This window comes from Triticum aestivum, chromosome 4D (genome assembly GCF_018294505.1).
Source record: "Triticum aestivum cultivar Chinese Spring chromosome 4D, IWGSC CS RefSeq v2.1, whole genome shotgun sequence".
Lineage (NCBI taxonomy): Eukaryota > Viridiplantae > Streptophyta > Magnoliopsida > Poales > Poaceae > Triticum > Triticum aestivum.
The window spans coordinates 94,142,310-94,214,398 of record NC_057805.1 but is presented as its reverse complement, the minus strand read 5'-3'; the positions used below and the strand labels follow the sequence as shown (position 1 = coordinate 94,214,398).

The 72,089-nt window shown below is 44.5% G+C and overlaps 3 protein-coding genes across 3 annotated transcripts; 1 reads left to right on the top strand and 2 right to left on the bottom strand.

Annotated features, from left to right (window-relative positions):
• Positions 1-27,638: 27,638 nt before the first annotated feature.
• On the top strand, positions 27,639-33,823 carry LOC123096443 (cyclin-T1-3). The gene is made up of 7 exons (XM_044518188.1): positions 27,639-27,905; positions 29,491-29,759; positions 31,286-31,367; positions 31,762-31,896; positions 32,086-32,261; positions 32,346-32,497; positions 33,102-33,823. The coding sequence occupies exons 2-7, from the start codon at positions 29,521-29,523 to the stop codon at positions 33,650-33,652; spliced, it is 1,335 nt and encodes a 444-aa protein (XP_044374123.1). The 5' UTR covers positions 27,639-27,905; positions 29,491-29,520; the 3' UTR covers positions 33,653-33,823.
• Positions 33,824-35,410: 1,587 nt separating this feature from the next.
• LOC123096444 (NDR1/HIN1-like protein 1) lies at positions 35,411-36,518 on the bottom strand. The gene has a single exon (XM_044518189.1). It carries the CDS (start codon positions 36,401-36,403, stop codon positions 35,762-35,764), a length of 642 nt encoding a protein of 213 aa, XP_044374124.1. The 5' UTR covers positions 36,404-36,518; the 3' UTR covers positions 35,411-35,761.
• Positions 36,519-49,242: 12,724 nt separating this feature from the next.
• On the bottom strand, positions 49,243-53,242 carry LOC123096442 (NDR1/HIN1-like protein 10). Its single transcript, XM_044518187.1, has 2 exons — positions 52,077-53,242; positions 49,243-49,760 (listed from the first exon to the last, which is right to left on the bottom strand). Exon 1 carries the CDS (start codon positions 52,979-52,981, stop codon positions 52,079-52,081), a length of 903 nt encoding a protein of 300 aa, XP_044374122.1. The 5' UTR covers positions 52,982-53,242; the 3' UTR covers positions 49,243-49,760; positions 52,077-52,078.
• Between the last annotated feature and the right edge of the window lie 18,847 nt (positions 53,243-72,089).

Genomic DNA, 72,089 nt, shown 5'->3' with positions numbered 1-72,089 from the left:
GGCCGGCTCGCTACTTTTGACCAAGTCAAATGAGCCGGCCTTTTCATCGGAATGGGCCTCTGTTGGGCCGTGCCACGTGTCGATGTATCATAGGCCCCTCCTGTCCAATGAGTGGATGACATCTGTCCCAACGGTGGGCCGACACATGGTTCCTCTAGCCATTGAGAATTTTACACGTGGAAAATCCCCATTGGTTCGGGCTGTTAACGGGTTATCGGATTCAAAACCGGACCCGATAGCTTAACGGCGACCCGTTACAGTGGATGCCACGTGTCGGTTACCCTTGACGAAAGCACTTCCATGACGCGTCATTTATTGTCATGGAAGTGGACACTTCCGTGATGATAATTTTGGTAATGTCATGGAACACTTCTACGACAGCACATGTATGACTATCTTAATTCTGTCATAAAATCATCATGGATGTACATGCATGACAGAAAACGTGACCTACTGTGACAAACACGTATCATCATGGAAGTGTATTTTTTTGTAGTGGTGATCGTCTTCATCAACATCACCATCCTCATCTCTTTCACGCGGTCCACTCTCCTGCACCCCGCTGTAATCCCCTACTTGAACACGGTGCTTTATGCTGCATATTATGATCCAATGATGTGTTTCCACCCTATGATGTTTTGAGTAGATTTCTTCTGTCCTTTGGGTTGATTGATGATCTAGATTGGTTTGAGTTGTATGTTTTATTTTGGTGCTGTCCTATGGTGCCTTCGGTGCCGCGCACACATGAAGGATTCCTGATGTAGGGTGTCGCAATACGTTCATGATTCACTTATAGTGGGTTGCTAGAGTGACAGAAGCTTAAACCCGAGTAAGGGGGTTGTTGCATATGGGATAAAGGGGACTTCATACTTTAATGCTATGGTTGGGTTTTACCTTAATGATCTTTAGTAGTTGCGGATGCTTGCTAGAGTTCCAATCATAAGTGCATATGATCCAAGGAGAGAAAGTATGTTAGCTTATGCCTCTCCCTCATATAAAATTGCAATGACGACTACCGATCTTGTTAACAATTGCCTAGAACAATTCCGCACACCGACCCACCATTTTTTCACACTCGCTATTTATAATACATAGTAATATATTCTAACTTTATGTTAACAACACCTACTTTTATATTTTAGTTCTCTGATATCATGTGAAATTATCCTCTTCATACCCACAACGTAGTTTTATTTCTCGTTTCTAGATGGAAGCAAACGTTCGGTGTACGTAGAGTCGTATCAGTGGCAGATAGGACTTGAGATAATATTGAGCTTACCTTTAGATCATTGTGGGTTCGACGCTCCATACTTATCACTTCCACCTTTGGAAATTGCTATGATGATTCCTTGCACTTGGGGATTATCAGCAGGCGACCGAGGTGGGCACAACCCACCAGGGCGCGCCTGGGCCCCCAGGCGCACCCATGTGGGTTGTGCTCCCCTCGGAGCCCCCCTCTGGTACTTCTTTGGCCCAATAGGTGTCTTCTGGTCCAGAAAAATTCTCCAAAAAGTTTCTCTGCGTTTGGACTCCGTTTGGTATTGATTTTCTATGAAGTAAAAAATAAGCAAAAAACAGCAACTGGCACTGGGCACTATGTCAACAGGTTAGTCCCAAAAAATGATATAAAGTTACTATAAATTGATTGTAAAACATCCAAGAATGATAATATGACAACATGGAACAAGCAAATATTATAGATACGTTGGAGATGCATCAGCATCCCCAAGCTTAATTCCTACTCGTCCACGAGTAGGTAAATGATAAAAACAGAATTTTTGATCTGGAATGCTGCCTAAAATGTTCATCACATATTCTTTTCTTTTGTAGCATGGGCATTTGGACTTTTATATGGTTCTAAGCAATATTCTAGTTTTGACATGAAGATTTCAATACTCAAGCATATCAACAAGCAACCATGTCTTTCAAAATATCAACACCCAATGCTCAAGTACGATCATAGTGCCCCTTAGTTGGTGCTTTATAAGAGAAGATGGAGACTCAAATAAAAATAAAAATTGCATAAAGTAAATAGAAAGGCCCTTCGCAGAGGGAAGTAGGGATTTGTAGAGGTGTCAGAGCTCGAAGCAAAAATATAGAGATAAAACATTTTGGGTGGCATGCTTTTCCTGTCAAGGAAAACAATCGAGTAATTCCCAATACTTTCCATGCTAGATATATCATAGGCAGTTCCCAAACAGAAAATAAAGTTTATTCCTTTTTCCACCATACTTTCACATTCCACGGCTAGCCGTATCTACGGGTACCGTCCATACCAACACTTTCCAAGGAATTTATTATTTGACAACATAAAGTAAATTCATTTTTAATTTCAGGACCGGGCATCCCTAATACCTTTGTCATACTCTCGTGCAAGGACAAGTGAATAAACACTCAACTTGAGAATAACACATCTAGAATGGAAAAATATCAGCCGCCCCCTACCGTTTCATGAGTGGTACAAGCACACAAAAAGGACATTTGAAAACTAGAGATGGCACATAAATTTGCTTAGAACAACACGAGATTACCACATATAGGTAGGTATGGTGGACTCATATGGCAAAACTGGGTTTAAGGATTTTGGATGCACAAGTAGTATTCCTACTTAGTACAAGTGAAGGCTAGCAAAAAGATTGAGAAGAATCCAACCAAGAACGAAAAATCACATAAGCGAGCATTAAGCATAACTAACACCGAATAATGCACCACAAGTAGGATGTAATTTCATTGCATAACTATTGACTTTCGTGCTTGCATAGGGAATCACAAACCTTAACACCAATATTCTTACTAAAGCACAATTACTCATCAACATGACTCACATATCACTATCATCATATCGCAAAACTATTACAAAGAATCAAGTTTATTTTGCCAAATGATCTTCATGAAAGTTTTTATTATATCCCTATTGAATATCTATCACTTTGGGACTAGTTTCATATGTTGCTTTTGATAGGTCAGACAAATCTAACTGAAGAACATGAGCATAAATTTTTTTGTCTCTCAAAATAATATAAGTGAAGCATAAGAGAATTTCTTCAAAGTTACTAACTATCAAATAAATCTAAGTGAAGCATGAGAGCATTTCTTGAAAAATATTAAAGCACACCGTGCTCAAAAAGATATAAGTGAAGCACTAGAGCAATTCCACAACTTAAAAAATTTAAGTGAAGGATAGAGCAATTCTATCAAATCATAGCATAATTTTGGCTCTCTTAAATAGGTGTGTCCAGCAAGGATAGATGACACAAACTAAAAATCAAAACAAGCAAAGACTCATATAATACAAGACGCTCCAAGCAAAACTCATGATATGTGACGAATAAATATATAGCTCCAAGTAAAATACCGATGGTCGTTAGAAGAAAGAGGGGATGCCACTCGGGGCATCCCCAAGCTTAGTTGCTTGTTTCTCCTTGAATATTACCTTGGGGGTGCCATGGGGCATCCCCAAGCTTAGGCTCTTCTTACTCCTTATTCCTTCATCCATCATGATCTCACCCAAAACTTGAAAACTGCAATCACACAAAACTTAACAAAACCTTCGTGAGATCCGTTAGTATAACAAAGCAAATCACCATTCTAAGTACTGTTGCAAACCCATTTATATTTTATTATTGCATTATATCTACTGTATTCCAACTTTGCTATGGCTCATACTGTTGGGGAACGTAGCATCCAATTTCAAAAAAATTCCTACGATCACGCAAGATCTGTCTAGGAGATGCATAGCAACGAGAGGGGGAGAGTGTGTCCACGTACCCTCGTAGACCGAAAGCGGAAGCGTTAGCTTAACGAGGTTGATGTAGTCGAACGTCTTCGCGATCCAACCGATCAAGCACCGAACATACAGCACCTCCGAGTTGTGCACACGTTCAGCTCGATGACGTCCCTCGAACTCTTGATCCAGAAAAGTGTCGAAGGAGAGTTTCGTCAGCACGACGGCGTGGTGACAGTGATGGTGATGTGATCTGCGCAGGGCTTCGCCTAAGCACTACGACGCTATGACCGGTGGAGGGGGCACCGCACACGGCTAAGAGAACAATTGATGTGCTATGGGGTGCCCCCTGCCCCCGTATATAAAGGAGGAGGGGAGGAGGCAGGCCAAAGGGGGCGCGCCACGGGGAGGGAAACCGACTAGGACTCCAAGTCCTATTCGGCCCCCTCTCCGTTCTTACGGAGGGGGAAAGGGGGAAGGATAGGAGAGGGAGGTGGAAAGGGGGGCGCGCCCCCTCCCCTTGTCCTATTCGGACTCCCCTTGGGGGGGCGTGCACCACCCCTTTGTGGGCTGCCCTCTCTCTCCCCTATGGCCCATGAGGCCCAATACTTTCCCCGGGGGGTTCCGGTAACCTCCCGGTACTCCGAAAAATAACCGAAACACTCCGGAACCATTCCGGTGTCTGAATACTATCGTCCAATATATCAATCTTTACCTCTCAACTATTTCATGACTCCCCGTCATGTCTGTGATCTCATTCGGGACTCCGAACAATCTTCGGTCACCAAAACACATAACTCATAATACAAATCGTCATCGAACATTAAGCATGAGGACCCTACGGGTTCGAGAACTATGTAGACATGACCGAGACACATCTCCGCTCAATAACCAACAGCGGAACCTGGATGCTCATATTGGCTCCTACATATTCTATGAAGATCTTTATCGGTCAAACCGCAATGACAACATACGTTATTCCCTTTGTCATCGGTATGTTACTTGCCCGAGATTCGATCATCGGTATCTTCATACCTAGTTCAATCTCGTTACTGGCAAGTCTCTTTACTCGTTCCGTAATGCATCATCCCACAACTAACTCATTAGTCACATTGCTTGCAAGGCTTATCGTGATGTGCATTACCGAGAGAGCCCAGAGATACCTCTTCGATACTCGGAGTGACAAATCCTAATCTCAATCTATGCCAACCCAACAAACACCTTCGAAGACACCTGTAGAGCATCTTTATAATCACCCAGTTACGTTGTGACGTTTGATAGCACACAAGGTGTTCCTCCGGTATTCGGGAGTTGCATAATCTCATAGTCAAAGGAATATGTATAAGTCATCAAGAAAGCAATAGCAATAAAACTTAACGATCATTATGCTAAGCTAACGGATGGGTCTTGTCCATCACATCATTCTCCTAATGATGTGATCCCGTTCATCAAATGACAACACATGTTTATGGTCAGGAAACTTAACCATCTTTGATTAACGAGCTAGTCAAGTAAAGGCATATTAGGGACACTCTGTTTTGTCTATGTATTCACACATGTGTCAAGTTTCTGGTTAATACAATTCTAGCATGAATAATAGACTTTTATCATGATATAAGGAAATATAAATAACAACTTTATTATTGCCTCTAGGGCATATTTCCTTCAGTCTCCCACTTGCACTAGAGTCAATAATATAGATTGCATTGTAATGATTCTAACACCCATGGAGTCTTGGTGCTGATCATGTTTTGCTCGTGGAAGAGGCTTAGTCAACGGGTGTGCAACATTCAGATCCGTACGTACTTTGCAAATCTCTATGTCTCCCTCCTTGACTTGATCGCGGATGGAGTTGAAGCGTCTCTTAATGTGTTTGGTTCTCTTGTGAAATCTGGATTCCTTCGCTAAGGCAATTGCTCCGGTATTGTCACAAAAGATTTTCATTGGACCCGATGCACTAGGTATTACACCTAGATCGGATATGAACTCCTTCATCCAGACTCCTTCATTTGCTGCTTCCGAAGCAGCTATGTACTCCGCTTCACTCGTAGATCCCGCCATGATGCTCCGCTTGGAACTGCACCAACTGAAAGCTCCACCATTCAATATGAATACGTATCCGGTTTGCGACTTAGAGTCATCCGGATCAGTGTCAAAGCTAGCATCGACGTAACCATTTATGACAAGCTCTTTGTCACCTCCATAAAAGAGAAACATATCCTTAGTCCTTTTCAGGTATTTCAGGATGTTCTTGACCGCTGTCCAGTGATCCACTCCTGGATTACTTTGGTACCTCCCTGCTAAACTTATAGCAAAGCACACATTAGGTTTGGTACACAGCATTGCATACATGATAGAACCTATGGCTGAGGCATAGCGAATGACTTTCATTTTCTCTCTATCTTCTGCAGTGGTCAGGCATTGAATCTGACTCAACTTCACACCTTGTAACACAGGCAAGAACCCTTTCTTTGACTGATCCATTTTGAACTTCTTCAAAACTTTATCAAGGTATGTGCTTTGTGAAAGTTCAATCAAGCGTCTTGATCTATCTCTATAGGTCTTCATGCCCAATATATAAGCAGCTTCACCGAGGTCTTTCATTGAAAAATTCTTATTCAAGTATCCTTTTATGCTATCCAGAAATTCTATATCATTTCCAATAAACAATATGTCATCCACATATAATATTAGAAATGCTACAGAGCTCCCACTCACTTTCTTGTAAATATAGGCTTCTCCAAAAGTTTGTATAAAACCATATGCTTTGATCACACTATCAAAGCGCATATTCCAACTCCGAGAGGCTCGCACCAGTCCATAAATGGATCACTGGAGCTTGGACACTTTTTAGCACCTTTAGGATCGACAAAACTTTCTGGTTGCATCATATACAACTCTTTAAGAAATCCATTAAGGAATGCAGTTTTGACCTCCATCTGCCAAATTTCATAATCATAAAATGCGGCAATTGCTAACATGATTCGGACAGACTTAAGCATCGCTAAGGGTGAGAAGGTCTCATCGTAGTCAACTCCTTGAACTTGTTGAAAACCTTTCGCAACATGTCAAGCTTTCTAGACACTAACATCAGCGTCAGCGTCAGTCTTCTTCTTGAAGATCCATTTATTTTCTATGGCTTGCCGATCATCAGGCAAGTCAACCAAAGTCCATACTTTGTTCTCATACATGGATCCCATCTCAGATTTCATGGCTTCAAGCCATTTCGCGGAATCTGGGCTCATCATCGCTTCCTCATAGTTCGTAGGTTCGTCATGGTTTAGTAACATGACTTCCAGAACAGGATTCCTGTACCACTCTGGTGCGGAACGTACTCTGGTTGACCTACGAGGTTTGGTAGTAACTTGATCTGAAGTTTCATGATCATCATCATTAACTTCCTCACTAACTGGTGTAGGCATCACTAGAACTGATTTCTGTGATGAACTACTTTCCAATTCAAGAGAAGGTACAACTACCTCATCAAGTTCTACTTTCCTCCCACTCACTTCTTTCGAGAGAAACACCTTCTCTAGAAAGGATCCATTCTTAGCAACAAATATCTTGCCTTCGGATATGTGATAGAAGGTGTACCCAACAGTTTCTTTTGGGTATCCTATGATGACGCACTTCTCCGATTTGGGTTCGAGCTTATCAGGCTGAAGCTTTTTCACATAAGCATCGCAACCCCAAACTTTAAGAAACGACAGCTTAGGTTTCTTGCTAAACCACAGTTCATATGGTGTCGTCTCAACGGACTTAGATGGTGCCCTATTTAACGTGAATGCAGCCATCTCGAATGCATAACCCTAAAACGATAGTGGTATATCGGTAAGAGACATCATAGATCGCACCAGGTCTAATAAAGTACTGTTACGGTGTTCGGATACACCATTACGCTGTGGTGTTCCAGGTGACGTGAGTTGTGAAACTATTCCACATTATTTTAAATGAAGACCAAACTCGTAACTCAAATATTCGCCTCCGCGATCAGATCGTAGAAACTTTATTTTCTTGTTACGATGATTTTCCACTTCACTCTGAAATTCTTTGAACTTTTCAAATGTTTCAGAATTATGTTTCATTAAGTAGATATACCCATATCTGCTCAAATCATTTGTGAAGGTCAGAAAATAACGATACCCACCGCGAGCCTCAACACTCATCAGACCACATACATCATTATGTATTATTTCCAATAAGTTAGTGGCTCGCTCCATTGTTCCGGAGAACGGAGTCTTAGTCATCTTGCCCGTGAGGCATGGTTCGCAAGCATCAAGTGATTCATAATCAAGTGATTCCAAAAGCCCATCTGCATGGAGTTTCTTCATGCGCTTTACACCAATATGACCTAAACGGTTGGGCCACAAATAAGTTGCACTATCATTATTAACTTTGCATCTTTGGGCATCAATATTATGAATATGTGTATCACTACGATCGACATTCAACAAAAATAGACCACTCAGCAAGGGTGCATGACCATTAAAGATATTACTCATATAAATAGAACAACCATTATTCTCTGATTTAAATGAATAACTGTCTCACATCAAAGAAGATCCAGATATAATGTTCATGCTCAACACTCGCACCAAATAACAATTATTCAGGTCTAAAACTAATCCCGGAGGTAGATGTAGAGGTAGCGTGCCGACGGCGATCACATCGACCTTGGAACCATTTCCGACGCACATCGTCACCTCGTCCTTAGCCAATCTTCGTTTAATCCGTAGCCCCTATTTAGAGTTGCAAATATGAGCAACAGAACCAGTATCAAATACCCAGGCGCTACTACGAGCATTAGTAAGGTACACATCAATAACATGTATATCAAATATACCTTTCACTTTGCCATCCTTCTTATCCGCCAAATACTTGGGGCAATTCTGCTTCCAGTGGCCAGTCCCTTTGCAGTAGAAGCACTCAATTTCCGGCTTAGGTCCAGACTTGGGCTTCTTCCCGGGAGCAGCAACTTGCTTGCTATTCTTCTTGAAGTTTCCCTTCTTACCTTTGCCCTTTTTCTTGAAACTAGCGGTCTTGTTAACCATCAACACTTGATGCTCCTTCTTGATTTCTACCTCCGCAGCCTTAAGCATTTCTAAATGATCACGTGATCCATATCAACTAAACCATGTCCGATCATCACGTGAGATGGAGTAGTTTTCAATGGTGAACATCTCCATGTTGATCATATCTACTATATGATTCACGTTCGACCTTTCGGTCTCAGTGTTCCGAGGCCATGTCTGTACATGCTAGGCTCGTCAAGTTTAATCTGAGTATTCCACACGTGCAAAACTGTCTTGCACCCATTGTATGTGAACGTAGAGCTTATCACACCCGATCATCACGTGGTGTCTCGGCACGACGAACTGTCGCAACGGTGCATACTCAGGGAGCACGCTTATACCTTGAAATTTTAGTGAGGGATCATCTTATAATGCTACCACCATACTAAGCAAAATAAGATGCATAAAAGATAAACATCACATGCAATCAAAATATGTGACATGATATGTCCATCATCATCTTGTGCCTTTGATCTCCATCTCCAAAGCACCGTCATGATCTCCACCGTCACCGGCTTGACACCTTGATCTTCATCGTGGCACCGTTGTCATCTCGCCAACTATTACTTCTACAACTATCACTACCGCATAGTGATAAAGTAAAGCAATTACATGGCGATTGCATTTCATACAATAAAGCGACAACCATAAGGCTCCTACCAGTTGCCGATAACTTTTACAAACATGATCATCTCATACAATAACGTATATAACATCATGTCTTGACCATATCACATCACAACATGCCCTACAAAAACAAGTTAGACGTCCTCTACTTTGTTGTTGCAAGTTTTACGTGGCTGCTACGGGCTTCTAGTAAGAACCGTTCTCACCTATGCATCAAAACCACAACGATTTTTCGTCAAGTGTGTTGTTTTAACCTTCAACAAGGACCGGCTATAGTCAACTTCGATTCAACTAAAGTTGGAGAAACGGACACCCGTCATTCACCTTTATGCAAAACAAGTTGCATGTCTATCAGTGGAACCGGTCTCATGAACGTGGTCATGTAAGGTTGGTCTGGGCCGCTTCATCCAACAATACTGCCGAATCAAAATAAGACGTTGGTGCTAAGCAGTATGACTATGATCGCCCACGACTCTTTGTGTTCTACTCGTGCATATCATCTACGCATAGACCTGGCTCGGATGCCACTGTTGGGGAACGTAGCATGCAATTTCAAAAACATTCCTACGATCACGCAAGATCTATCTAGGAGATGCATAGCAACGAGAGGGGGAGAGTGTGTCCACGTACCCTCGTAGACCGAAGAGGAAGCGTTAGCTTAACGCGGTTGATGTAGCCGAACGTCTTCGCGATCCAACCAATCAAGAACCAAACATACGACACCTCTGAGTTCTGCACACGTTCAGCTCGATGACGTCCCTCGAACTCTTGATCCAGCAAAGTGTCGAAGGAGAGTTTTGTCAGCATGACGGCGTGGTGACGGTGATTGTGATGTGATTCGCGCAGCCGCGCAGGGCTTCGCCTAAGCACTACGACGCTGTGACCGGAGGAGTAAACTATGGAGGGGGCACCGCACACGGCTAAGAGAACAATTGATGTGCTATGGGGTGCCCCTGCCCCCGTATATAAAGGAGGATGGGAGGAGTCCGGCCACAAGGGGCGCGCCATGGGGAGGGAAACCAACTAGGACTCCAAGTCCTATTCAGCCCCGCCTTCCTACTTACGGAGGGGGAAGGAGAGGAGAGGGAAAGGGGGCCGCGCCCCTCCCCTCGTCCTATTCGGACTCCCCTTGGGGGCGTGCGCCACCCCTTTGTGGGGTGCCCTCTCTCTCCCCTATGGCCCATGAGGCCCAATACTTTCCTCGGGGGGGGTTCCGGTAACCTCCCGGTACTCCGAAAATACCCAAAACACTCCAGAACCATTCTGGTGTCCGAATACTATCGTCCAATATATCAATCTTTACCTCTCGACTATTTCATGACTCCCCGTCATGTCCGTGATCTCATCCGGGACTCCGAACAATCTTTGGTCACCAAAACACATAACTCATAATACAAATCGTCATCGAACGTTAAGTGTGCGGACCCTACGGGTTCGAGAACTATGTAGACATGACCGAGACACATCTCCGGTCAATAACCAACAGCGGAACCTAGATGCTCATATTGGTTCCTACATATTCTACGAAGATCTTTATCGGTCAAACCGCAATGACAACATACGTTATTCCCTTTGTCATCGGTATGTTACTTGCCCGAGATTCGATCGTCGGTATCTTCATACCTAGTTCATTCTCGTTACCGGCAAGTCTCTTTACTCGTTCCGTAATGAATCATCCCGCAACTAACTCATTAGTCACATTGCTTGCAAGGCTTATCGTGATGTGCATTATCGAGAGGGCCTAGAGATACCTCTCCGATACTCGGAGTGACAAATCCTAATCTTGATCTATGCCAACCCAACAAACACCTTCGGAGACACCTATAGAGCATCTTTATAATCACCCAATTACATTGTGACGTTTGATAGCACACAGGTGTTCCTCCGGTATTCGGGAGTTGCATAATCTCATAGTCAAAGGAATATGTATAAGTCATGAAGAAAGCAATAGCAATAAAACTTAACGATCATTATGCTAAGCTAACGGATGGGTCTTGTCCATCACATCATTCTCCTAATGATGTGATCCCGTTCATCAAATGACAACACATGTCTATGGTCAGGAAACTTAACCATCTTTGATTAATGAGCTAGTCAAGTAGAGGCACACTAGGGACACTCTGTTTTGTCTATGTATTCACACATGTATCAAGTTTCCGGTTAATACAATTCTAGCCTGAATAATAAAAATTTATCATGATATAAGGAAATATAAATAACAACATTATTATTGCCTCTGGGGCATATTTCCTTCACATATCCCCCAATACAACCCGTAGACTCATCAAAATAAGCACACAATGCAACAAAAACAGAATTTGTCAAAAATAGAATAGTCTGTAGCAATCTGAAAAGTTTGTATGCTTCTGTAATTCCAAAAAATCTGAAAATTTGGACAACGTAGGAACTTTGTATATCAATCTTGTGGAAAAAATTCAGAAGCTTTCGTCACTTCTGTGATTTATGAAAATTATTTTACTAGACGCAAAAGTTTCTGTTTTTCAACAAGATCAAATCAACAATCACCCAACATGATCCCAAAGGCTTTGCTTGGACCAAACACTAATTAAAACATTAAAAACACAATAATAACAGAGGTGTAATTGTGCAAACACTCAAGAACAGAAGAAAATAGCAAAAATAAATATTATTCATTGGGTTGCCTCCCAACAAGCGTTATCGTTTTACGCCCCTAGCTAGGCATTGATACGTCCATTTTGCATCATGTTTACCTACTATTATTTACTATGTTTGTATGCATAATAATGCCTTTTGGAGTAATTCTAATTCCTTTTCCCTCATAATATGCAAGGTTTACACAAAGAGGGAGAATACCGGCAGCTGGAATTCTGGACCTGGAAGAGCTACACCAGAGTTACCTATTCTGCACATCTCCAAATGAGCTGAAAATTTATGGAGAATTGTTTTGGAATATATGAGGAATATTGGAGCAAATAACCACCAGAGGGGGCCCACGAGGTGGGCACAACCCACCTGGGCACGCCAGGGAGCCTAGGCGCGCCCTGGTGGGTTGTGCCCTCCTCGGCCCACCTCCGGTGCCCCTCTTCTGGTATATAAGTCATTTTGACCTAGAAAAAAAATAAGAGGAGGACTTTTGGGACGAAGCGCCACCGTCTCGAGGCGGAACTTGGGCAGGAGCACTTTTGCCCTCTGGCGGAGCGATTCCATCAGGGGAACTTCCTTCCCGGAGGGGAAATCATCGTCATCATCATCACCAACAACTCTCCCATCTTGGGGAGGTCAATCTTCATCAACATCTTCAACAGCACCATCTCCTCTCAAACCCTAGTTCATCTCTTGTGTTCAATCTTTGCACCGAAACCTTAGATTGGTGCTTGTGGGTGACTAGTAGTGTTGATTACATCTTGTAGTTGATTACTATATGGTTTATTTCGTGGAAGATTATATGTTCAGATCCATTATGCTATTTAATAGCCCTTTGATCTTGAGAATGATTATCATTTGTGAGTAGTTAATTTTGTTCTTGAGGTCACGGGAGAAATCTTGTTGCAAATAATCATGTGAACTTGATATGTGTTCGATATTTTGATGGTATGTATGTTGTGATTCCCTTAGTGGTGTCATGTGAACGTCGACTACATGACTCTTCGCAATATTTGGGCCTAAGGGAATGCATTGTGGAGTATTTATTAGATGACGGGTTGCTAGAGTGACACAATCTTAAACCCTAGTTTACGCGCTATTCCGCAAGGAACCGATTTGGATCCAGAAGTTTAATGCTATGGTCAGATTTTATCTTAATACTTTTCTCGTAGTTGCGGATGCTTGCCAGGGGGTTAATCATAAGTAGGAGGTTTGTCAAGTAAGAACAACACCTAAGCACCGGTCCACCCACATAACAAATTATCAAAGCAGTGAACACAAATCGAACCAACATGATGAAAGTGACTAGATGAAATTCCCGTGTACCCTCAAGGACGCTTTGCCTATTATAAGAAACTGTTTTGGCCTGTCCTTCGCCACAAAAGGATTGGGCTACCTTGCTGCACTTTATTTACCGTTACCGTTACTTGCTCGTTACAAAATATCTTGCTATCAAACTATCTGTTACCGACAATTTCAGTGCTTACAGAAAATTACCTTGCTGAAAACCACTTGTCATTTCCTTCTGCTCCTCATTGGGTTCGACACTCTTACTTATCGAAAGGACTATGATTGATCCCTATACTTATGGGTCGCCAAGGACCTTTTCTAGCACCATTGCTGGGGAGTGAAGCGCTCTTGGTAAGGAAAAACTATTACTACGTGCTGAAATTTATTGTCACTTGTTACTATGGAGAACAATCCTTTGAGGAGTTTGTTCGGGGTATCTTCACCACGACCGGAACCACAATTAGTTGCCCCTCAACCTACTGCACCTACTGAAAATATTGGTTATGGAATTCCTTCGGGTATGATAGAACAACTGCTAGCTAATCCTTATGCAGGAGATGGAACCGAACATCCTGATATGCACTTGATATATGTAGATGAAATTTGTGGATTATTTAAGCTTGTAGGTTTACCCGGAGATGAAGCTAAGAAGAAGGTTTTCCCTTTATCTTTGAAGGGAAAAGCATTAGCATGGTATAGGCTATGCGATGATATTGGATCTTGGAATTGGAATCGATTGAAATTGGATTTTCACCAAAAAAATTATCCTATGCATCTAGTTCATCGTGATCGGAATTATATATATATAATGTTTGGCCTCGTGAAGGAGAAAGTATCGCTCTAGCTTGGGGGAGGCTTAAGTCATTGTTATATTCATGCCCCGATCATGAGCTCTCAAGAGAAATTATCATTCAGAACTTTTATGCTCGGCTTTCTCGTGATGATCAATCCATGCTCGATACTTCTTGTACTAGTTCTTTCATGAAGAAGACTATTGAATTCAAGTGGGACCTTTTAGAAAGAATTAAATGCAACTCTGAAGATTGGGAACTCGACGAAGGTAAAGAGTCAGGTATTAAGCTTAAGTTTGATTGTGTCAAACCTTTTATGAATACCGACGCTTTTCACAAGTTTAGCACTAAATATGGACTTGACTCTGAGATAGTAGCCTCTTTTTGTGAATCATTTGCCACTCATGTAGATCTCCCTAAGGAGAAGTGGTTTAAATATCATCAACCTATTAAAGAAGGAATTAAAGAACTGGTTGTGGTTAAAGATGAAACTATCATTTACAATGTTGATCCAGTTGTTCCTACTGCTTATATTGAAAAACCACCTTTCCCTGTTAGGATAAAGGAACATGCTAAGGCTTCAACCGTGCTTAATAAAAGTAATATTAGAGCACCTAAACCATCGGAACAAATCAAAGTAGAACCTAGTGTTGCTATGGTTAAAGATCTCTTGGTAGAAAATATTGATGGGCATGTTATTTACTTCTGTGATGAACCTGCTAGAATTGCCAAACCCGATGAAAAAGATAAACATAGACCCGTAGTTGGCATGCCTGTTGTCTCAGTCAAAATAGGAGATCACTGTTATCATGGTTTATGTGACTTAGGTGCTAGCGTGAGTGCTATTCCTGTTACCTTATACCAAGAAATTATGAATGATATAGCACCCGTTGAAATAGAAGACATAGATGTTACTATTAAACTTGCTAATAGAGACACCATCACACCACCTGGGATTGTTAGAGATGTTGAAGTCTTGTGTGGGAAAATAAAATATCCTACTGATTTTCTTGTTCTTGATTCCCCACAAGATGACTTTTGCCCCATTATCTTTGGTAGACCTTTCTTAAACACCGTTAATGCTAAAATAGATTGTGAGAAACAAACCGCCGATGTTAGTTTTGGTGATGAGTCTCATGAGTTTAATTTTTCTAAGTTTAGTAAAAAAACATCATAAGAAAGAATTACCTAGTAAGGATGAAATAATTGGTCTTGTTTCTATTGTCGTGCCTCCTACTAATCCAATAGAACAATATTTGCTAGACCATGAAAATGATATGCATATGCATGAAAGAAATGAAATAGATAAAATATTCTTTGAACAACGACCTCTGCTTAAACACAATTGTCCTATTGAAACTCTAGGAGGTCCTCCTCCATCTAAGGGTGATCCTGTGTTTGAATTGAAACAATTGCCAAACACTTCGAAATATGCTTATCTTGATGAGAAAAAGATATATCTTGTTATTATTAGTGTTAACTTTCAGAACATGAAGAAGAAAGATTATTGAAAATTCTCAAGAAGCACCGATCTGCTATTGGATATACTCTTGATGATCTTAAGGGCATTAGTCCCACTCTATGTCAGCACAAGATTAATATGAAACCTGATTCTAAACCCATTGTTGATCATCAACGAAGTTTGAATCCTAAAATGAAAGAAGTGGTAAGAACTGAAATACTAAAGCTTCTGGAAGCAGGTATAATCTATCCCATAGCTGATAGTAGATGGGTAAGTCCCGTTCATTGTGTCCCTAAGAAGGGAGGTATTACTATTGTTCCTAATGATAAAAATGAACTCATTCCACAAAGAATTGTCACTGGCTATAGGATGGTAATTGATTTTAGAAAGTTAAATAGAGCAACTAGAAAAGATCATTACCCTTTGCCTTTTATTGATCAAATGCTAGAGAGATTATCTAAGCACACACACTTTTGTTTCCTTGATGGATACTCTGGTTTTTCTCAAATATCTGTTTCACAACCCCATCAAGAGAAAACCACCTTTACTTGCCCTTTTGGAACTTATGCTTATAGACGTATGCCTTTCGACTTATGCAATGCACCTGCTACCTTTCAAAGATGTATGACTGATATATTCTCTGATTTTTGTGAAAAGATTGTTGAGGTTTTCATGGATGTCTTCTCTGTTTACGGAACTTCTTTTGATGATTGCTTAAGGAACCTTGATCGAGTTTTGCAGAGATGCGAGCAAACTAATCTTGTCTTGAATTGGGAGAAGTGCCACTTTATGGTTAATGAAGGTATTGTCTTGGGACATAAATTTTCTGAAAGAGGTATTGAGGTGGATAAAGCTAAGTTGATGCAATTGAGAAAATGACATGTCCTAAAGATATTAAAGGTATTCGTGGTTTCCTTGGTCATGCTGGTTTCTATAGGAGGTTTATTAAAGACTTCTCTAAAATTTCTAGGCCTCTTACAAATCTTTTACAAAAGGATGTTCCATTTGTTTTTGACGATGATTGTGTAGAAGCCTTTGAAACACTTAAGAAAGACTTAACTTCTGCACCTATAGTACAACCACCTGATTGGGACTTGCCTTTTGAAATTCTGTGTGATGCTAGTGATTATGTTGTTGGTGTCGTTTTAGGACAAAGAGTTGATAAAAAAGTTAAATGTTATCCATTTATGCTAGTAAAACTCTCGACAGTGCTTAACGAAATTATGCTACTACTGAAAAAGAATTTTTTAGTAGTTGTGTTTGTTTGTGATAAATTCAGATCTTATATTGTTGATTCTAAAGTAACTGTTCACACTGATCATGCTGCAATAAAATATCTTATGGAAAAGAAAGATGCTATACCTAGACTCATTAGGTGGGTTCTATTGCTACAAGAATTTGACTTACATATTACTGATATAAAAGGACCTGAGAACCCTGTAGCTGATAACTTGTCTAGGCTAGAAAATATTCTTGATGACCCACTACCTATTGATGATAGTTTTCCTGATGAACAACTAGCTGCAATAAATGTCTCTCATAACACTCCTTGGTATGCTGACTATGCTAATTACATTGTTGCTAAATATATACCACCTAGTTTCACATACCAACAAAAAAATTCTTCTATGATTTAAGACATTACTTTTGGGATGGCCCACATCTTTACAAAGAAGGAGTAGATGGTATTATTAGACGTTGTGTACCCGAGCATGAACAAGAACAAATCCTACGGAAATGTCACTCCGAAGCTTATGGAGGACATCATGCGGGAGATAAAACTGCTCACAAGGTATTGCAATCTGGTTTTTATTGGCCTACTCTCTTCAAGGATCCCTGTAAGTTTGTTTTATCTTGTGATGAATGTCAAAGAATTGGTAATATTGTAAGCGTCAGGAAATGCCTATGAATTATTCTCTTGCTATTGAACCATTTTATGTTTGGGGTTTCGATTACATGGGACATTTTCCTTCCTCTAATGGGTATACACATATTTTGGTTGTTGTTGATGATGTTACTAAGTGGGTAGAAACTATTCCAACTAGTAGTGCTGATCACGATACCTCTATTAAAACGCTTAAGGAATTTATTTTCCCAAGGTTTGGAGTCCCTAGATATTTAACAACTAATGGTGGTTCACACTTTATTCATGGTGCTTTTCCAAAAAATGCTTGCTAAGTATGATGTTAACCATATAATTGCATCACCATATCATCCTCAGTCTAGTGATCAAGTTGAACTTAGTAATAGAGAAATAAAATTAATTTTACAAGAAAATGTCAATAGGTCCCGAAAGAATTGGTCTAAGAAATTAGATGATGCACTTTGGGCCTACCGAACAGTTTATAAAAATCCTATGGGTATGTCTTCCTATAAAATGGTTTATGTAAAAGCTTGTCATTTGCCTCTTGAGTTAGAACATAAAGCATATTGGGCAATTGAAGAACTCAACTATGATTTCAAACTTGCCGGTGAAAAGAGGTTATTTGATATTAGTTCACTAGATGAGTGGAGAACCCAAGCTTATGAAAATGCCAAATTATTTAAAGAAAAAGTTAAAAGATGGCATGATAAAAGAATCCAAAAGCATGAGTTCAAAGTGGGTGAATATGTCCTTTTGTACAACTCTCGTTTCAGATTCTTTGCAGGAAAACTTCTCTCCAAATGGGAAGGACCTTATGTTATCGAAGAAGTTTATCGTTCTGGAGCTATCAATATAAATAATGCCGAAGGTACTAACCCGAAGGTTGTCAATGGACAAAGAATTAAACACTATATATCAGGTACGCCTATTAATGTTGAAAGCAATATTATTCAAACCATGACACCGGAGGAGCGCATAAAAGAAACCTTTGGGAACACTCCAGAATCGTGAAAAAAAGAGGAGGTATGTGATACGGTAAGTAAACGGACTCCAAAAATTTGCAAAAATATTTTTTATCAGTTTTGGAATATTAAAAAATTAGGAAAATAAGAAACAATCAGGAAGGCAACCTGATGGGCACAAGACACCAGGGCGCGCTAGGCGTGCCCAGGTGGGTTGTGCCCACCTCGGGTACCTTCCGGACTCCGTTTTTCTCCCGTTTGCTTGTTTCCCAAGATAAAAAAATCTTTATATATCCCCCGTACCTATTGACCATCGTATTGCAGATAAATCTTCTGTTCTTCTTTCTCATTATTTCCCTAACAGATATGAAAATATGGCGTCTCAAGATTCAGAGGAGGATTACCCAGTTTCTTATTAGCCTTTGGATAAAAACATCTTCAAGGACACCTACCTATATATGGTTCACCGATGAGGAAGATGAAGAAGAACCAGTCCCTCCTTGTTTCAAGCAAGAAAGTAAGGAGACATTATGCAAGAGCATAATAAAGCTTGACACAGAGAACGATGAGTTAAGGATGGATAATTTTACCCTCTGACGCAAGCTGGAGGAAGAAAAGGATAAACCCGCTACTACCTCATCACCACCACCACCTTCCTCATCACCAAAGGAGACTTGAGTATCGGGCATGGCACTCCCCTTGGATTGTGCCAAGCTTGGGGGAGGTGCCCCGGTATCGTATCACCACCACTATCTTTTGCCTTTATTTATTTTAGTTCGATCCTTAGTTATCTTTTGCTTTAGTTGAATAAAAATTTAGTTTGATCTTTCTTTGAGTGTTTGCTTAGTGATCTATCTATCATTGTAATCGTGTGTGAGATATATAATAAAGTTTAGTTTGAGTTTTGCTCTCTTTACTTTCATGTTCCAATAAAAAGAAAGGAAATAAATGAAAAAGATCATATGCTAATCTTATGATAAGTAACGACATCACATAAGGAAGAGTGTAAGTAGTAAAATTTATTGGAGATTGACGAACATAGCATTGGTCAATGATGCAAATCATGAAAGAATTAATAAAGGAAGAGAAGAGAAGATCCACATGCAAATACACTATCTTGGACATCTTTTATGATTGTGAGCCCCCATCAAAATATTATATGCCAAAATTGTTGACGTTGGACAAGCAAGACAACGTAATGATTTATGCATGTTCATATTCACATAGAAGTTATATTGTCATATATCCTTTAACATGTGGTGCTTGCCCCTATCTTTGCTAGCCAAAAATTCCGCACTAAGTAGAAATTGTGCATCCACAAACTCTTAAACCCAAATCTTGCTTTGAGAGTCCACAATACCTACCTATGGATCGAGTAAGATCCTTCAAGCAAGTTGTCATCGGTGCAATAAGGCAATAAAAATTGCGTATAAATGTGTTAGATCATTTAGTGTAAGAGAAAATTGAGCATTGTACGAACTTGTGATGGCAAAATAATAAAGGCGACAGACTACATAATAAAGGTTGCTATCACAAGGGGCAATATAACGTGACGTTCTTTTGCACTAAGAGATTGAGCATATAACCAAAAAAGCGCATGGCAACCTCCGCTTCCCTTTGCGAAGGGCCTATCTTTTACTTGTATGTATTTACTTTTATGCAACAGTCAAAGTATTCTTCCCTATTCCTTTTTTATTTTCTCTTTTGCAAGCATCATGTGGTGAGGAAAGATCTAGGCACATATATCCAGTTGAATATGGGTGGGCATGAGTTATTATTGTTGACATCACCCTTGAGGTGAATACATTGGGAGGCGAAACTATAAGCCCCTATCTTCCTATGTGTCTAGTTGAAAATTCTTGCTCATGGGTATGCGGTGAGTGTTAGCAATCATAGAAGACTATATGATGGTTGAGTGTGTGGACTTTCCAAAAGGCTCTGATATGGGACCCTTCCTGAAAAGATAATGAATCATAGTTTGTTGGTTTTCAATAGAGTTTATGCTTTATAATTCGATGTTGTGGTGAATTGTTACTTGTTTATAAGAAGTTTATGATAAAAGTTCTATGATAAAGATTGTTGTTGTTATAATAATATACATGATGCTTCCATATCCGTATTTTGTTTTTATCGACACCTCTCTCTCTCTCTCTAAGCATGTGGACATGTTTTTCGATATTAGTTTTTTGCTTCAGGACAAGCGAGGTCTAAGCTTGGGGGAGTTGATACGTCCATTTTGCATCATGTTTGCTTACTATTATTTACTATGTTTTATGCATAATAATGCCTTTTGGAGTAATTATGATGCCTTTTCCCTCATAATATGCAAGGTTTACACAAAGAGGGAGAATACTGGCAGCTGGAATTCTGGACCTGGAAAAGCTACGTCAGAGTTACCTATTGTGCACATCTCCAAATGAGCTAAAAATTTATGGACAATTGTTTTGGAATATATGAGGAATATTGGAGCAAATAACCACCAGAGAGGGCCCACCAGGTCGGCACAATCCACCTGGGCGCTCTAGGGAGCCCAGGCGCGCCCTGGTGGGTTGTGCCCTCCTCGGCCCACCTCCGGTGCCCCTCTTCTGCCCAAGATGGAAGAGTTGTTGGTGATGATGATGATTTCCCCCTCCGGGAGGGAAGTTCCCCCGGCGAAATCGCTCCGCCAGAGGGCAAAAGTGCTCCTGCCCAAGTTCCGCCTCGAGACGGCGCCGCTTCGTCCTGAAAGTCCTCCTCTTATTTTTTTTCTAGGTCAAAATGACTTATATAGGCAATCTTCATCAACATCTTCAACAACACCATCTCCTCTCAAACCCTAGTTCATCTCTTGTGTTCAATCATTGCACCGGAACCTTAGATTGGTGCTTGTGGGTGACTAGTAGTGTTGATTACATCTTGTAGTTGATTACTATATGGTTTATTTGGTGGAAGATTATATGTTTAGATCCATTATGCTATTTAATACCCCTATGATCTTGAGCATGATTATAATTTGTGAGTAGTTACTTTTGTTCTTGAGGTCACGGGAGAAACCTTGTTGCAAGTAATCATGTGAACTTGATATGTGTTCGATATTTGATGGTATGTATGTTATGATTCCCTTAGTGGTGTCATGTGAATGTTGACTACATGACACTTCACCATATTTGGGCCTAAGGGAATGCATTGTGGAGTAGTTATTAGATGATGGGTTGCTAGAGTGACAGAAGCTTAAACCCTAGTTTATGCGCTATTTCGTAAGGGACCGATTTGGATCCAAAAGTTTAATGATATGGTTAGATTTTATCTTAATACTTTTCTCGTAGTTGCGAATGCTTGCGAGGGGTTAATCATAAGTAGGAGATTTGTTCAAGTAAGAACAACACCTAAGCACCGGTCCACCCACATATCAAATTATCAAAGTAGCGAACACAAACAAACCAACATGATGAAAGTGACTAGATGAAATACCCATGTACCCTCAAGAATGCTTTGCCTATATAAGAAACCGCTTTGGCTTGTCCTTTGCCACAAAAGGATTGGGCTACCTTGCTGCACTTTATTTACTGTTACCGTTACTTGCTCGTTACAAAATATCTTGCTATCAAACTATCTGTTACCGACAATTTCAGTGCTTACAGAAAATTACCTTGCTGAAAACCACTTGTCATTTCCTTCTGCTCCTCATTCGGTTCGGCACTCTTACTTATCAAAGGACTAAGATTGATCCCCTATACTTGTGGGTTATCAGGCATAGAGCATAGATCTAAGTATTGTCATCTTTAGTTATAGATCCATTGGATGCCCTCATGATTGATTCATATGATGGTTTAATTCTTGTTCTAGGGAAGTGTTCCATTCCCTTTCCTAGTGGAAATTCAAATTCAATATTACCTTCTTTCGTATCAATCACGACACCTATAGTGCATAAAAACGGTCTACCAAGTATAATTGGACAAGACGGATTGCAATCAATATCAAGAACAATAAAATCTATGGGCACATAATTCCTATTTGCAAGAATAAGAACATCATTAATTCTTCCCATAGGCTTTTTAATAGTAGAATCCTCCAAGTGCAAATTAAGAGAACATTCTTCCATATCGGTAAGACCAAGCACATCACATAGAGATTTCGGAATTGTGGAAACACTAGCACCCAAATCACATAAAGCAAAACACTCATAATTTTTAATCTTGACTTTGATAGTAGGTCCCCATTTATCATGTAATTTTCTAGGAATCGAAATCTCTAATTCCAATTTTTTTCCAAAGCTTTCATCACAGCATCAACAATATGTTTAGTAAAAGCTTTATTTGTTCATAAGCATGGGGTGAATTAATCATGGATTGCAACAAATAAATACAATCAATCAAAGAGCAATTATCATAATTAAAGTCTTTGTAATCCAAAAGAGTGGGCACATCACTAGTTAAAGTTTTGACCTCTCCAAACCCACTTTTATCAAAATTTTCATCAAGATTTTCACCCTCCGAATTATCGGGACGCCTTCTAACTAAAGTTGACTCTTCTTCATTCCCTTTATCATCAATTTTAATCTTACCAAACAAGAAATCAATAGAAGAAACACCAATCAGTTTAAGATCTTCATCATTTTTATGAAAGCAATCACTAGAAAACACTCTTTCTAATTTTTTCAGTTCTAAGCGTAGCAGTTCTTTTCTTACTTTCATCCATAGAAACATATAAAGCTTTAATTGATTCCTCAACCCTGGGTACAAAAATTTTCAACTTAAGATTTTCTACATCGTGAGAAATCCTATCAATGCTTCTAGACATATCATCAATCTTATTCAACTTTTCTTCTATCGTATTGTTGAAAACTTTTTGAGCATTGATAAATTCTTTAATATTATTCTCAAGATCAGAGGTGTTCCTATTATTATTATAAGAAGGATTACCATAGGAACCACCATAATTATTAGAGGAATTTCTAGGAAAAGGCCTAGGATTAAAATACCTCTACAAGCGTTGTTATTAAAATTGTTTCGCGAGACAAAATTCACATCTACGGAATCACTATTTTGCTCAATCAAAGTAGAAAAAGGCACATCATTAAGATCAATAGGAGCACTTTTATTAGCAACCAATTTCATAAGAGCATCAAATTTTTCACTCAAAGTATTAATTTCTTCAACCGAATTAAATTTTTTACTAGTAGGAGCTCTTTCGATATGCCACTGTGAATAATTTGCCATAATATTATCAAGCAATTTAGTAGATTCACCCAAAGTAATTTCCATAAAAGTGCCACCCGCGGAGGAATCTAAAAGATTTCTAGAAACAAAATTCAATCTCGCATAAAAAATTGTATAATCATCCAAAGATTTAAACCATGAGCAGGACAATGTCTCAGCATCAATTTCATTCTTTCCCAAGATTGTGCAACATGTTCATGCTCAATTTGCTTAAAATACATGATTTGAGTTCTAAGAGAAATAATTTTCGCGGGCAGAAAATACTTAGTAATGAAAGCATCTTTCCATTTATTCCAAGAATCGATACTATTGCGAGGCAAAGAAGAAAACCAAATTTTTGCACGATCTCGCAAAGAAAACAAAAATAATTTCAACTTCACAATATCATTGTCCACATTTTTTCTTTTGCATATCGCATAATTCTACGAATGTGTTAAGATGGGACGCGACATCCTCATTAGGAGTACCGAAAAACTGATCTTTCATAACAAGATTCAACAAAGCGACATTAATATCACAAGATTCCGCACTAGTGTCGGGAGGAGCAACCGGAGTGCTAATAAAATCATTATTGTTGGTATTGGAAAAGTCACACAACTTGGTGTTTTCTTGAGTCATCATGATTCGCAAACAAGATTGCACACAAAAACAGATCTGACGAGAAAACGGCGAACGAAAAAGAGGGCGAATAAAACGGCAAATTTTTATGAAGTGGGGGAGATGAGAACGAAAGGCAAATGGCAAATAATGTAAATTGCAAGGAGATGAGATTTGTGATTAGGAACCTGATAGATGTTGATGATGTCTCCCCGGCAACGGCGCCAGAAATCCTTTCTTGATGGCTCGTATCCGCGTCAGTATTTTCCCAAAGAGGAAGGGATGATGCAGTACAACTTCGGTAGGTATTTCCCTGAGTTATGAAACTAAGGTTATCGAACCAGTAGGATAACTAAGCAACACTATGTAAACATACCTGCACATAAAGAACAAATACTTGTAACCCGACGCGTAAGAGGGGTTGTCAATCCCTCTCAGGTAAAAGATAGATTGGTTTGTATGATTTTGGATAAATAGATCTCGCAATAAAACAAAACAAAATAAATAAATAAATAATGCAGCAAGGTATTTTTTGGGTTTTTAGAATAATAGATCTTAAAACAAAAGCAAATAAAAATAGATCTCAAAGCAAATATGATAAAGAATAGATATGGGGGCCGTAGATTTCATTAGTGGCTTCTCTCGAGAAAAATAGCATACGACGGGTAAAGAAATTACTGTTGGGCAATTGATAGAACTCAAATAATTATGACCATATCCAGGCATATGATCATTATATAGATATCACGTCCAATATTAGTAGACCGACTCCTGCCTGCATCTACTACTATTACTCTACACATCGACCGCTATCTAGCATGCATAGTTCATGGGAAAACGGAGTAATGCAATAAGAACGATGACATGATGTAGACAAGATCTATTCATGTAGGAATAGACCCCATCTTGTTATCCTTAATAGCAACGATCAACACGTGTCTTGCTGCCCCTTCTGTCACTGGGAAAGAACACCGCACGACCGAACCCATCACAAAGCACCTCTTCCCATGGCAAGAAAATTTGATCTAGTTGGCCTAGCTAAACCAAAGGTTTAAAAAATAAATACGAGGCTATAAGTAATCATGCATATAAGAGATCAAAAGAAGATTCAGATAACTTTCATGATTAAAATAGATCCGATCATAAACTCAAAATTCATTGGATCCCAACAAACACACCGCGAAAAGAGTTACATCAAATAGATCTCCAAGAGACCATTGTATTGAGAATCAAAATAAAGAGAGGAAGCCATCTAGCTACTAACTATGGACCGTAAGTCTACAATGAACTACTCACGCATCATCGGAGAGGCACCAATGAGGATGACGAACCCCTCCGTGATGGTGTCTAGATTGGATCTGGTGGTTCTGGAACTTGCGGCGGCTGGAATTGTGTTTCGTCGACTCCTTAGGGTTTTTGGATTTTTGGGGTATTTATAGAGCAAAGAGACGGTGCGGCAGGCGGCCGAGGTGGGCACAACCCACCAGGGCGCGCCTGGGCCCCCAGGCACGCCCAGGTGGTTGTGCTCCCCTCGGAGCCCCCCTCTGGTACTTTTATGTCCCAACAGGTGTCTTCTGGGCCAGAAAAATTCTCTAAAAAGTTTCGCTGCGTTTGGACTCCGTTTAATATTGATTTTCTGCGAAGTAAAAAAAAAGCAAAAACAGCAACTGGCACTGGGCACTATGTCAATAGGTTAGTCCCAAAAATGATATAAATTGCTATAAAATGATTGTAAAACATCCAAGAAGGATAATATAGCAGTATGGAACAATAAAAAATTATAGATACGTTGGAGACGTATCATCATCTGACGGTGGATACGGGGTGTGTTTGATCTCCCCTTGCAGTTGCACTAACTAGCATTTGACGGCTGCTACGAATCAACCGACTAATTTCCTAGAGAAATCAGTCGGGTTCTGGGGCGTCGGATACGTTGCTCGCCACCCGTTGGATTCGGTCAACACCATAGGAGGGTAGCCCTCTATCATTGCAGCCGCAACAGAGCAACCAAAGCACGCCGTTGTGGGAAGCAATGCTGCCCGGCTCGCAGAAGGAGCCGCACCCCCTCACCTGCAGCGCAATGATGCTCCGCCAACGATCGTCGGCGACACTTTTCTACAGCGGGAACGCCGGCGTAGCGGTGCTCCATCACATCACCCGATGCCGCGAGCAAGCGCTGCATTGCAGCACCCAACACCGTCGGCAAGCGCTGCACTACAACACTAGGGGCCGCTGGCGAGCGCTGCATCGTTGCACTAGAAGCCGCCGGTGAAGCTCCATTGTAGCACCGAGCGCTGCAAACGCAGCTCCAGGGCCGACGTCGAGCGTTGCATCACAACACCTAGAGCTGTCAGTGAAGTGCCATTGTAGCACGAGCACAACATCGCAGCACCTGGAGCCGGTGGTGAAGCTCCATTGCAGCACCGAGCGCTGCATCGCAACACCGGGAGCCGCCGACTAGCGCTCCACTTCAGTACAGCCACATGACCACTGCACCCGTTGCAGCACTGCCGCGCAACCCCCTATTGCTGGGCCGGTGCCCCCTGCACCAACGTCCACGGCGGGCTTGCAGCAATGTCGTCTCCTAGTTGGCCATGGCAGCACACGAGTACTGCTTCAATTCACTGGTGAAAAAAAAGATGGGGCAGGGGACAGAGGAAGAGCATTGACCGGAGGGAGGAGCACGATCCTAGAGGTGCGGGGCAGATGGGGACAACGATCTCAGAATTGTGTGGCTAAGGCGCTCGTGTGGGAAATAAGGATGAGAGTGGAGAAGCGGTGTGCGGGCCCCACCGTGACGCACGACAGCGGTTGGAGTAGGCTTACACAGCGCTGTAAGTTTTTTTTTTGGAATCCAATAACTCCCGAACGTTCGGATTTTGAGCATTTCGTCCCGAACGTTTTTACATGGCAACTTTAGTTCACAGGGATGACAACTTTAGTTCACACGGGATGGCAACTTTGTCCTTTTTCGTTTTTTTTGTCAGAAAATTACCATGTTTTCCTAATCTCACGCAAACTAAACTTGCCATCTAAACCCGTTCGGGTTGCCATGCTTTCCCGAACGTCGGGAGTTATCATTACCGTTTTTCTAAACATTTTCCTTAGCAATTGGGGTTTTAGATGACATGCTAATGTGACATTGAATTATTTCTGTTTTACTACTTTACTATTATCCGTCTCATAATTTATGATCGTTTTGCAAGCTAAAACAACTTGTAAAACATCTTATATTATAGGACGGAGGGAGTAGTATATTACAAATAATAGTGTGTGCGTGCAATTCAAGTATTTAAAAAGACAACCTGGGAGGAGAATAATAATATATCTAAAAAAAAGAGAGGAAAATAATCATGAGATGTCCGTGTTGGCCAGCAAATCAAAGTTGAGGTTGCAACGAGTACGAACCCTAGTAGAACCCCGGTAGAGCCGCGGGTAAAAAGGTGGACCCGGGCGCACGGTGACACATCAACCGGCTAGGGTTCTGCTGGGGTCCGACCCAGCCTCGCAGTCGCAGGTAGGGCTGCAGGCTCCCCCTCGCTGCCGCGGCGCCTATCCCCCGCCGCCGCCGTCGCCGTCGCCGTCGCCGCCAGCTGCAGCTCTCCGCCCGCGACGTCTATCCCGGTCCGTCTCCGCCCCGCGCGCTCGCCGGTCGGTCCGCACCCTGCGCCAAACTACTTGTCGACCTCTCAGGTTCTGTTCTGATCCGATGTGTTTATATCCATAAGAAGAATCGTCTCAAATTGCTTCTGTAGTTCCCTCGGTTCGCATGATTCTGCCTGCCAATTGAGGGATCCGGTGCCTGGAAGCTCACCTCGGGATTATAATGCGCGATTGTTGCCGGGCGGGAGTAACCCTAGTTGCTGTTTGATGCGTAGTTGTTGAGCCGAACTTACTCGCTTGAATCTGAACTGGCTTGATTTCGCAACTGCGTGCTAAGTTTCCCGGTAAATTCACGTTTTTAGGTGTCTGGAGGGCTGGATGTAGCTAAATTTCGTGAGGAATTTATGGGGGCCAATGCTAATACTGAGTTTTAAAGGATTTCTGCTGTTGCTTGAAAAATTACGCAGCTTAGCTTGGAGAACTGCATTACTCGAGGCGTTGGGGTGCGGTGGGGTTTTGTGTTAGTGTCGGTCAAACTTATGAGCTTGATAATACATTTCATTCCCTGCCCACAACACCAGCTACGAGGCTACTTTTTGCTCTTGTAGTGAGTTTCGACTTAAAGTAATTTTGTCTGAGTGATATATATAGCCAGGAAAACACCTTCATAACACACATACCTACCTGTAAACTGAAGTCCCCTACAATTTCATCTAGGATTCCAGGGTTACCTACTCAAGTGGGCTTTATATCTGAGAAAATTTGGACTTCTGCGGTGGTTTGAGATTAGTACACTCCACTATTTTATGTTGCTCGCTTGTAATTTGGGTTCTGTTTTTTTACAGTCCCACTTAAATTGTGTTTGAGGATTGTGTTTCTCATCTGTATTGGGGTTAGTTTCTTGCCGGTTGAATATAGTCGCTTGCTTTAGGTCAAACAGCTGCCCTCAAGAACATATCATGTTTAGTGATCTCTCCCCATTCATTCTGCTAGCTTTGCTAAAACTCTGGTCTTAGTTAAGTTTGGAGTACCCTGTTTCTGTGTTATGCTCCCAGACTCAGGAAAACACCTTGAACGCCATGGACTCGGGAAAATAAACTTGAAAGAACAAATAGCAAATTGTGCAGTGGTCATTACTCACATGCAACAATTTTACAATTTCATTAATGTCGCCATCCTAACGTAGGAAATGCATTGATGTTTTATTGAAGAAACTCTTTTGTTTGTTGTTTTGTCATCCACGTGTCACAAATTTGTTCAATGAAGCTGTATGAATATGCCCTTTTTATGTTCCACTGAAGATTTTTTTTAGATTTAGAGTATTGGGAACATATAGTTTGACATCTTTCTTAGCGCTTCATGACTTCATCAATATTACTTTTTTTTGCAAATTAATGTGTATATGTACATGCCTAGTTGTACCTTCCTCCTGTTTACGCAGGGACGGAGGCAGGAATGAGTAGGGGGGCAAATAAAAGTTACTAAAGCTTAAAGGTGGCCAAGTAGAAATTGTTTGTTGTTTTGCACTTAGATTTCAAGAGTATATAAAAAAAAAATCTTAGGGGGGGGGGGGGGGGGCATGGCTCCCCCTTGGCCCTTGGCTCCGTCACTGTGTTTATGTATGCTTATGATGTTAAGTTTGCAAGCGATGACAGAATATATCTCATTTTGCCAGGTCCTTTAGAAGAAAAGAGGAAAATCATACATGGATATCATGCAGACAAGTGATTCTTCACAATATGGAGTTGTAGAAAACAGCCCATATAGATTTCCCTATAATAAACGTGTGGAAGATGGCAACCTTGGTGCTTCATGGTATTTTAGTAGAAAAGAAATAGAGGAGAATTCCCTTTCAAGAAGAGATGGCATTAGTCTGAAGAAGGAGTCTTTCCTTCGCAAGTCATACTGCACTTTTCTTCAAGATCTGGGAGTGAGGCTTAAAGTGTAAGAATATATAGTACCATGCATATTTTATTGTTACTTGTTTTCTTGTAAAGTGTAGCAAGCTAGTTTAGCAGTATTATTTGAATCTTACCTGTTCTTTTCAAGTTCCTGTAGTCAACTTGACTTTTTTATTATAGCTTAGTTTTTTTAACAAACTTTTCTTTCTTGTTTCACCGTCAACAATATATTGAAAAAAAAAATCATGATCAATATCATGCACATTTTATTTCCAAATCGAAGGAAAGTCTAGTGCACATCTAAAACATAAGTGATTACGTTCTGTTGTTGACAGTGGTTGTTCTCTAGTGTACATGACTACATTTTGTATCCTAGGTTGCACCTCTAACAGACAGAATATTCGGGGTCTCCTTAGTTGGGAGCCAAGCTCTGCCATGGTTTGTCACACTCACTCAAGGCTAGTTTGACCAAGTTAAGCAAGTGTTTGGTTCAAAGCCACGTTTTCTGCATGCCAAACATTTTTTTAGCTGGGTTCCAAGCGCCATAGACACATGCACTTGTAGCATGACTTATGTAGACAAGCTAAGTTGTGGACTGTGGTTCCATTTTTCTGTACCAGCTGAGTTAGGCAAAAACGCCTTTAGTGGAATTATTGATCTTAGACTGCGAATCAAACATGCCTTTAGTGGAATTATTTAATGGCAGGAATATCTGAAACAAGCACTGTACGCATCTTTTTGTTAAAAAGATATTAGGGGTGCAAATTGATTCAGAAGATTAGAAACGTCACCTCTGCTGATCGAGGGGACATATGTATAGGTTTGAAAGAAACATAGAACGTCCTTATTGTGATAGGTTGCCAAGCATGTGCTTGGGCTGGTCATGTGGCAATTTAAGCATTGCCCCATCAAGAATTGACTTGTCCATTTTTTCCTGGAGTTTTAATTGATTATATTGAGTAAGTGTTTAATCATGCAATATCTGCGCTATATTAGACATTTAATAATTATTTGATTGTTGACTTGTCCAGTTTTTCTTCTTCCTAAGCATTTGGTCTAATGTGTACATTGATTTTCAGCCTACTCCATTTAACCTTGAACTTTGTTTGTTAGCTTTATTTTCTTTGACAATATCCAGAGATGGTTTTGAACTAATTACTCAGATATTATGGTAAATCTATCTGATATTTGTGTTTGACAAATTGCTAACATATGCATGTGACCACATAACTACTGTTCAGTTTTTCCCTTTAAAAAGGGGTTTATATTTTTTTCCAGAAGCCCTTGACCCCAGGAGTTAGACTCATTGATTCATTACTTTAATGCCACCGTTCTTGTCGAGCATGCAGCGATGGGTGATCACATGGCATCCTTGTTTAGCGACAACAGAAAAGATCAGACACTGTTTAGTATTTTTGTTTAGGCCTTTATGTGTTTTTAGAATACTTGCACCATGAAAGTTTATGAATCAGTTCATGTATCGTACTGCATCAATTATGCTTTGTTTGCATGTTAGTAGTTCTATACAGTGCATCTTTCCTTCTTATGACGGATGGCTTTGAAATGTAGGCCTCCAGTGACAATTGCTACAGCTATTGTATTCTGTCATCGTTTTTTCCTTCGACAATCTCATGCCAAAAATGATAGACTGGTAAGCCCTACTTAAATTTGTATGGGCTTGTACATGTTTGTTGTCAGACAGCATGCACGTTATATGCATGGTAGGCAGTATTATACTTTTCTAACATGTGTTCAATCATGAATGCTGCCACCCATATGTGAAACACACACTTTTTTAGTTTGCTGTCACTTGTAGGCAGTATTCTAGTTTCTAGTTTGCTGTCACTTGTAAACCCTATATTTTATTGGATTCCATGATATGGTTAATCTTGTTCAGTTCTGCAGAAGAGACATGCATTTTTTTTTGTGTGTGTAGTGTACAGGATAGAGCATGTGGCATACAATTTGTTATTTGGGGTTAGCGTTTTTTTTCAAAATCAACTGCTCATTGCAAGTTATCAATGAAAGTTCATTACAACCTGCAGACAGTAGCCACAGTTTGCATGTTCTTGGCGGGTAAAGTTGAAGAAACACCCATACCCCTGAAGGATGTCATACTAATTTCTTATGAGATCATCCACAAAAAGGATCCTGGTGCTGTTGCTCGAATTAAGCAAAAGGTTAGATGTTTTGTTGTTGACACTGTCTTGATACTCCTTTTCTTAGTTGCCAACGGTATCCTTGTTTCCCCACACTTCTATTATTCATAAAGCTGCAAGTTTTTGTTTACAGTCGATGCATTTTATTCCCTGATTAGTGATTACTGTGACCGGAATGGTAGTTGAGACTATTTGTGTTGTTTTGTGCAGGAAGTCTATGAACAACAGAAGAAACTTCTTTTAATTGGGGAGCGTGCTGTGCTTATAACACTTGATTTTGACTTCAATGTGCATCATCCATACAAGCCCTTGGTTGAAGCAATAAAAAAACTCAAGATTGCTCAAAAGGAACTTGCTCAAGTTGCCTGGAGTTTTGTCAATGATGGGTATGCTAAGACTACTCTTATATTCTTTAAAAATTACTAATCCCTTGTTATGCCTATTTACTACGCCGTAAAAGGGGTGTACAGGCTGTGTACATCTCTTTGCCTGCAATTTAAGCCCCAACATATTGCGGCCGGCGCAATCTTCCTTGCTGCGAAGTTCCTTAAAGTCAAGCTTCCAGCAGATGGCGAGAAGGTCTGGTGGCAAGATTTTGATGTAACCCCATGGCAGTTGGAAGGTTGGTCTCTACATATGGTCAGTTGTGCATATTTGCTCTATTGCAGTATTCATTGTCGTAAGGATAATATTTCTCATCCTCACAAGTAGCAGCAGATGTTATCATGCTTTAGTTGTCAATGGAACCCCTGAGAATTGGAGGACCAAAATTTATCATATATTCAAAACTGGTAGTGGAATTAGGTTGCTTAGGTCAAAGACACAAGTTATTTTGTGATGTGCACAAGGGAAAGTTTTGAGCACTAGTGTTCTGGGCTACACCATACACTAGGCAATGTTATGCACAGGAGTACTCTAATGAATCTGTGCTGGATAGCCTCTGGCGTGGAACTGGAAATATTTGGGTTGGCGTCGACTTTTGAATTCAACTATTGATAGACCTTGTCTGATAAACAGAAAATTAGCAAAGAGACATAGAAAATTACATTTAACGTTGTCACTTCTGTTTTGTTGATTTTGCAATGCTGGTAAGCAGTATTGTCCATTTTGTATCAAGAACTGATGCTCTTTTTGCTGCCACGTTCACATTTGATGCTCGTTCCTGCGAAAGTATAAAAGGCATACTAAGGACCCATGCTTACACTACTTGCAATTATTCTTTTCAGAGGTTAGCAACCAAATGATGGAGCTCTATGGGCCACCACCATCTCAAGGGAATAATACTAAAAGCAGCTCTGCAAGTTTAGCTGATCAACATGCTGCGGAAAAAGCTCCTGGAGCTGCCGAAGAGCCTCCAGCGCATAAGAACCATCCAGCATCCAGACAATCGAGCTTGCCAGACCACCATCACCCTGAAAGGCAAAACTCAAACCAGCGGATAGTCCAGACCGAAACAAGGGATGGCACTGCCACCAGCAATGAAGGCCCGACTATGCCGCCGTCAGGGATGGATGCAGTGGAAAAGATTGCTGATCTGTCTGAGAGGGAGCTGAAGCATGGAGTGGAATTGGTTGCCGAGGATGACGAAAAACACGACAGAAGGCAGACCGTCCCCCGTCCCCCGCACAGAGAGGATCATCAGAAAGCCGCTCACACGACAGAGGGCACGGAAGAGGGCGAGCCGTCTAAGGACAGTCAAGAGTGCCATTCAAAGCGGAAGGAGCACAGGAGCCATGATCACAGCAGCGAGAGGGACCTTAAGAGGTTGAGGCCATAAAAGGAAGTATCATCACCACCTGGGTAGAATGATCCGCGGTGGCATTGTGCTAATGCAACTACCAGGGTGAAAACCTATTCTTTTTTCTCTGTTGCAGGAGCTGCTATCTCAGTCCTTGCTGGCCATGTCGGGAGTTTTGAACCGTGATTCGAGAATATGGTTTCCCATACAGACACAGTGCGTGCATGTTCGTGTGTTGATGTTGTGGAAACGCTGGGCGGCTGGTACGTGATGCGAGAATTATGCAGACCTGAGAAACATTAGGTATACACAATAGTGTGTCGTGCAGGTTCGATGCTCCGTTGTTTGGTGCTACTAGGCAGCATGTGCAATTGTATGCATCCATGTTGCGTAGGCAGGCACGCCGCTCGTCGTGCGTCGGGCTGGCGCCAATTATTGTTGCTGCGAACTCGTAACTGTGTCGGTGAGGACGGATGCATGCCAGAAATGCAACTCGTCCATGAAAAGAGCTGGCGGGTCATCAAGAAAACAAGATCACAGGAGAACATGCACTGCTGTCCATGCGGCCGTCGTTTTATCTATAATAGACACACAGATCCGTAACGAGAAGCAATTTCCCGCAACTGGCCTGTCCTTCGTCAACAAACTTTTTCATTCTCGGGAGCAGGAAAGGAAGCGCGCGATAAGACGTTGCAGCTAGAAAGAATGGAGACGTCCGTCGACTCAGAAAGCAACAAAGAAACCGCCGCGAGAGAAAAGGAGGAAGGCGACGTATGTCCACTTGCCAAACGCTTGCTCACCGCCGGCCTAATCCTGCACCTCCTTTTGCGCACCCTCTCGCTTAAGCAACGCCACCGGGCGCTCGCAGGCGACTAGGACGCAGACCTGCCACCGGTTTGTGCGAGTAGGTCGTTGATTCGTTCCAGAGGAATATAAGTAGTTGATTATTACTAGTTTGGAAATGCATTACGCAGAGCGCAGTAATTCGTGCAGGAGGACACCGCATCAACTGCTAATAATGCATTAACATACGCATCGTGCTGCGTCACATCTCAAGATAGGAACGTGAATCATTGCTGTCTACCACCTCAAAGCACATTTCCACCTCTCTTTTCTTCCCCGTTTTCTTTGGTTTTGAAAAGAAGGAAAGCGACCGATAAATCCTTTATAACGCAATCTGGGCCGCACAGGCCGCAGATATCATGCAATCGTCACCGCTCGTCATGGAGACCTTGCACCTGAGCTAAATTTTTTTTCGCGAGAGAGCTAATTGGTTCAACCATGGAAGTTCCATGGGACACATGGAATTTCGTATAATTCCTCTCCTGCACTCAATTCCGTGCCAACAGAACAACTTTTTTTACTCACTGGCCACTCCTCACCTCTCACCAGTCAGACACATCACCACTACTCTGTCACTTGCTATAGAGGCCAACAGCTGGAAACTCCAAAAATAAATACGTATGTAAGGTGCTTCCATAGATGGAGCTGCCAGCAAGGTGAGAGAGAGAGAGAGAGAGAGAGAGAGAGAGAGAGAGAGAGAGATGATCCTGAACTCCCAAGTCCAATCCGTACCTACTCGTTCACCAAATCCTCCCAGGGCAATGAGTTCAGAGAATTGGACTTGCAACCTACCATAAAGCTCATCATCATCGACGATACTATCTGGTTGTTGCCACCAACCTAGCTAAGCTAGGACCCTTCCAACAAAATCTCTAAACTTGTCGTTGAATTGAACCACAACAAAAAGCTCTCTCAACTCAAACCGCAACAAAAACAAAACCACCACTAGTAGTATACTTGTAACCCCAGCATTAACCATTTCACTTTAATTCCATCGTAACGACAAGTTCATATATATTGACAATTAAACGTGGAATAAATACTTCACCAACAATTAAACACGAACAAAACGCAATTTAGTAGTAGGAGTAACCAACACTAAATTCTCTTTTCCTTTTTACACCTATACCCCTCGACGCTAAGTCTTATTACCACCATGTACCACCCCCCTTGGCCTTGAGCCTTGATGATCCTCTTGGCTACGCGCACGCGCGCGCGCCACCCGCAAGAAACCTACCTCGCCGCCGCCGACGGAGCAGAGGAAGATGATGAAGAAGAAGAAGCAGAGCACGTGCGGTTCGGCGGCTAGACCTCGACGTGGCAGTAGGTGGCGGTCTGGAACCTGAGCCCACTGGCCCCCGGCGCGCCGTTGCCGCCGGCGCCGACGAGGAAGGCGGGGCAGGTCGCGAAGATGTGGTAGTGGCCGGAGATCCAGCTGCCCACCTTCCACCGGACGCGGCCGTCGATCTTGACCTGGAGGATGAGGTACCCGGCCTGGACGTCCTTGGCGAGCGCGTCGGCGAGGTAGGGCGCGAAGGGGACGTTCGGGCCGGAGAGCACCGGGGACCAGACCTCCACGTCGCCGTGGCCCTGGTACACCGGCGGGAGCGCGGAGGCCAGCGTGATCTGCTGGTACTTGTAGGAGGCGTAGACGTCGAGGCGGTCGTAGTAGACGCCGACGCGGTCGTTGGGGTTGCGGGAGGCGACGGTGACCTGGAGCACGGTGGAGAGCACGCCCGCGGCGGCGGAGGCGTTGGCGGAGAGCACGTCCAGCTGCCGGAGCGAGGCGTCCTGGAGGTAGAAGCGCGGGTGCGTGGGGCGGAGGACGAGGTAGACGATGAGGGCGATGACGGCCACCACCAGGGCCAGGAAGAAGAGGAAGGCCAGGAAGCGCCGGCACGTGCGCCGGATGTCGTCCTCGCCGTGGTTGCCGCAGTCCTTGCTCATGGCGTCCGAGCTTGCTTGCTTTAGGACGCGTGTGGGAGAGGAGAGGAGAGGAGAGCAGAGGAGAAGAGGGGCGGTGTCTGGTTGAAAGACTGGGGTGGCCGCTCGGCTCCAGTGGCGTGAATAAATCGGGCTCTCCGAATTCAGTCGTGATTTCCGAAATAAAATAAATCAAATTGCGTCATGGTTCTTTGGTGGGTCATGGCGTTTTATTTTCATGTTTGTGTGGGGCAGAGATTGTGTGAGGTGATCATGTTTTTTTCGAGGGTACGCCAATGGCGTACTTTAGCTTTATAGAAGAGAGAAAATTATGTACAAAAGATTACATATGCGCTAGTTACGTGTCACAAGTCGACCCTAACCAAGCCTCCACACCACTCCCTAGCTCTACTCGACTACTCTAATAATAGGTGACCTCCGAATGCTCCTGCTCTGGCCCAGGTCCTCAGATCATCAAAGATCATGTCCACCGTATCCCACTCGCTCTTGATCATGCCCGTGCCAAATACTCTCGCGTTCCTTTGCTTCCATAGCGTCAACAGATTAGCATCACGAAAGTGTCAAAGCCTTTCCGAGATTGCTTATCTATTCTTTTCCTAGCTTCCATCCACCACTGCACCAATCTTGAGTCGTTAGATGGACTTAGATCCGCCGTCAATCCCATTCTAGTGATGCAGCGGAACCACTTGCCGCGAGAACACACACTGCAGCAAAATATGGTCCACCGTATCCTCCTCCTGGTCGCACAAATAGCATTTTGATGTTTGATCTTGCAAACCGTGCCTAGCTCTCCTATCCGATGTCCACAGTCGGTATTGCACAGCCAGCCACATGAAGATCTTGCACGCAAGGGGTGCCCAACACTTCCAGATGGCCCCGAAGGAGTGGAATCTAACTCCTCCCTCACACAACATCTTGTACGCAGAAGAAGCTGTGTAAACACCGGTCGTGTTCCAAGCCCAGACGGGGCAGTCCTCAACTTGAGCGTCTAGTTGAACTTCCAAGAGGATCTCCCAGAGTCCAATGAATTGGGCGAGGCCCTCCGTGCAGAGGTCTCCTACAACGTCATCCATCCATGTATGCATGTCCATCGCGTCCCGTACAAGTCTCCTGTTTGCCACTTGCGTCCGCACCTTTGCCACAAGTAATGGGGCAATATCTTTGATAGCTGCACCGTGTATCCATCGGTCTTTCCAGAACAAGGTCTTGCCTCCTGAGCCAACTTTCCATTTAACCAGGCTCCCAAACGCTTGGTCCACCTTTTTGTCCGCGGTCAAGTTGAGCCCTTGCCAAGGTCTAGTGACATCCGTGCGTCGGAGCCATTCCCATCTTAGTCTTAATGTGATGTCGTGCTTGTATAGGTCAATGACTCCCAGCCCACCCATGTGCTTAGGCCTGCACACCCTAGTCCAGGAGACAACACATTTGCCCCCATTCACCGCCTCTGTTCCAGCCCAGAAAAATGCACGGCAGCCTTTGTCCACTCTTTCCAGTGCCCATTTTGGTGCCTCCGCGATCATGAGGTGATGAGTGGCTCGCGCTCTCATGACTTGATTGACAAGGATGAGTCTCCCAGGCCTCGTCACAAGGCCCCTTTGCCATCCTGGCAAAATGTGCAGAGTTGTATCCACTATCGGCTGCCACTCGGATCTTTTGAGCTGCCTAATGCTTAGCTGTAGCCCAAGGTATTTGCACGGAAAGGTGTCAATCTTCCATGGCAGTGCAGACTTGACAAGCTCCTCATCCTCACTCTCGGCCCTAATCATGATTGCCGCAGATTTGGTATAATTGACTTTGAGCCCTGACGCCACACCGAAGATGGTGAGAATTTCCTTGACGAACATAAGATCAGACCATGTTGGTTTTATTGAGAGCACCACATCATCAGCGTACAAGGACAAGCGCTGGATAAGGCTACATCCATTGATGGTACTAAGTACTCTGGCCTCATGCGCCTTGCTAATGATAGCCGTTAGAACGTCCATGGCAATAACATCCGGCCATGGAGGGAGTGCCATACAAAGCAGTTTCTTTTTCTCAAAGGAGATTGAAACATCCGGCCTCGCTCAATGTGACAAATGCACACATCTATTCCCCCCAAAAAAATGCACACATCTATATTTATTACTCCCTCTGTAAAGTAATGTAAGAGGGAGTAATTATTAAGTAGAGTGCAAAACAAAGTGAACCATGATAAAAAATGTTACAAGATATGAGAGAAACACCTAATACTAAGTCGACTTCTTCTGCGGCAACGCCTTCAAAAAGAAATAACCGTCCTCACACCATCGTCGCCACGTTCGGACGAAGACGGCATGGACAAGGATTTTCATCTTGATTGCTTGCTGACCGGCCAAAGAAAACCAGCAGCACAACAATTAGACAACGCCTTGAACAAGATAATGACGCAATATTGTTGTCGCCAAGCCCGACCAATAAAGGCCGGGACAGAGCAGCTCTCTTGTGGCCTCCCAGAACCTAGAGTAATTTTGGGAAGTTTGTAATTCTTACAAACTTTGCTATTTGGATTCTTCTATTTTGCAAACCTATATGACACGGAAATTTATTTATTTTGCACTAACAAATTACAATGAAAATATACCAATGATTTTACTTAAAGAAATGAAACATCGTTACAATACTATCGGATTCAATAAACTTCCCGGCCAACAAGGAAAATGATTCAAGATAACTTGGGTCACAATCATAGTTCTTTTTCTCTTATTGTGTTTTTAGAATTCTTAGAATTTTCCCGCAAAAAAAAAGAATTCTTAGAATTTAATAGGCCCTCAAGTTTGAATGACACTTAGTCAACGATAGGTTTGGTTTTTTTATATAAAGAAGCACACGGATTAACATTTGAACTTCCATGCCCAAGTTTGAATTTATCGGGGTTTTGTTTCGGGCTATGGGTGTTTGAAACATCTATGCAACATGCAAAACCTAATTCACCATAGTATGTGGTGAATGTGATCCATCATTCTCCCTCACTCAAGGTTTTGAACGAAGGGGTAGAGTATAGACAATACGATATAGTATAATAGCAGAGAAAAAGAAATTTAGCTCAGATGAACCGATGCACCAATGGTATAAAATAGCTACGATATGCATCAATCGTACATATTAATTCGGATACCTTTTGCTGTGGGGGAAAATGCTACTCCCTTCGTCCTATAATGTAAGACGTTTTTTGACACTAGTGTAGTGTTAAAAAATGTCTTACATTATGGGACGGAAGGAGTGCCATATAGTATAACATTTTGCTAGCGGTTAGGCTTTTAGTTGAGCAAAACTCAAATATGGATACAATGAATATGTGTCAATGTTTTCTGGTGCGATTTGTTGTGACTTGGAAGCCCTTTGGCATTTCGTGAAGATATTGTTGTTGGGCGACTTGTATCTCTATGGGATATTCCCCAACCCAAGTACGATTTCAACGATCACGACATTCTATCCTTTTGGATGGGCGACTCTGACATGGTTTTTGAAACTTACGGAAGTATTCAAGTTCGTGCATGTGTACAAGTGACGGTGTCGGCGCTTCGGTTTGACCGCATTCTCTTTACGGAAGTCCTGACAATATTTCGTGCTGCAAAAAAAGACATCACAAAAAAGATAATTGAGAAATTTCTTTGTAGTCTTTTTAGTTGTAGGAATTTCTCGGTAAGTTGTGGGTTCTGTGACCCGAATCACTGTATGTGTATTCTTTTTGTCGAATTTACTCTAACTTTCTATATATTCATGGTTTTTTTATCCAAAGAGCACACACGTTTTTACTCCTCAATGTGCATCACACCCACAAGACGAGGGCACCAATGACGTGTGCGCCCGTCCATCGGGCATCTCGGTGGCAGCAGAGGCATAGGAGGGCCCTGGCTACAGCCAGAGACATAGGCAGCAGCAGAGCAATGGCGCGTCACGTGGAGCGCCTGCCCCTGTTGTCTGAGGAAAGCCGTTGCGTTGGTCTGGGCGGCCGACAGACACGCAGCGCGTACTGGGCCCGGCCTGGCAGGCGGTCCTCGGTCGGTCAGAAGACCGGCTCGGCCTGGCTCGTCACCGCCATGTGCCGCATGCATGGACACATAAGAAGCAACAGCTGGCACTGATCATGGACTCTCTGCACAACTCTCTCCGTTTTTATTAAGTTTGTAGAAAAATATATCGACATGTACACCATCCAAGCTAATACGCAGAGTAAACTGAAACGAAGGGAAGGACCGGAGAGAGAGGAAGTGTACGTGGATGATTACTCAAATATAATCTGCAACTAAGCGTATGGCTAGAAGCATCTGTAGCCGCAATACGACTGGCACCCATCATCCTGGGCTGAGCCGAGTGCGAGCCATGCGGCGGAAGCACGTGTCGCAGCTTCTTCCACGGACACGCGCATTGGAAGAACGGTGGTACGGGAGGGAGGTACACATGCGTACGTCCCAACCAACAGATGGAGTCCGAAGTCCCTTCACAACGGGTTTAAAATTAACTTCGTTGTCTCCGGTCACATGGCTTTAGAACACAATTTACTCCTCCCTGGGCAAACATAGCACGGCCAGTATGGGTGGCGTGGCGGGGGGTGGTGCGGTGCCGAAAGGGTACGTACGTACCTACCGGCCGCCTGCCCAGACGTATTGGGAAAGCCCGGGCCCGATCGGGAGGCATGGAAGCTTCGCCGCCATGTGCAGGTTGCTTACCCAATTTTCTTCCACACGGTAGGCGGCGTCGCGCCGTACCGTCCGTTCATCACGCGGTTCTACAACCTACTCGTATCTTGGTATGGACTCGACGCGGCACCGGCCGTCTCGTGGTGTGGAGTACTACATGGCGGTGGACGTGGTGGTGGTTACAAGGAAAGTGCCGCGCTCGATCCGTCGGCTCCACCTTTTCAGGGCTTGGACTGCACACTTGATTCCTCCCGGCTCCTACGCTGCGTGAGAGCCACGGCTGGCTGGCGTCGTGGATCGTTCGTTCGTTCGTTCATTCATTCGTCCTGCTACGTACCTGCAGTGGCCACTAACTAATCGCGACGCTAGACCAAATCCAGGGACCAAAATAGCGAGTGAATTGCAGAAAACATCGACATTGAAGGCTAGGTTTGCAGGAACCACAATTCTACGGGTTTGTGCCCAAAACCACTAATTCCCAGCCTAATTTTTTGCAAAAAACACTAGTCGCTCAGTTTGCTCGTTTTAAACCCTATTATGACAGGTGGGTCCCGATGAACAGGGTGATGTGACAAAGAAAAAAGCCAAGTACACCCTGATACATTTGTGATTTGCAAAAAGACACCTAAAAAAAGCAATCGGGTCCTCCGTGACCTTCCTCTCCCACCTCGGTGGTGGACGCCGCCGGCCACTCCCTCTCCGGGCCGCCACCGTTGATGGACGGTGAGCAATCGGCCCACCTGGCAGTGGCCCAGGGCTGGTCAACACGTGGTGGCACGCACAGGAGAGGGCCAGGGCGCGGCAGGTGCTCGCCCGGAGCACGGTCGGGCACGGGGGAGCGGCGGACGAAGGAAGATGCGCGTGGGCTGCACTTGCGTGCGCAAGCGAGGCCGCGACCATGGGCGTACGAGGCCGTGGTGCAGGAGGTTGGCCGAGCTTGCGGCCATGGCGCATAGTGGCATCGGCTCGAGGGGGGCAGGGGCTAGCGCCATGGACGCCTCCGTCCTCCTGCGCTTAGTGCACGCCATGGATGCGGGGATGTATGAGGTCGCCAAATAGAAGTGGGAGAGCCTCAATCGTAGGAGCCCTTGTCATCTTCTCCGCCTCCGGTGAGCCGACGGGGTCGTGGGCGAGGCGAGGGAGGAGCGGGTGCGGGCGAGGCGAGGGAAGAGAGAGAGAGAGAGGAGGGAGGAGGAGGAGAAAGGACATGGCAGGGGCGCCGGACTCCTTCGGTGGCTGGCGGCGAGGCGGCGGCCGGCGGGGTCGCGAGCAAGGCAAGGCGGCGGTGAGCCGGGGACGCGGACCAGATCTTGTCCAGGACCAGACCTTATCCTCGTCATTTTACAGTTTAGTCCATGATATTGTGTCTATTCGTGATCTGTTATATCATGCCACGTCACCCTATTTAGCGGGACCCATCTGTCATAATCGGGTTTACAACGAGCAAAACGGACAACTAGTGTTTTTTGCAAATAATTAGGCTGGAAATTAGTGGTTTTGGGCACAACCCCGTAGAATTGTGGTTCCTGCGAACATAGCCTTCAATGTCGATGTTTTTTGCAATTCACTCCCAAAATAGCAGTACTGTCGACTTTCTTCAACTCTTTTTTTTTTCTTTTCTTTTCTTTGTGATTGGCAACAGGACCTTCGATGTGAAAGAGAGAGAGAGAGAGAGACTCTGGACGCGACCTTTGTGTTGGCATGTAAGTCGTGGCGCACCGATGGATGAGAAAAGATGAGAAGGACCTCTCCTTCCTCGTGGCCGTCGCCTTCGCAGAGAAAAGGAAACGCTCGACGGCGAATGCGCGTCAACCCCGGATAATACAGGCATCTACCACTAGTCTCTTCACTGTTGCAATCACCTTTCACTAACCTAGGTAACGCGAGACCCGTTCCGTTTGACCCAGACTTCACCTTGCCTTCCTACTACAGGCAGGCCACAAGACTCAAAACAGAAGCAAGATATACTACAGTAACACAGAAAGCAACCACGTCCAACACTTACGGTTAGAGACAAATCGTTGATGATTCAGTTTATGGGCCATAGCACTTGCAGTCGGTTCGTACCCGATGTATGATGAAAATGAATCGTATGCAGAGCAGTTTCGACGTAAAACCATGGCCATGCAACTCAGGTACCAGTCCTACAACCAATGGACGTTCCATGACACATCAATTGTTTGTACTCCCTCCGGGCTCCGGTCACTTGTACCACTCTTTATACGTATAAGATTTGTCTGGTAGTCATCGAAAGAAGTAATAAATAAGAAAATAATAGGGAGAGGTCGAAAGAAGTTGTGCAGGGACATATGCAAATCTTATGGCCCCCATTGAGACCGGAGATAAGATGATCCTCCCCCTCTGCCCCTGGGCAACTCCAACTCCAACCAACCCCCTCTATGTAATCCTATCAGGGTAGCACCGGCGAAAACCTCCGTGATCGTCCATTGTCCCTTTGCTAAAGCCATACTAATCCGACACAAGCAAATCTTCTGAACAGGGGAGTAGGAGTCCCGGGACCCCGCCCGCGAGTAGGCAAGATTCTAATGAACCACCCCCACATTGCATTACATTAGGTCAGGTATCCTCCTCTCCTCTCCGGTCCACTTCACTTCACAATAGACCACCCAACAACCAACCGAGGTCGGCATTGCCCTCCATATCCTGTCACTTGCGTTGCGTACATGGCCACCACCATCCAAAGCAAAGCTGAGCTAATGGAAGTCGACCACTTGGGAAGAAATTAAAGCTTGTATTCTGCAAGTGCAATGATGATCGACCATTCAATTACCATTATACCTAAACACGGTGGATCCCTAAAGATAACGAAAACCTAAAGACGATAGAGATGCGGTGTGGCCCTGGTAATGCTTATAGGGTGCAGAGTGACGTCCCGCATAGGCTCGCCAGAGTGCTGGGTTAGCACAAATTAAGCTAACACAACTGCAGGCTAGAACTAGATTTGCCCAATCTTGAATACGAAGCGGGCCGGGTCGGGCGCTGCGCTGCCTAACAAGCATTTCATTCTTGATAATTATATTTTGTTTGAGGGGAGTTATTCCTTTAATGGAAAGAAGGAAAAGGCAGATTCAAAATCTTTTTTCTTTGGATTTCTCAAAACAAAAAATACCTCCTTGTATCAGGAGTGGGGTAATGCTGCGCAGCATCTTGTTGCACATACCTACAACAAACAACAACAACAACAAAGCCTTTAGTCCCAAACAAATTGGGGTAGGCTAGAGGTGAAACCCATAAGATCTCGCAACCAACTCATGGCTCTGGCACATAGATAGCAAGCTTCCACGCACCCCTGTCCATAGCTAGCTCTTTGATGATACTCCAATCCTTCAGGTCTCTCTTAACGGACTCCTTTCATGTCAAAATTCGGTCTACCCCGCCCTCTCTTGACATTCTCCGCACGCTTTAGCCGTCCGCTATGCACTGGAACTTCTGGAGGCCTGCGCTGAATATGCCCAAACCATCTCAGACGATGTTGGACAAGCTTCTCCTCAATTGGTGCTACCCCAACTCTATCTCGTATATCATCATTCCGGACTCGATCCTTCCTCGTGTGGCCACACATCCATCTCAACATACGCATCTCCGCCACACCTAACTGTTGAACATGTCGCCTTTTAGTCGGCCAACACTCCGCGCCATACAACATTACGGGTCGAACCGCCGTCCTGTAGAACTTGCCTTTTAGCTTTTGTGGCACTCTCTTGTCACAGAGAATGCCAGAAGCTTGGCGCCACTTCATCCATCCGGCTTTGATTCGATGGTTCACATCTTCATCAATACCCCCATCCTCCTGCAACATTGACCCCAAATACCGAAAGGTGTCCTTCCGAGGTACCACCCGGCCGTCAAGGCTAACCTCCTCCTCCTCACACCTAGTAGTACTGAAACCGCACATCATGTACTCGGTTTTAGTTCTACTAAGCCTAAACCCTTTCGATTCCAAGGTTTGTCTCCATAACTCTAACTTCCTATTTACCCCCGTCCGACTATCGTCAACTAGCACCACATCATCTGCAAAGAGCATACACCATGGGATATCTCCTTGTATATCCCTTGTGACCTCATCCATCACCAATGCAAAAAGATAAGGGCTCAAAGCTGACCCCTGATGTAGTCCTATCTTAACCGGGAAGTCATCGGTGTCGACATCACTTGTTCGAACACTTGTCACAACGTTATCGTACATGTCCTTGATGAGGGTAATGTACTTTGCTGGGACTTTGTGTTTCTCCAAGGCCCACCACATGACATTCCGCGGTATCTTATCATAGGCCTTCTCCAAGTCAATGAACACCATATGCAAGTCCCTCTTTTGCTCCCTATATCTCTCCATAAGTTGTCGTACCAAAAAATTGGCTTCCATGGTCGACCTCCCAGGCATGAAACCAAACTGATTTTTGGTCACGCTTGTCATTCTTCTTAAGCGGTGCTCAATGACTCTCTCCCATAGCTTCATTGTATGGCTCATCAGCTTAATTCCACGGTAATTAGTACAACTCTGAACATCTCCCTTGTTCTTGAAGATTGGTACTAATATACTCCGTCTCCATTCTTCTGGCATCTTGTTTGCCCGAAAAATGAGGTTGAAAAGATTGGTTAGCCATACTATCGCTATGTCCCCGAGACCTTTCCACACCTCAATGGGGATACAATCAGGGCCCATCGCCTTGCCTCCTTTCATCCTTTTTAAAGCCTCCTTCACCTCAGACTCCTGGATTCGCCACACAAAACGCATGCTGGTCTCATCAAAGGAGTCGTCCAGTTCAATGGTAGAACTCTCATTCTCCCCATTGAACAGCTTGTCGAAGTACTCCCGCCATCTATGCTTAATCTCCTCGTCCTTCACCAAGAGTTGGCCTGCTCCGTCCTTGATGCATTTGACTTGGCCAATATTCCTTGTCTTCCTCTCTCGGATCTTGGCCATCTTATAGATGTCCCTTTCACCTTCCTTCGTGCCTAACCGTTGGTAGAGGTCCTCATATGCCCGACCCCTTGCTTCACCAACAGCTCGCTTTGCGGCCTTCTTCGCCATCTTGTACTTCTCTATGTTGTCTGCACTCCTATCCAGGTATAGGCGTCTGAAGCAATCTTTCTTCTCTTTAATCGCCTTTTGGACATCATCATTCCACCACCAGGTATCCTTATCTTCGCTTCTCCTTCCCCTGGACACTCCAAACTCCTCCGAGGCCACCTTACGAATGCAAGTCGCCATCTTCATCCACACATTGTCCGCATCCCCTCCTTCCTCCCAAGGGCCCTCCTTAATGACCCTCTCCTTGAACACCTGAGCTACCTCCCCCTTGAGTTTCCACCACTTCGTTCTAGCAACTTTGGCACGCTTATCCCGCTGGACACGAATCCGAAAGCGGAAGTCAGCAACCACCAGCTTATGCTGGGGTACAACATTCTCTCCAGGTATCACCTTACAGTCTAGGCACGCACGCCTATCTTCTCTTCTCGAGAGGATGAAATAAATCTGGCTAGAGTGTTGGCCACTACTAAAAGTCACCAGATGTGATTCTCTTTCTAAAGAGGGTGTTAGCTACAATCATGTTGTAGGCTAGAGCAAAGCTTAAGACATCTTCTCCTTCTTGATTCCTGATGCCATAACCAAAGCCCCCATGCGCCCCTTCAAAACCTGTGTTAGATGTACCCACGTGGCCATTGAGGTCTCCTCCTATGAAGAGCTTCTCACCAATCGGTACACTCCTAACCATGTCTTCCAGGCCTTCCCAGAACTCCCTCTTGGTGTTCTCATTGTGGCCTACTTGCGGGGCATACGCGCTGATAACATTGAGAACCAAGTCCTCAACTACCAGCTTGACCAGGATAATCCGGTCCCCACGTCTCTTGACGTCTACCACTCCATACTTGAGGCTCTTGTTGATCAAGATGCCTACGCCATTTCTGTTTGCAGCCGTCCCCGTGTACCACAGCTTGAAGCCGGTATCGTCCACCTCCTTCGCCTTCTGTCCTCTTCATTTGGTTTCTTGGACGCAAAGGATATCAACCCCTCTCCTCACCGCTGCATCAACTAGCTCCCGAAGCTTCCCTGTCAGAGACCCTACGTTCCAGCTACCTAAGCGAATTCTCCTAGGCTCGGCTAGCTTCCTTACCCTTCGCACTCGTCGAGTCAAATGTGAAGACCCTTGCTCATTTTCCACTACATCCGGGCACCGATGTAGCGCGCCACTAAGGATGCGACGACCCGATCCTCGCTCACTTGCCACCGTATCCGGATCAAGATACGGCGCGCCACTTGGGGGGTGACGGCCCGACCCTTGCCCATTTTCCACCACACCCGGGTTCCGATGTGGCGCGTCGCTGAGAGGGTTACGCCCCAACGAAAATCTTTTGGGTTTCATCTCCATAAGAGTGGCTGAGTTTTTACGTTGGCTCGCCAAGCCTATCACAACCCTCCTCCTTTACCCGGGCTTTGGACCGGCTATGTTGAGACAACATAGGCGGAGTTTTGTCGAAAGTCATCTTTTGATCCCGAGCTCATATGCTCCTACATGAACAGTAAAATCGAAAATATATATAAAAAAATTCAAAAAATTCCAATTTTTTTTTAGAGAAACATTGACAAAAGTTCTAAGTGACTGCAAAAATTCATCATGAAATCACATTCCTGTAAGGCGTGGCAAAAAAAACAAATTCAATGCTTCAAAATGCTTTTGAAAGTAGCTTTTTCAAAGTACTGTTTTTTTTTTTTTTTGCCATGCCTTCTAGGAATGTGATTTCACGACGAATTTTTGCAGGCACTTAGAACTTTTGTCAATGTTTCTCCCAAAAAAATTTGGAACTTTTTGGATTTTTTCGATATTTTTTTGATTTTACTGTTCATGCGGGAGCATATGAGCTCGGGATCAATTCCTCCGCGTCCGAGTTTTAATGGTCTAACCAAATAAGTTTGTATATAAAGACACATGGAAGTTAAATAAATCAGGGACACTATCTTGTGAACATGCTTGGCAGCCCACGAGACCTACTTGGAAGACGATGGCTCATACCAGGTTGTATCAATTAGTAATGTTATTCGCAAAAAAAAAAAAAGTAATGTTGACTGGCTCCTCATAATTATTGGATGGATCTTCAGTGATGCCAAATATTCTTTCATATAGAATACCCAACAAACATCATGCAACAAACAGAGCACAAAGGCATGCCTCGAGCCAAACCATTTCATGCGCTGTTTTTGACGCCTAACAATGATTAACAACGACACTCAGCAAAAGGAAAAACTAGGACTGGAGACACGGCTATCCACCAACCATGGTTAACAGGGGCGAACACACTGCTTGGAATTGGAGTTACAACTCATGGAGATTACACAACCTCCATCTGAAGCTATAGAGAACTTGCATGCCTGCACTTTGGTTATGCCCATACTATTTAACAACAAAATTGCTACGCCGATGGTTCACCTACGCTAAGCACAAAACGGTAGTATTCCCCTTAAGGATATTCCACTTCTGGATACAGTACCAACCTATCAAAGAATTGTCTAGCCCTTACAAGAAACTGGCTTCTGCATCTAAGTAAACAGCTGTATTCAGGAACAAACCTAATTTCCCTTTTAAAAAGGTGGACACCAACTTCCTGTTAAATTCAGATTGTGACAGGGTGTGTCCTTGCGGGCATGGCATGTTATCGATCCAAGCAGGTTTTGCAAATTAATCCAGTTCTATGAGGGAAGGGAAATCAGGAAGCATTGTTTGTCTAACAATTTAAAACCCATACAAGTTCAATCCGCAGGTCCTGCTGATTTTCACAAAAGAACGCCAGACCTTCAACTCGGCATATTAACAGCGGCGTGTACCACAACACAACGCTGACAATCATTTCTCTACATACAAACTGGATTCCATCCATGCAGAAAACACTGGCTTGAGTTACTGTCACTCAAGACTTCAATGCAGAAGCAAACAGGAAAGTTTGTTTGGACCAGATGAACTGAAATGGTTACACAACCACGTAGTCTACAACATGTTCTGGAAGCTCATCAGACCATATTACGATCCGCCATGTTAGACCATAGATCTGTAGCCAGAGGGGCTAAAACTGAGCAGCCCATCTCACCCAACAGCAACTCTCATGTCAGCAATAAAACGTAATTTTCTGGCTTTTTTTTCTAACTAAACTATAAATGCAAACAGAGATCCTAAACATACAGAACTTCAAATATAAGCACAATAAGTGATTAGAGCCTGTTTCAGGCGCAAGTACATTAAAGTACTCCCTCCGTCCCAAAATAAGTGACTCAACTTTGTACTAAAGTTAGTACAAAGTTGACACTTATTTTGGGACGGAGGGAGTATGATATGTAGCCCCCCCTAAGGATCCATACATGATTGAGGTTCTCACTTGGGGGAAATTAACAACCAGGGATAATCATTCTTGCCAAGCATTTCCCACATGCACACTCGGTATATTCAATGTCCACCCATCTTGAACCTATGATATGATGGGTGAAGAAGTCACATACTATCAATTAAGCATCATTTCAGACTCTTCCTGGTCACGGATTCTATGGGCACGCAGGTAAACTGAAGTTACCCAGCCATTACTCATGAATCAGTGTCTGGCCAGCGTCTTATAAGATCAGCTAACTTCTCGTACCTATTGAAGATGGTCCCTTAGATCAACATCTGGAGTAGTTACAGCCGTGAACAATCCTGATAAGTGATAAGGGCCAACAGTTAACTATGATATATGCCTTAGCAGTACACAATAAAGGATGTGCAATCGAGTACAAATACTAGGATGACAAGATCATACTTCGATTATACTACAAGGCGGTCTGAACTGACAATCTTATTTTTAACATCGGTAGACGGCTACACAGTCTAGGGTTTACAGTAGTGTAACAACATTCAGAAGACAAAATAAACTAAAGTTCTGATATATTCTATATATATGCATATGATTATGTAGTCATTAAACACACTATGACAAAGCTGACGATAAGGAAGTGTGGTACCAACATATTCAAAGTAGAAAACAGTACTAGCACACGGACAAAAAAAGGAAATGCGCCGTGCCCCTCTAGGCAGCTGGAGTACAATAATAAGATGCTAATGGCAACATGCAGAAGAAGAACAATGTGAATAGAGTCTCTTTCAAGCAAACAAACATGAAAAAAACCGAAACAAAAATGTGTCTACTATTACAATATAGCGCCCCAACTATAATTGATGGGGTTCCCTAATAGCAGTAAACATATATATTAAAGAATGTAGTCTAGTGGCCATGCAATCATTTCCAGGAAGATGCAGAAATGCAAACATTTGGAATCTTTTTTGTAGATCTGCAACATTATGACACCAACTCACAGCTAAAACTATACAGTATGTAAGGCCCTTGTGGACAACTACCATGATCTCACAGGTCATCATAGTGTGAAGACAAATGATCTGGCGATATTTAAAACTTATTACATGTGAAATTAGCCACACAGAAAAACTCCAAGAAATTTTAATATACAGACCACCAAGGCACAATTTGAACATATTCCCCATATACCAATAATGGTAACAGAGGTCAACTTTGTAGCCAGATTATACTCATTCCCTTCTATGACTACAAAATTTTAAGTGAAGCTCATGAAACTATGGCATAAGGCCAAATCTTTCTTCAGTACCAATTTTAGCGCCACAAGAAAATCACTTGTATTTCGCAATGTACACAAGAACTTAACAAATTCATATCCACAAACATATGACTAGAGTGAGAGCTGTCAAAAAATAAGTCAGATCCAAGACCCTGCCCCATGCCTCCCATTGTTTTCCAGATTACGGATGATGTGGTGTGTTACAAGAGCTGAACTGAGGATGCAACCCTCAAACATATCATTTGATACATTTCAATTCAGTCTACCACTATGGGGCACTCCAAAGTCCAAACATCAGTCCATGAAGCTACATGCCAGTGTACAGGTTTACATATGAAAATATAAAGCTCACAGCAAGTACTAAGCTCAATCACAGGTATAGTATGACAATTCACACTTCTCGCCTAAGATTAATCTTCATGTAGTTCTATCTCTGGTTTGCAGCAGTCAAAAGTTCACTGCTACTGCTATACCCAATCCCATATGCGGAATTTCAACAAAAAACACTTGCGAACTTTACTTTGGTAAATCTAGGTCTCAAACAACTAGAAGCCGTCCTTTTTTTTAATGCATGTACAACTTCTAGGACCAAAACTATAGATAGAGCTAAAATCTAACATGAGACAGTAGAGGTTATATTCTGGCAAGCTTATACCCATCTGGACCTAAGTTTGTCAGTCATTTTAGAGACAACAACAACAACAACAAGGGCTGTTGTTGTCTCTAAAATGACAGAGAAGCTTAGATCCAGATGGGTATTTTAGAGACAAGAAAACCAAATGGAGTGGATGTTGGTCCCCAGCTCATACGCATTACCTGGTAGGGGATGGATTGTATTATTTTTAATAATAGATAATCTCCTTCTCTTGAAACATCAAAGGATGATAGTGGATTATTAACTGATCGTCTTCTTTGTTTTGCTTATATATCCTCACAAAAATTTACAAAAAAGGAAACTAATAAATAATATAATTATCATTTGCAGTTTGCCAGATTTCCTAGTGCCGAAGTTTGGATATTATTAGTAGCTGAAGGTTATGTGCGACTCCTGCATCAGTTGGACTCTTCACTATTTTTGGATGTTCTATTAAAAGTGTGTTCTCTGACTCCCGTTGACAATTCACTTAGACACTATAGTAAGACTCGAACACAGCCACACACTCCTTCAAGTTGACCATTTGACCCATCTCTCCATCTGGCAATCAAAATCAAGGCTGCTAACGACCATATTTTCAAACTCGCAAATCACCACATCAAGAAAGAACATACGGACATAAACACCTTGCCGCTCTTACAATCCATACAATTTTTTTACAACATGGAACTCTGAATGTAAATTGAAGGCATAACCACAAAAGGTACTGGAATCATGTCAGCTAACCTTCACAAGACGACTTGGCAGCGGCGTGCCGGGCCATCAAATTTTGCGTCGGTGGCGTTCTTCCCACGGAATGTGACGGGCACTCCATCGCACAGCACCCTCATGGCCCTCCGGCGGGTGCGCCAGCCCCCTCTATCGAAGACGGCGATGGCCGCGAGCCTCACCTGGACCTCCATGGTGCCCCCGTTCCCGCTCTTGAGCGCCGCGGCCTCGTCGGGCCCGACGTAGGTCCCGTCGACGTCGAGGCGGAAGGCGAGCGTGGTGGTGTTCCGGGGCCCCTGCGCGAAGGGCGCGAGGGAGGTGACGGCGATGGGGGAGGAGGGGGCGAGATCGACGTAGGCGACGAGGGAGGAGTAGGAGATGGTGAGCTTGGAGTTGGGGTTGTCGGCGAGGAGCGAGGCGTCGAAGGCGGCGGAGAGGGAGGAGTTGGCCGGGGAGTAGGCGACGCGGGAGAGCGTGAGAGCGGAGAGGGAGAAGGCGGGCGCGCGCGGGCGGAGGAGGAGCCAGACGATGAAGGTGCCGGCGCCGAGGAGGAGGAAGGCGGCGACGACGAGCGCGAGGAGGCGGCGCAGGCAGGTGGGCGGCGGCGGAGGGGCCGCCTGGTAGGGGTTGTGGTGGTTGTGGTAGTGGTGGTAGGGCGGGGGCGGGGGCGGGGGCGGGTGGTGGTGGTGGTGGTGCGGGGGCGGGGCCGGGTAGGGGTAGGCGACGCCGAAGGCGGCCGTGCCGTTGCCGTTGGCGACGGGGGGCGGGGCGGCGGCGTAGTAGGCGGAGCTGGCGTTGCCGGGGTTGGGCCCGGCGTTGGCGGGGTAGCCCATGGCCGGGCCGGGCGGCGGCGGGGCCTTGGCGTTGGGGCGGTCGCCGTCCGGCGGGTGCGCCGCTGAGGAGGAAGAGGACGCCGGGTGCATGGCGGCGGCGGCGGGGGTTTTGCTTGCTTGCTTGCTGGGGAGGGAGGGGAGGGGAGGAGGGAGGCGGCGATGGTGATTTGGGATCTGGAGGAGGAGGACAGGAGGAGCAGCAGGAGGATCGGGTCGGTCGGTAGAAACGGCGGTGAAGGGCAGCGCGTCGTGGGTTGGCGTAAATGCAAATTCGCCGTGTTTTCTCCTCCTTTTTCTCGGATGGGGTACCGTATCAACTTCGATTCTCCACGCCGCACGTCAGATCGTCGCCGCGTTGGTACTATTGGTAAATCATCGCGTATATATATAGACTATAGGGTGTTGTGGAGCATTGCACGTCGCCACGAGACTCGTGGTAATCCGCTGAAATGCCGAGTCTAGCTCCAGCTTTTGGAATCTTTCCTTTTGACCGACAGGAGCCAGCTCTGGCGTTTCAACGTCGCCGTGGACACGAGGCGATGTTTCCCAAGTGGCAATGGACGAGGCACGCAAATTGCAAAAGATTAAAAAATACCCTAAAAATAAAAGTGGCAACGGACGCGGAGTGCCCAGGTCTACACGACCCTTGACGAAAAGTCCGTCCAGAACTTCTCTACAAGCTCCGTTGAAAACGAAGAGAAGGACCCTCGACGCGACGGTGAAGACGTGACTCAAGCGAGAGTGGAAGGGACACGGTTCACTTTGTCGAAAACGAGGCTGGAGCGGTGAAAGGGATGAGTGAGTTCGCTGACCTGCCGGAGGAGGAGCGCATGTACACGCTTATGACGATTTGGCGCTGCTGGCACGTAAGGAATGAGATCGTCCATGACAAACGGCCACCATCAGTGGAGGCCTCGACAAGGTTTCTGTCTAGCTATATTAGCTCCTTGCTGGCCCTTCAGGCAGACCCTCTTGGCGATCATGTGAAAGGGAAGATGGTGACTGGCCACCAGGTCAGGAGGAAACCAATATCGTATGCGTACCAGGCAAAGGAGCAGGCTCCAGGATAGGAGGCACCGCCACCTGGATGGGCAGCGCTTAACGTTGACGGCTCCTTCTGTGGCAAGGACGGGAGTGCTGGGGCGGGTATGGTTCTTCGAGACGAACATGGAGCTATAATCTTCTCTTCCAGCCGAGAGTTACGGCAATGTGCGTCCCCGCTGGAATCTGAACTTGCAGCATGTATGGAGGGCATTTCCCTAGCCTCCCAATGGTCTGCACTACCAATTGTTGTTCAAACGGACTGCCTAGATGTGGCCAAGCTGGTGAAGGAAGGTAGAGTAAACAGGTCGGAGTACCTGATGATGGTTCGTGAGATCACTAGGCTTCTACAGAAACGTGGGGAATATCTAGTCAAGCATGTAAGGAGAGAACAAAACGTTGTTAGCCATTATTTAGCGAACTATGGTAGAATAAATAAGCGCACTGCGGTGTGGCTTCGACCCGGTCCGGACGAGGTGCCGGACCTATGTAATGCAGATCTGACTGCTGCTTGATGAATGAAACCCCCTTTTCCTCGCAAAAAAAAAAGAAAAAAAGAAAGGGATGAGTGAGTGCCACTTTTCTTCTCCTAGCTTCAACGCAAACCGCACCAGCAGGAAAAGGGAAGCCGCGTCCCTTGGTTGCGTGTTATTTGCCTTCGCGCACAAGCAGAAATGAATGGCCTCTCATTCTCATTTCCACTATCTTTCTTTCTTCAAAAAGGATTCTCCTCTCCTTTTGTCACCCATCTGTCAATTCACAGCGAGATGATTCTGCGGCAACTAAGTCATACCTAATGCAAACCCCTAAACCATCTCCAATACAAACCTCTGAAACGGACAATGTATTTGTCCACCAACAATAATACGTAAGCCGGCCGTCCAATCGTATCCGTACACATTTTAGACCAGATTTAAACAAATTGAATGATTTTCGTGCAAACCGTATGATTTTCATTAAAACCGGATCAAAATCATTACATTTTCGACATATCTCAACTAAACTATAGTGGACTAGGCTTTTTGCAACCTAGTCTAAATGATCGCCGACCGCGGCGGCGCCTGTTTCCCACAACATGTCTTCCTGATGTCAAGCAACCTCATCGGCATGCCGTGAGCCCCAGGAAGTGAAGCTGCAGAAGGGGAAGAATAGTAGCGGCCTTCCTCGGACCCAAGCTGCGGTGGCTTCCCATGTGTTACTTTTCCTCGTTGGGCTCCGCCTCATCGATGATGACAGACGTGGAGGTGCAGAACTTGTGGTCGTGGCAGCGTGGCCGAAGCGGAGCTTGTGACGTTTGCGGTAGCCTACGCCTCCTCCTCGGCGACCTCCACGTCGATCTCCGCGAACATGGCATTTATCTCCGCCCGCAGGACGCGCAACTGTCACCGCTCGCGGTGGATGTCATGGGCGCTCCGCATGGACTCATACATCGTTGGCTACTCATCTAGGAAGCCCTAATCCTCCACGACCATGACCGCGATGTGATTGTCGTTCGCCTGCTCACCGATGATTTGCCCCTCAGTGAGACGGTGCTCGTCGAGGAATGCCAACACGTGCGGTGCCAGCTGCTTTTTCGCGGGTGGAGAAGCCAGCTCGTCGTCGGTCGCCTACTCCATCGTATGGTCCCCGTCGCTAACCTCCGATGAGCTAACTGGCCAGCCAACCTCAGAATGACACGCACGACGGGCCTGCCAGCTAGCCGCAATGCCGCCCAACTCCTGCTTCTGCTCCATGGACATGCTATCCCACATTGCTTTAGTTCTCGAGGACATGGTGGACGTGGTGCGGTGGTGCTGGTTGTCACGGGCGAGGAGGCACCATTTAAATAGAGGGTACCGGCAGGGACATGGGGCACCACCATCCGGGACATGTGGTGTGGTGTGTCCATGCGGGTGCTATAGTAGGTTTCTCGGTCTCCACGCCAATTTAATGTCGGCAGGCGGATGGACGGGAGCCCGTATGAATGCACTGCACAACCGTCTAGTTCCATCCGATCATGTTTCCTCGACACTGGAACACGCATTGAGGTCGGGCGGCGCTCTCGGCCGGCACGTTGCTTCAACGTTGGCTCCAGTGAGAGACTGCATCCGCTTTTGGGTTGGCATGAATGGAGCTCTGGTGTGGCACATGCCAGCATGAATGTGCGGCAGCCGCTTCGCGTAGGAGAGGGCACGGGCACGGGAGAGAGTTTTGGGTGGGTCCGGGATGGCAGACGTGTACGTGGCAGTGGTCTGGATTTTCATAGAGCCCCCATGGTTTGCAGAAAAACAGATGTCCGCCCAGTCCATCGACCGATGAGATACCACGTTGAATGACAAAATGACGCCCGGACCGTTCGGTCCATACGGTTGTCAGCTGTTTGAGGGCAAGTGTTGGAGATGCCCTAAACATCCTATCCCTCCCCCAACTAAAATGGCTTTCGCGGAAACAAAAAGTAAAATGGTTTCTGGTATATGAAAAGTTAGGCCAAAAAATAGCTCAAACATATATCTTTTCTTTCCAAAAACACGCTTCAGCATATTCCTTTTCTTGTTTCTTATTATTCTGTAATCAAGAAAAAACACCAAGACTCACCCTATGTAAAAGGGATAGATGGAACTCATCCTATAAAAACCTACATTACCGAGCAACTATCAAATCCCACCCATCATGCGCCTCCTGCCCCGGCCGCCATTGTTATCGCCCCCATCACCGGCATGCGCCTCCTCACCCGACCGCTGTCGTCGCCACTGTTTGGGGAACCTAGTAATTCAAAAGAATTCCTACGATCACGCAAGATCTATCTAGGAGATGCATAGCAACGAGACAGGAGAGTGTGTCCATGTACCCTAGTAGACCGAAAGCGGAACCGTTTAGTAACGCGGTTGATGTAGTCGAACGTCTCCACGATCCAACCGATTCAAGTACCGAACGTACGGCACCTCCGTGTTCAGCACATGTTTAGCATGATGACGTCCCTCGAACTCTTGATCCAGCAGAGGGTCGAGGGAGAGTTCCATCAGCACGACGGCGTGGCGACGGTGATGATGAAGTTACCGACGCAGGGCTTCGCCTAAGCACTACGACGATATGACCGAGGTGTCAAACTGTGGAGGGGGCACCACACACGGCTAAGAGATTGTCTGTTATGCTTTGGGGTGCCCCCTGGCCATGTATATAAAGGAGGGGGAGCGAGGCCGGCGGCCAGGAGGGGCGCACCATGGGGGGAGTCCTACTTGGACTCCTAGTCCAAGTAGGATTCGCCCCCTTTCCTTTCTTCCACCGGAGGGAATAGGAAGGAGAGGGAGAGGGAAAGGGAAGGGGGGCGCCGCCCCCTCCTCCTTGTCCTATTCGGACCCCCAAGGAGGGGGCCCGCGGCCGCCTCCCGTGGGCATCCGCCTCTCTCCCTTAGGCCCATGTTGGCCCAACACTTCACGGGGGGGGTCCGGTAACCCCTCGGTACTCCGGAAAAATACCTGGATCACTCGAAACCATTCCGATGTCCGAATATAACCTTCCAATATATGAATCTTTACCTCTCGACCATTCCGAGACTCCTCGTCATGTCAATGATCTCATCCGGGACTCCGAACAAACTTTGGTCATCAAATCACATAACTCATAATACAAATCGTCATCGAACGTTAAGCGTGCGGACCCTACGGGTTCGAGAACTATGTAGACATGACCGAGACACGTCTCCGGTCAATAACCAATAGCGGAACCTGGATGCTCATATTGGCTCCTACATATTCTACGAAGATCTTTATCGGTCAAACCGCATAACAACATACGTCATTCCCTTTTTCATCGATATGTTACTTGCCCGAGATTCGATCGTCGGTATCCTCATACCTAGTTCAATCTCGTTACCGGCAAGTCTCTTTACTCATTCCGTAATGCATCATCCCGTAACTAACTCATTAGTCACATTGCTTGCAAGGCTTATAGTGATGTGCATTACCGAGAGGGCCCAGAGATACCTCTCCGATATACGGAGTGACAAATTCTAATCTTGATCTATGCCAATTCAACAAACACCTTCAGAGACACCTGTAGAGCATCTTTATAATCACCCAGTTACGTTGTGACATTTGATAGCACACAAAGTGTTCCTCCGGTATTCGGGTGTTGCATAATCTCATAGTCAGAGGAATATGTATAAGTCATGAAGAAAGCAATAGCAATAAAACTAAACAATCGTTATGCTAAGCTAACGGATGGGTCTTGTCCATCACATCATTCTCTAATGATGTGCCCCCGTTCATCAAATGACAACACATGTCTATGGTTAGGAAACTTAACCATCTTTGATTAACGAGCTAGTCAAGTAGAGGCATACTAGGGACACTCCGTTTATCTATGTATTCACACATGTACTAAGTTTCCGGTTAATACAATTCTAGCATGAATAATAAACATTTATCATGATATAAGGAAATATAAATAATAACTTTATTATTGCCTCTAGGGCATATTTCCTTCAGTCTCCCACTTGCACTAGAGTCAATAATCCAGATTACAGAGTAATGATTCTAACACCCATGGAGTCTTGGTGTTGATCATGTTTTTCTCGTGGAAGAGGCTTAGTCAACGGGTATGCAACATTCAGATCCGTGTGTATTTTGCAAATCTCTATGTCTCCCTCCTTGACTTGATCACGGATGGAATTGAAGCGTCTCTTGATGTGTTTGGTTCTCTTGTGAAATCTGGATTCCTTCTCCAAGGCCATTGCTCCAGTATTGTCACAAAAGATTTTTATTCGACCCGATGCACTAGGTATCACACCTAGATCGGAGATGAACTCCTTCATCCAGACTCCTTCATTTGCTGCTTCCGAAGCAGCTATGTACTCCGCCTCACACGTAGATCCCGCCACGACACTCTGTTTGGAACTGCACCAACTGACAACTCCACCATCCAATATAAACATGTATCCATTTGTGACTTAGATTCATCCGCATCAGTGTCAAAGCTTGCATCGACATAACCATTTACGACGAGCTCTTTGTCACCTCCATAAACGAGAAACATATCCTTAGTCCTTTTCAGGTATTTCAGGAGGTTCTTGACCGCTGTCCAGTGATCCACTCCTGGATTACTTTGGTACCTCCCTTCTAAACTAATAGCAAGGCACATATCAAGTCTGGTGCACAACATTGCATACATGATAGAACCTATGGCTGAGGCATAGGGAATGACTTTCATTTTCTCTCTATCTTCTGCAGTGGTCGGGCATTGAGTCTGACTCAACTTCACACCTTGTAATATAGGCAAGAACCCTTTCTTTGACTGATCCATTTTGAACTTCTTCAAAACTTTATCAAGGTATGTGCTTTGTGAAAGTTCAATCAAGCGTCTTGATCTATCTCTATAGGTCTTCATGCCTAATATATAAGCAGCTTCACCGAGGTCTTTCATTGAAAAATTCTTATTCAAGTATCCTTTTATGCTATCCAGAAATTCTGTATTATTTCCAATCAACAATATGTCATCCACATATAATATTAGAAATGCTACAGAGCTCCCACTCACTTTCTTGTAAATACAGGCTTCTCCAAAAGTCTGTATAAAACCATATGCTTTGATCACACTATCAAAACGTATATTCCAACTCCGAGAGGCTTGCACCAGTCCATAAATGGATCACTGGAGTTTGCACACTTTGTTAGTACATTTAGGATCGACAAAACCTTCTGGTTGCATCATATACAACTCTTCTTTAAGATATCCATTTAGGGAATGCAGTTTTGACATCCATTTGCCAAATTTCATAATCATAAAATGCGGCAATTGCTAACATGATTCAGATAGACTTAAGCATAACTACGGGTGAGAAGGTCTCATCGTAGTCAACTCCTTGAACTTGTCGAAAACTTTTTGCAACAAGTCGAGCTTTGTAGACAGTAACATTGCCATCAGCGTGAGTCTTCTTCTTGAAGATCCATTTATTCTCTATGGCTTGCCGATCATCGGGCAAGTCAACCAAAGTCCATATTTTGTTCTCATACATGGATCCCATCTCAGATTTCGTGGCCTCAAGCCATTTCATGGAATCTAGGCTCATCATCGCTTCCTCGTAGTTCGTAGGTTCATCATGGTCAAGTAACATGACCTCCAGAACTGGATTACCGTACCACTCTGGTGCGGATCGTACTCTGGTTGACCTACGTGGTTCGGTAGTAACTTGATCTGAAGTTTCATGATCATCATCATTGGTTTCCTCGCTGATTGGTGTAGGAATCACTGGAACTGATTTCTGTGATGAACTACTTTCCAATTAGGGAGAAGGTACAATTACCTCATCAAGTTCTACTTTCCTCCCACTCACTTCTTTTGAGAGAAACTCCTTCTCTAGAAAGGATCCATTCTTAGCCATGAATATCTTGCATTCGGATCTGTGATAGAAGGTGTACCCAACAGTCTCTTTTGGGTATCCTATGAAGACACATTTCTCCGATTTGGGTTCGAGCTTATCAGGTTGAAGCTTTTTCACATAAGCATCGCAACCCCAAACTTTAAGAAACGACAACTTAGGTTTCTTGCCAAACCACAGTTCATATGGTGTCGTCTCAACGGATTTAGATGGTGTAATATTTAATGTGAATGCAGCCGTCTCTAAAGCATAACCCCAAAAGAGCGGTAAATCAGTAAGAGACATCAGATCACACCATATCTAATAAAGTATGGTTACGACGTTCGGACACACCATTACGTTGTGGTGTTCCAGGTGGCATGACTTGCGAAACTATTCCACATTGTTTTGAATGAAGACCAAACTCATAACTCAAATATTCATCTCCACGATCAGATCGTAGAAACTTTATTTTCTTGTTACAATGATTTTCCACTTCACTCTGAAATTCTTTGAACTTTTCAAATGTTTCAGACTTATGTTTCATTAAGTAGATATACCCATATCTGCTCAAATCATCTGTGAAGGTCAGAAAATAACGATACCCGTTGCGAGCCTCAACACTCATTGGACCGCATACATGAGTATGTATTATTTCGAACAAGTCAGTTGCTCGCTCCATTGTTCCGGAGAACGGAGTCTTAGTCATCTTACCCATGAGGCATGGTTCGCAAGCATCAAGTGATTCCAAAAGCCCATCAGCATGGAATTTCTTCATGCGCTTTACACCAATATGACCTAAACGGCAGTGCCACAAATAAGTTGCACTATCATTATTAACCTTGCATCTTTTGGCTTCAATACTATGAATATGTGTATCACTACAATCGAGATTCAAGAAAAATAGACCACTCATCAAGGGTTCATGACCATAAAAGATACTACTCATATAAATAGAACAACCATTATTCTCTGATTAAAATGAATGACCGTTTCGCATCAAACAAGATCCAAATATAATGTTCCTGCTTAACGCTGGTGTCGGTGTCAAAACCGGCGGATCTCGGGTAGGGGGTCCCGAACTGTGTGTCTAAGGTCGATGGTAACAGGAGACGGGGGACACGATGTTTACCCAGGTTCGGGCCCTCTTGATGGAGGTAATACCCTACTTCCTGCTTGATTGATCTTGATGAATATGAGGATTACAAGAGTTGATCTACCACGAGATCGTAATGGCTAAACCCTAGATGTCTTGCCTGTATGATTGTAATTCTACTCTACGGACTAAACCCTCCGGTTTATATAGACATCGGAGGGGCCTAGGGCTGTACAGAGTAGGTTTGCAGAGGAAAGAATCTTCATATCCGAACGCCAAGCTTGCCATCCCCGCAAAGGAGAGTCCCACCCGGACACGAGATGAAGTCTTCTGTCTTGTATCTTCATGGCCCATTAGTCCGGCCCACGTCACATAGCCCGGACGTCCGAGGACCCCTTAATCCAGGACTCCCTCAGTAGCCCCTGAACCAGGCTTCAATGACGATGTGTCCGGCGCACAGATTGTCTTCGGCATTGCAAGGCGGGTTCCTCCTTTGAATATTTCAAAGTAGTCCTCGAACACAGAGAACGTGTCCGGCTCTGCAAAACAAACTCCGCAAAGATTATAATATTTAACAAGTCCCATCTACTGACAACTTTTGTAGTGAGACGCCACGTCTCCGCCCGGTCATTATTTCAAACCTTTTTTAGCACCCCCGCTCCGTGTTTCGAGATGCGGTTTCCGTTGGCACGTATTGTCGAAGCAGAGATCGTGTCCCCTTATCATGGGATCCTCATCAATATGGGCGTGGGTAGTCCAACCGTGTTGTTGGCGATCCCTTGGGAATAGGCGAGATTTAAGGCCCGTGAGGAGGCGTTCGATATTGTTCGCCTTTATAAAGGGGTACAAACCCATCTTTCTCCCCCCACGCCTACCTCTTCCTCAACCTTCCCAACCTCAGGCTCCAGCGCCCAGGATTCGATTTCTTCCATTGTTACCAGGCCCTCTAGTTATGTCCGGTTCCATCTCCCAAGGTAGGTGGGCAGCCTCCTCGGTCACCGTGGAGGATATCACGAAGCTTCGGAAGGCGAGGTACCTGACTGCGGAAATCCCCCACAGGCTCCCTACTAAAGGGCAGGTCATCCCCACACCAAAATCCAGCGAGAGGGTTGTATTCATCTCCCACTTCCTCCGCGGGCTAGGGTTCGCTCTTCACCCCTTCGTTCGCGGCCTCATGTTCTATTATGGGCTAGATTTTCACGATCTAGCTCCGGACTCTTTTCTCCACATCTCGGCGTTCGTCGTCATGTGCAAAGCCTTTCTCCGCATCCCCCCACACTTCGGCCTATGGCTCAAGACTTTCAATGTGAAGCCGAAGCTAGTTAACGGGGAGCAAGCGGAGTGTGGCAGTGCTATGGTGAGCAAGCTTGCCAACACTATCTGTCCAAAAGGCACCTTCACGGACGGCAACAGGAGTGGTTCTATATCACCGAACCCCGCGGCACCAAATGGGCAGCCGCACCTATGTTCCGATCTGGCCCTCCGTTGCTGCTCGCATCATGGATAAGTAAGGGGCAAGACCGGGGATCAGCTGATGAAGTACAGACACTGCAAAGTCGTATCCGGAGTATCCTCGAAAGGGACATTGGCCTTATTAACGTGATCCAAGTGATGCTAGTCTGCCGGATCCTCCCGTGCCAGCGACGGCCTCTCTGAATGTGGGAGTTCAATCCAGAAGGACCGTGGACCCTTCAGCAATTCTTCGGCACAACGCACGAAGGGATGTGGAAACTATTCTTCAAGACTCGAAAGCAGTAGCCGGACACATCAGAGGACATCGTCTCAACTGCAACCATCCGGATACCTCGGTAAGCACCCAATTTCTGACTGCAACTCGGTTGATTATCCCATAGCGATGTACTGAGAGCTCTATCTTTGACCAGGGCTAGATAAAGAAGGCGAAATGAATTAGGTGTTCAGCTCCACTTCCCAAAGACTCGGCCGATCCTGTGTTGCCGAGGATGCTGGTCCCGGCGCTGTATCAAGTGCCAGCGCAAGAGGACAAGAAGAAGAGCGAAGAGGCCAAAAGCGGCCTCCACTCTACAGGTATGCCGGACACTATGTCCGGGGAGACTGAAGCTCCCTCTTCGAAAGACGAAGGGGAAGGAGAAGGTGATATCCCTTCATTTTCATGGGAGGAAAAGGACTGCATCCGAAGACTTGGAGGTGGAAGCACCCAAGAGAGGGAAGGTATCCCTACCATATGGTTCGGGTTCCGAAGCCGATGTCGTCGCAAGGCACCTCTCTAGGGACAAGCCCCTTGCCGAATCGTAAGTGAACAAGGATGCTCTAGACATATCCCGTTCTTTTCGGGTTGCGGGGGTAACATTTAAACTATATGCTTGCAGTTCGGCCCACAGTCCACCCCGACAGTCCTCCTCATCAGGGGACTTATCTCCGGGGATGATGGAAAGCGAGACGCCTTCTCATGCTTCCTCGCCTCTTAGGGCGGACGACTTCGAGGTGTCATCTTGGAGAATCTCCCCTGACCATCAAGCGGCGTGGGGGACAATGAAAACAATGCCTGAGGGTGGTACTTCGATCATCAAGGGTCCAGGGGCGCAGCCCCTACGAGGGCCAGCAATGAAGGCCCCGAACTATCCGGCTTACAGCCGAAGACGACTCTAGGGTCGAGCCGATGTACCCCTTTGAAGGGAATGCATACTCCCGCAGCAGCCTCCAGGAATCCGGAGGTGCCGGATACTCTGATGGGCACATTACAAAGTGTGTCCATCTCAGAGGAACATCGTACCTTAATGGGTATGGTAGTTGAAAGGGCTCTGTCCGCGCAAAGCGATTGAATGAAGCTTTCATGGGCCTGTTGAGAGGCTTCGAGGTATGCAATGTAATAGCTTAACTATGTTTACATGCACAATGCGCCCGTGTACAGATAGTAGCCCCTGAGGCTCTGGCCGGCTTCCACAGGGAGGCGATCAGAGGATCAAAAAGATATGCTCAGGAAGTAACCTAATTAATTGAAACACGGGCTGTTACGTCCATGGCGACCGCCCAAGCTACAGAAGTTGCAGATCTAAAGCAGAAACTTGAGTTAGCGGATGAGGACATCACTCTTATTAACAGGCGGCTCGACGAGGCACAAGGTATGTGTTGGGGCAGCTTGTTTATGCATGTATACTAGTATGAGCACGAGGTTGAAAATCATATACTGTGACATGCATAACTGTAGATGGTGCTGCCGCGGTTGAGACCCTTCGGGCTGAACTTGCCCGGGCCAAGGAGCAGGCCAGAGTGAGCGACGCGGCTGCCAAGAAGGCGGATGCGGATTTAAAGGCCGAACATGCCACTCGGCGCCAGTGCCAGGAGAGAATATCTACCATGGAGCGGGAGCTGAAGGATGCCACTAGCAGGTGCAAATCTCTCGAGGAGGATAACAAAGCCAAGGCAGCCAAACTCGACAAGCCTTACGAGAGGCGAAAGAAGCGAGATCCAAATCTAGAGCGGCTCGGGAGGAGATCCGACAGGCTGGGGAGATAGCGGCTGGTAAGCCCTTTCTTTTATAGACTAAGTTCGGCGACCCAAAGTATGCTTTGCTTAACCAAATGTGGAGTTCTCCAGACGCGTTCTTGGATCTGCCGAAGAGTGTTTTCGACGCGGCGCAGTTCTTCCAAGCACAGGAAGGACGTGCTGCGGAGAGGCTTTTCTGGTCGCAATTCAACGTGGCAAGGAGTCCAGTGAGCCGAGCTACAGAAGATGTCCGGAGCTGCCATGAAGGACGTTGTGGTTCGGCTAGGCCAGCCGAACCCATTTCGAGCAGCTATTTCGGTTTAGTGCAGTGGCTTGTCGATGCAGTGCCGCGTATTGACGCCGTCAAGCGGTCAGCGTGCATAGAAGGTGCCGGATGGCCTTCGCCCGCGTCAAGATGTACTGGGCAAAGATGAAGGCCCCCGATGTTGCAACCAAGGGTCCGCCCGGAGGCAAGGACCATCGCACGCCGAAGCATTATTTGGAGGACGTCCAAGAGGGCGCCCGCTTGATAGAGGGTCAGTGCTCGAAGGATATTACATTTGAATAAATGTACCAGAATTGTGAAAACAATATTATGATACGTTAAAGCTGTGTTATATACCTTTGCCATTATTTCCTCCTGTGCGACCGTTTCTTATAACCTGAAAGTTTGCCAGTCGTCGGCTTCGGCCCCCTCGCATATAATACGGGGGTGTTTGGAATAGTACCTGATCACTCTTGACCTAATGTCTTGGTCCGGAACGGAGGTGTCAGTGCGGCGAACTAGTCAATCAGACTATAGGGCTTTAACACCTTCACTTAGCCATAGGAGTTTTACGGTGGGTCTACGATGTAGCCCCTGGTATGTATGCAGTTATCCGAATATGGTTGCGTTACATAGGTGACCAGAAAAACGGTCCTTCGTGTAATACGGAAGAAATCGCAAAAGATTCTGATAAGTCACCGAGCGGTTGACTAGCTCTCGCCGCATTATGACAGTCAGTTTTCGGCTTTCTCTACTGAGGTGTTTGACCAGGTGAACCGGAAACACAATCGCAGTAGTTCTCCCTTTACTACCCTAGCCGATAAGACGGAACGTAGGGTAGCAAGCACAGGAGCCGGGCAACCCAACTATTGACCAAAGACATGATTCGGAGCTAATGCATATAATGCCAAACTCGTGACGCCGAAGTATGCTATAGAGTTGTTCGGACTTTTTCGGCAACCCATATGTTGCTGTATCAAGCCCCTGGCGATTTGTGCCGAGGTGTCTGCGTGAAACAACCGAAGAGGCAAGGTACGTTTGTATGCGGAAAAGCAAATACTGAAGACAGATTATGTTCACTAAAATCTGATTGATACGTCGAACGCACCACCCAGGCCATTTTACGTGCCAGGGGTCGAGGGCTGAGGAAAAAGGCTCTGTACATGTTTCAAATAGAGTTTTTGGTCTACAAAAAATCTTTTGGACCTCCTGTCGCACGTCTGCGCTGCATGTGCTTCCGCGAAAAGGCTTCCTTCAAGGGAGCAATCCCCGGTTATTTGTAGGAAAGTTGGGCTCATAAAGAGTCCTTTCAGGTCCATAGGACGGACAGGTATTGATTCACATGTGGCAAAAAGATAAGAAAATAGTTAGGAAAAAGAGAAAAGGCTAAAGTCCAGACGAACCGCTTTGTAGGCCTGTCCGTATTGTGCCTCCGCCGATGACCAAGGTATTTTGAGTGCATAATTATGTATGCGCGGTACAAACTCTGCAGGTATAAGAGGCGAATGACGGAGGCGGAGCTGCTAATCCAGCTCTAAAATTGACCGGTCCTGTGTAGTAGAGGCCGACGGTTTAATGACCGATGAGATATGCTGCTTGAGGAGGCCGCTTTGTACTTCGGCTGTGATTGCCACAGTGTGCCCCTCAGTGCGGAGGGAGCATTCCGTGTTTCCGTTGACCATTATGGTGCCGCGTGGACCGGGCATCTTAAGCTTTAGATAGGCGTAGTTTGGGACCGCATTGAAACAAGCAAAAGCGGTCCGCCCGAGCAGTGTGTGGTAGCTAATTCGGAATGGGACAATATCGAAGATCAAGTCTTCGCGTCGGAAGTTTTCCGGCGAACCGAAGACGACTTCCAGTGAGATTGAGCCTGTGCCGTGAGCTTCTACGCCGGGTATTACTCCCTTGAAGGTAGTTGTGGTGGGTTTGATCCTTGAAGGGTCAATGCCCATTTTGCGGACAGTGTCTTGATTGAGTAAATTGTGGCTACTACCGCCGTCCATGAGGACTCGCGTGAGATGGAATCCGCCGATAATTGGATCGAGGACCAGAGCTGCCGAACCTCCATGATGGATACTGGTTGGGTGGTCCTTGTGATCAAAAGTGTTTGAGCAGGCCGCCCATGGGTTGAATTTTGGGGCGTCCGGCTTTATGGCGTGGTCGTCTCGTAGTTCATGCTTGCGCTCCCTTTCAGAGGTATGCGTCACATATATCATGTTTACTATTTTTACTTTGTGGGGAAATTGCTTCTATCCCTCGGTGCTCGGTAGGCGAGCCTCCTCTTCTTCACTGTCACTGGGCGGCCCCTTCCCTTTGTGTTCGGCATTGAGCTTGCCGGCTTGTTTGAAAACCCAACAATTTCTGTTGGTATGGTTGGAGGGTTTGTCGGGGTTGCCATGGATCTAACAGGGCCGATCCAGTATCTTGTCTAGACTGGATGGACCATCTCTGTTTGCCTTAAATGGCTTCTTCCTTTGACCGGTTTTGGAGCCACTAAATCCAGCGTTGACCATTGTGTCTTGGGTTCCTGCATTATTGTTGCGACGCTTGTCTTCATTGCGCCGTGGCTTGCCATTGTCGTCTGTCGTGGAATTGTCATGGCAGATGTCCTAGCGTGAGGACTTAGTCGTGAGGCCAACGCATCTATGTGGTAGCTTGAGAGGGTTTGGGCGGAATCGAGAGACGCAACAGAAGACAAGGATTTAGACAGCTTCGGGCCCCGGGAAACATCATCTGGTAACAACCCTACATGCTGTTTGTGGCTAGGTCTCATTATCATCACGAGGGAGTCGCCGTAAGCCGGCTCTCCTAGTTATGTCTAACCCTTAAGATTATTTTCTCCTCTTGGGGTGCCCTGCCCCTCCTTATAAGTTGAAGGGGCGGGTTACTGATACGTCTCCAACGTATCTATAATTTTTTATTGCTCCATGCTATATTATCTTCTGTTTTGGACATTATTGGGCTTTATTATTCACTTTTATATTATTTTTGGGACTAACCTATTAACCGGAGGCCCAGCCCAGAATTGCTGTTTTTTGCCTATTTCAGAGTTTCGCAGAAAAAGAATATCAAACGGATTCCAAACGGAATGAAACCTTCGGGAACGTGATTTTCGGAACGAACATGATCTAGAGGACTTGGACCCTACGTCAAGAAACAACCAGGAAGCCACGAGGTAGGGGGCGCGCCTACCCCCCTGGGCGCGCCCTCCACCCTCGTGGGCCCCACGTTGCTCCACCGACGTACTCCTTCCTCCTATATATACCTACGTACCCCCAAACGATCAGATACGGAGCCAAAAACCTAATTCCACCGCCGCAACCTTCTGTACCCACGAGATCCCATCTTGGGGCCTGTTCCGGAGCTCCGCCGGAGGGGGCATCGATCACGGAGGGCTTCTACATCAACACCATAGCCTCTCCGATGAAGTGTGAGTAGTTTACCTCAGACCTTCGGGTCCATAGTTATTAGCTAGATGGCTTCCTCTCTCTTTTTGGATCTCAATACAATGTTCTCCCCCTCTCTCGTGGAGATCTATTCGATGTAATCTTCTTTTGCGGTGTGTTTGTTGAGACCGATGAATTGTGGGTTTATGATCAAGTTTATCTATGAACAATATTTGAATCTTCTGAATTCTTTTATGTATGATTGGTTATCTTTGCAAGTCTCTTCGAATTATCAGTTTGGTTTGGCCTACTAGATTGATCTTTCTTGCAATGGGAGAAGTGCTTAGCTTTGGGTTCAATCTTGCGGTGTCCTTTCCCAGTGACAGTAGGGGCAGCAAGGCACGTATTGTATTGTTGCCATCGAGGATAACAAGATGGGTTTTTTATCATATTGCATGAATTTATCCCTCTACATCATGTCATCTTGCTTAAGGCGTTACTCTGTTCTTATGAACTTAATACTCTAGATGCATGCTGGATAGCGGTCGATGTGTGGAGTAATAGTAGTAGATGCAGGCAGGAGTCGGTCTACTTGTCTCGGACGTGATGCCTATATACATGATCATACCTAGATATTCTCATAACTATGCTCAATTCTGTCAATTGCTCAACAGTAATTTGTTCACCCACCGTAAAATACTTATGCTCTTGAGAGAAGCCACTAGTGAAACCTATGGCCCCCGGGTCTATTTTCCATCATATTAATCTTCCAACACTTAGTTATTTCCGTTGCTTTTATTTTTTACTTTGCATCTTTATCATAAAAATACCAAAAATATTATCCTATCATATCTATCAGATCTCACTCTCGTAAGTGACCGTGTAGGGATTGACAACCCCTTATCGCGTTGGTTGCGAGGATTTATTTGTTTGTGTAGGTGCGAGGGACTCGCGCGTAGCCTCCTACTGGATTGATACCTTGGTTCTCAAAAACTGAGGGAAATACTTACGCTACTTTGCTGCATCACCCTTTCCTCTTCAAGGGAAAACCAACGCAGTGCTCAAGAGGTAGCAAGAAGGATTTCTGGCGCCGTTGCCGGGGAGGTCTACGCAAAAGTCAACATACCAAGTACCCATCACAAACCCTTATCTCCCGCATTACATTATTTGCCATTTGCCTCTCGTTTTCCTCTCCCCCACTTCACCCTTGCCGTTTTATTCGCCCTCTCTTTTTCGTTCGCCTCTTTTTCTTTGCTTGCCTTGTCGTCATGGCTAGTCCTTTATCTTCTCCGTTGTCTCCCGAAAATGAAGTTCTCAATTTTAAACAAAGGGAGGGAGAAAATCTAAAAGACGCTTGGTATAGAATTTGCAATGCTCAAAATAGATCTACCAGGAAGCAATCTACTTCCGTTCTTCTCCGCAATTTTTATGTAGGCGCTAATCCTTGGTATAGATATATTCTTGATACCATTACCGGAGGGAATTTCTTGGGTAGCCATACTTTTGACTCTTATAATGCTATGATAGATTTATTTGGCTCACCACCTCTCTTGGTTAATGGAACTATGTTAACTTTGGAGCATGTAATGCAAAGACTTGAAATTATTGAAAATAAAGTTGCTACCGTAGAGTTAATTGAAAATCTGGATAAAAAGATCCACAACCAAATTACCCAATATGGATCTAAGGTAGGAGTCACTTTGAAAAATATTAAGGAGAAGGAACCCATAGTTAATGAAAGAATAAATCAAGATTCCACTAGAATCGATAAACTTGAGGGTATCATTACCAACTTGGGAACCGCTTTTTCTTCCGTAAAGAATACTCCAAGTCCTCCAACTAAAATTGCCAAGCTTATGTATGTTCCTAAAAATAAGGGTGAATCCTCTAGTAAGGAAACTGCGGATCTTAAATCTATAAGTATTCATCCCAATCTTTTTGCTATCATTAAGGAACCATTTGCTACAAATGAATTTTTCGATCTTGTTCCTAAAAGTTTGATAATTAATAAAAGAAAGAAACTCTAAAGGATGATAGATGTCTTATTGAAGAATTGCCTACCAAAGATGGCAATACCTAGATCTATCCTTGCTTTTATGCCTAGCTAGGGGCGTTAAACGATAGCGCTTGTTGGGAGGCAACCCAATTTTATTTTTAGTTTTTTGCTTTTTGCTTCTGTTTAGGAATAAATATTTGATCTAGCCTCTGGTTAGATGTGTTTTTATGTTTTAATTAGTGTTTGTGCCAAGTTAAACCTATAGGATCTTCTTGGATGATAGTTATTTGATCTTGCAGAAAATTCCAGAAACTTTCTGTTCACGAAAATAATTGTTAAAAATCACCAGAACGTGATAAAATATTGATTCCAATTGCTGCTGATCAATAAACAAATTGTCTAGGTCGTCCTATTTTGGCTGATTTTTTGGAGTTCCAGAAGTTTGCGTTAGTTACAGATTACTACAGACTGTTCTGTTTTTGACAGATTCTGTTTTTCGTGTGTTGTTTGCTTATTTTGATGAATCTATGGCTAGTAAAAGAGTTTATAAACCATAGAGAAGTTGGAATACAGTAGGTTTAACACCAATAAATAAAATGAGTTCATTACAGTACCTTGAAGTGGTCTTTTGTTTTCTTTCGCTAACGGAGCTCACGAGATTTTCTGCTAGTTTTGTGTTGTGAAGTTTTCAAGTTTTGGGTGAAAGATTTGATGGATTATGGAACAAGGAGTGGCAAGAGCCTAAGATTGGGGATGCCCATGGCACCCCCAAGATAATCTAAGGACACCAAAAAGCCAAAGCTTGGGGATGCCCCGGAAGGCATCCCCTCTTTCGTCTACTTACATCGGTAACTTTACTTGGAGCTATATTTTTATTCACCACATGATATGTGTTTTGCTTGGAGCGTCTTGTATGATTTGAGTCTTTGCTTTTTAGTTTACCACAATCATCCTTGCTGTACACACCTTTTGAGAGAGACACACATGATTCGGAAATTATTAGAATACTCTATGTGCTTCACTTATATCTTTTGAGTTATATAGTTTTTGCTCTAGTACTTCACTTATATCTTTTAGAGCACGGTGGTGGATTTGTTTTATAGAAACTATTCATCTCTCATGCTTCACTTAGATTATTTTGAGAGTCTTAAATAGCATGGTAATTTGCTTAAATAATCCTAATATGGTAGGCATTCAAGATTAGTAAAAACTTTCTTATGAGTGTGTTGAATACTAAGAGAAGTTTGATGCTCGATGATTATTTTGAGATATGGAGGTAGTGATATCAAAGTTGTGCTAGTTGAGTAGTTGTGAATTTGAGAAATACTTGTGTTGAAGTTTGCAAGTCCCGTAGCATGCACGTATGGTAAACGTTATGTAACAAATTTGAAACATGAGGTGTTCTTTGATTGTCCTCCTTATGAGTGGCGGTCGGGGACGAGCGATGGTCTTTTCCTACCAATCTATCCCCCTAGGAGCATGCGCGTAGTGCTTGGTTTTTGATGACTTGTAGATTTTTGCAATAAGTATGTGAGTTCTTTATGACTAATGTTGAGTCCATGGATTATACACACCCTCACCTTTCCATCATTGCTAGCCTCTTCGGTACCGTGCA

What these genes read in the sequence shown, in the direction of transcription:
- LOC123096442 (XM_044518187.1), bottom strand. Translation starts at nt 52,981, where the DNA reads ATGCACCCGGCGTCCTCTTCCTCCTCAGCGGCGCACCCGCCGGACGGC.
- LOC123096443 (XM_044518188.1), top strand. Translation starts at nt 29,521, where the DNA reads ATGGATATCATGCAGACAAGTGATTCTTCACAATATGGAGTTGTAGAA. An exon ending in TGGAGTTTTGTCAATGATGG is followed by an intron (nt 32,262 to 32,345) that starts GTATGCTAAGAC and finishes AGGGGTGTACAG; the next exon opens with GCTGTGTACATCTCTTTGCC. An exon ending in AACCCCATGGCAGTTGGAAG is followed by an intron (nt 32,498 to 33,101) that starts GTTGGTCTCTAC and finishes TATTCTTTTCAG; the next exon opens with AGGTTAGCAACCAAATGATG.
- LOC123096444 (XM_044518189.1), bottom strand. Translation starts at nt 36,403, where the DNA reads ATGAGCAAGGACTGCGGCAACCACGGCGAGGACGACATCCGGCGCACG.